At 48.6% G+C, this 71,763-nt stretch overlaps 1 protein-coding gene across 1 annotated transcript; it reads right to left on the bottom strand.

Moving 5' to 3' along the window:
* Positions 1 to 21,659: 21,659 nt before the first annotated feature.
* Positions 21,660 to 65,128, bottom strand: LOC140455573 (E3 ubiquitin-protein ligase TRIM39-like). The gene is made up of 6 exons (XM_072550493.1): positions 64,727 to 65,128; positions 53,637 to 53,726; positions 34,868 to 35,098; positions 29,920 to 29,942; positions 24,584 to 24,699; positions 21,660 to 22,222 (listed from the first exon to the last, which is right to left on the bottom strand). Exons 1-6 carry the CDS (start codon positions 65,126 to 65,128, stop codon positions 21,660 to 21,662), a joined length of 1,425 nt encoding a protein of 474 aa, XP_072406594.1.
* Between the last annotated feature and the right edge of the window lie 6,635 nt (positions 65,129 to 71,763).

Below are 71,763 nucleotides of genomic sequence, written 5' to 3'. Positions count from 1 at the left end.
TGTGTGTCTGTGTGTGTGTGTGAGTGTGTGTCTGTATGTCTGTGTGTGTGTTTGTATGTGTGTGTGTGTCTGTGAGAGAGAGAGAGAGAGTGTGTGTGTGTGAGTGTATTTGTATGTGTATGTGTGTGTGTCTGTGTAACTTTGTACATCCCAGTCCAACATCGGCATCTCCAAATCATGACTACTATCGACACCACTAACCGCCGGTTTAAAGTGGAGAGGATCTCCAAGAAGATTGCACATATCGACACAGACATCAAGTTTCTACAGGCAATGTATAATTTCAATTACATCACACTGCAAATTTTTGCTATAAATTCTGTGTTACGATCGAGCCCTCCACAACCACCTGATGAAGGAGCGTCGATCCGAAAGCTAGTGCTTCCAAATAAACCTGTTGGATTATAACCTGGTGTTGTGTGATTTTTAACTTTGTACACCCCAGTCCAACACCGGCATCTCCAAATCATGACTACTATCGACACCACTAACCTCCAAATCATGTGTGTCAGTGTGTGTGTGAATGTGTGTGTGAGTGTGTGTGTGTGTGTGTGTGTGTATATGTGTGGGGATATGCTCACTGCCAGGATTTCCAAACCTCACTTTCCAGTGGTAAATATTGTCTTAGTTAATTATCTAATGTCACCGCCCACCACTGTTTCCAATCTGAATGTGCGCAATACAAAATTATACCTGAGGATATTGATTAAATGACTGCCAGTAATGTAACTGCTTAATTAACTGAATTGAATTGGGGTTTGAATTTAGAACTAGAATGAGATTTTATTGTCACGCGTACTCAAGTATAGGGATACATGAGGACAGTGAAAGGTGTGCAGAGTCACCATTCCCCACCACATCTGTCTGCAACAATATCGATTCACTTCCATTCCCCTGGTCATATGCCAGTCAGAATCTGTCAGCTCAGAAAGAAATCGTCCCCTCTGATGGAGAATGGGTCCAGTCAGAGAAAGAGCTTTGATATCCAATTCTTGAATCATGGTTCAGTCCCAGTCCACTGGAAGGTAGCAGGCAGGAGCCCTGCATTAAGAAAGGGAGACAGTTAGCAGAGTTCAGAAAGAATAGGCCAGTTCGTTTACCATGGCACAGAGGAATTGTTGGAAGATTTTATTCAAACCGGATACAGCCGGTCACATTGCTCAGTTAATCTTGCAGCGTTGACATTGTTATCTGTATCTATTGCATTTCTTTGAGGATCTAACATGTGTCGTTGATAAAGGGGACTGTCCTGAGCTTCACTTTTTTCCCCCATAGGATGGGCTCAGCAATTGTCATGGCAGGAGGTAAAGGGTCGTGGTGTGGGGGGGACCATGGTTATATTGAACTGGAAAGCAGTTGGAAGCAACACTTCCATTCGCGATTGTTCTGAGGCTTTAAGTTCGTTTCAAAATTCTGGGTTTTATTTCTTTTGCCCGAGCTGCCTCCTCTTCACTTTGCGCATCCATCTCCCACCAAGATGGTCATAGAGTCATAGAGGTGGTCTGAAGATTTTCTGCTTCACCCCCAAAAAGAGACCAGAACAGTCCCTATCCACCACTATCCACATTCACCAGGCTCAGCTCAAATGTCACTTTGCTTCTTTAACTGGTCTCATTTTCTCCAAGTCAAGAGTGCGGTTCTGACTACCCGCACAATTCCCAGTTGTATCTGTGATTTTTGGGGAATGTGGAATATTTCTTGGCGCAGTTCTCTTGTAACGATGTTGCTCCTTTAACCAGGTTAAGATACAGGGCTAATGCCCGAAACGTCGATTCTCCTGCTCCTCGGATGCTGCCCGACTGGCAGTGCTTTTCCAATGCCACACTTTTCGACTCTGACCTCCAGCACCTGCGGTCCTCAGTCTCTCGTTTTCTCTGGTCTGGTTTGATTTCAGCAGGCCATCAGCTCTGAAGCAGTTTGACCAAAAGGCGCATGTCCAGGCTGCTTCTCCCTCTCTCTGACATCTCTCCAGTAAGAACCTGTGTTGGATTTTTTTTCCTTTGGTGCCAAGGTGTGTTTCTGGGGATTGTTGCAAGTATTGGGGATTGGAACAGTGAAGGCAATTTACAAAAAAACCCACTCCTTTCACTCCTATAGTGGGAATCTTGGGATAGCAGCCAGGTTTGATGGACTCTGGCCTTTAGCTTTGGGAGTCCAGAGGAATCTCCAGTTTGGGAGTCGAGTCGATGGGGAGGTCATGATGTCCTCCGAACAGCTGAGTCGGAAGGATCTCTTTCAATATTTCCAAGTTAGAGACTCCATACAAAAAAAAACACATTGATGGTTAATCCTTACAAATCAGACATGGAGAGGAGAGTGCTCCGGTCAGCGGGCACCCCCTCAGTTAGCACTCTCTATCACATGTTAGGTAGTAATGTGTCGAAGGACATGGAACGATTATGTAAAACCTGGATTCAAGAATTAGGGGTGGAAATCTCCTCAGAGATGTGAGAGGACACTTGAGAAAATGTTAGGAAGATCTCTACTTGTAATCGGACTTAGGCTCTTCAACTGAAGGTATTCCATAGGGCCCACATGGCACCAGAACGGCTTGTGAAGTTTAAGACAGGGGCGTCCCCAGTGTGTCCCAAGTGTAAAACTCGGTACTTTTACCCATTGTTTATGGACATGCCACAAGATCCACAGGTTGAAGTAGCGAGTGCTCTGGCAAAGGGTTTGGGAACTGAGATTGGGTTGGATCCATTGTCCCTCCTTTTCGGTTTTCCAAATCTTCCCTCCCTGGATGTACATGGGAAGAAACTGTTTACTATGCTTTCTTTCTGTGAGAGGAAGGACAGTTTAATGAGTTGGGTATCAGAAAATCCCCACAGAAAGTATAAGTGACTGTCAGAGAATACAGGAGGATATCGATAGACTGGAGACTTGGGCGGAAAAGTGGCAGATGGCTTTCAATCCAGACAAATGTGAGGTGATGCATTTAGGCAAGTCTAATTCTAGAGTGAATTATACAATAGAGCGAAGAGCCTTGGGAAAAGTTGATAGGCAGAGATCTGGGAGTGCAGGTCCATTGTACCCTGAAGGTTGCTGCACAGGTGGATAGAGTGGTCAAGAAGACATATGGTATGCTTGCCTTCTTCGGACGGGGTATTGAGTATAAGAGCTGGAGGGTCATGTTAAAATTGTACAGGATATTGGTTCGGCCGTATTTAGAATACTGTGTACAGTTCTGGGCGCCACATTACCAAAAGGATGTGGACGCTTTTGAGAGGGTGCAGAGAAGGTTTACGAGGATGTTGCCTGGTATGGAAGGTGCTAGCTATGAAGAAATGATGGAGGTGGCTCAGTGGTTAGCACTGCTGCCTCACAGTGCCAGGGACCTGGGTTCAATTCCAGCATCGGGATGACTGTCTGTGTGCAGTGTGTACATTCTCCCCTCACTGCACTGGGAGCTCTGCTTTCCTCCCATAGTTCAAAGATGTGCAGATTAGATGAGTTAGCCAGTCAAAAAATTGCCCAAAGTTTGTGGGCGGCACGGTGGCACAGTGGTTAGCCTGAGACCCGGGTTCAATTCCCACCTCAGGCGACTGACTGTGTGGAGTTTGCACGTTCTCCCCGTGTCTGCGTGGGTTTCCTCCGGGTGCTCCGGTTTCCTCCTACAGTCCAAAGATGTGCAGGTCAGGTGAATTGGCCATGCTAAATTGCCCATAGTGTTAGGTAAGGGGTAAATGTAGACGTAGGGATATGGGTGGGTTACGCTTCGGCGGGGCGGTGTGGACTTGTTGGGCTGAAGGGCCTGTTTCCACACTGTAAGTAATCTAATCTAATCTAAAAAAAGGTTGAGTAGGTTAGGTTTGTTTTCATTAGAAAAAAGGAGGTTGAGGAGAGACCTGATTGAGGTTTACAAAATCCTGAAGGGTATAGACAGGGTGGATAGAGACAAACTTTTTCACAGAGTGAAGGATTCAATAACGAGAGGTCACTCTTTCAAGGTGAGAGGTGAAATGTTTAAGGGGGATAGACGTGGCAAGTACTTCACACAGAGGGTGGTGGGCGTTTGGAACGTGTTGCCAGCAGAGGTGGTAGAGGCAGGCACGGTAGATTCATTTAAGATGGGTCTGGATAAATGTAGGTGGGGAGCAGAGGGATACAGATGCTTAGGAATTGACCGACAGATTTAGACAGTACATTTGGATCGGCTCAGGCTTGGAAGGCCGAAGGCTGTAAATTTTCTTTGTTCTTCTTTGTTCTTTGACTCTCGAGCTGACATAGGACAGTTATGGAGCACATCCCCCTGACCTCCCTCACGAGTATGGTGCACCAGAAAACAAAGTTGTTCTATCGAACTTGTTGGCCCTTCTTGAGTTATATCGATGTAGATGTATCAGCTATATTATCCAGGGCCTTTGTCTAGCTGGGAGGACTGTGCCTGTCGGTTTGAGGGCCCTTGGGTAGACCCTATCAATACGGGTTTACTCACCATTGCTCCCAATGTTGGGAGCTGTGATGAGAGAGCGCTGTATGTAACTTAATCTACTTCGTTATAACTTGGTATAATTTTATTTTGTCTGTTTGTTTTTTTTTCTTCTTTTTGGGTATTTAGTGAAGTGTAGTTTTTAAGGAGTTTTTAAAATTCTTTTTGTGTTTTGGTAGTTTGTGGAGTAGATTAGTAGTTTGTTTTTTCATTTTGTTTTATTGTTGTTATTATATTGTACTATACTTGTATATATATTATGTTATATCTCTTGGAGTACTGCGAGAGGGTGTGGCCTGGTGCACTGGGGGCTTTTTACAGGATTTGTTCTATCGTTCTGTTTCGGGATGAGGGTTGCTGGACTTGAAGGCAGCGAGGGGTAGGTGTTAGTGTCTTCTGCGTTGAGTGTTGATTTCATTTGGTTTAAACAGAGCTTGGGACAGCAATGGCTCTTTCAGTCACCGAGAGTTTTTGGGGTGGAAGAAGTGACCTCGGGGGGTTTGCAGAAGGTGATGGAATTAGCAGACAAGCTGGAGTGTTGGAGCTGCCTCCTTCCGTGAGGAAGGGAGAGATCATTACAGCAGTCGCTCAGTGTTTACGTTTCCCATCAGAATCTTTAGAGGTGGCTAACATTCAATTGAAAATAGAGCAGCTTGAGTTAGAGGCGAAAAAAAAAACAAGGAAAGGGCAACAGAAATGAAACGGTTTGAAATGTGTTTAAAAGCAGAGGAAAGGGCAAAAGAATGAATCGCTTTAGCAGAGCAAAAAGAAAAAGCGAGGGAGAGAGAGAGAGAGAAAGAGAGAGAAAAGGAAAAAGAGGAAGGGAAGAAAGAGAGTTTGAACTTCAGAAATTGGCACTTCGACAGGAAAGTCAGCTGAAAAGAATGGTGATGAAGGCTGAAGGTAAGGCCAGTGAGAGATAGGGTGAGGGTGAGCAAACTCATGGGAGCCAAAGGCCTAGTGAGGATCTGTTTAAATATATCCAAGCATTGCCTAAATTTGATGAGAAGGATGTGAAAAGCTTTTTCACCTCATTTGAAAAAGGTGGTTAAACAAATGCAATAGCCATGTGGGTTTTGTAGATGCAAACAGAACTTGTAGGTAGAGCTAGTGAGGTATTTGCGTCACTATCAGGGAAGGTAACCTGGGGAGGATGAAGAGGTGAAGAAACCATCTTCAGTGCCGATGAGCTTGTGCCAGAAGCCTACAGACAACAGGAAGGGATCCTGGACAAACCCACTCTGAGTTTGAATGGATCAAACAAAGTAATTGTGGTAGGTGGATAAGAATTTTAAAAAGAGCACACCTGTGATGCTCTTAGAGCGTCAATCATTATGGAGGAGTTCAAACATCCACTTCCTGAAGTAATGAGAACTCATGTGGAAGAGCAAAGAGTTAAAACAGCAAGATTAGCAGCAGAAGGGGCTGATGGCTATGAGTTGGTCCATAAGTTTGGCTTCCAAAATCAATTTCAATCCGTAAGGTATCAAGATTTGGGAAAAGAGAGATGCTCATTTGGAAAGGGGGAGGTAGATCTCGGTGAAGATCATAAGGATAACTTTCTACATGGTAAAAAGGAAACCCTTGAAGGGGAAAGAGAAGTTTAAAAGCTCCAGTGTTTTCACTGCAATAAAGTAGACCATGTGAAATCACAGTGTTGGTGGGTGAGGAAAAGCACTGGGAAGACAGATATAGGAAAACAGGATACCCCAGTGAATATTGTTGGAATAATAATGAAAAGCAGAATGGAGGCTAGAAAGCTGTGCCAGAATGTACCAGCTGGTCGGAGGTTGGTTAAACCATATACCCTGTACTTGCGAAGGTAAAGTTTACTCGCGTAGGCCAGCAGCAGCAGGTAAAGAGGTTACAATATTAAGAGGTACAGAATCTTCTCCATCTTTGATGTTGAAAGGTGAGGAGATATCCACCTCTGAAGGACTATTGCCAGAAAAGATACGATTGACGGGAATTCATGGAAGTCAGTTGGGAAGCTGCAGGACCCAAAGGATCAGGTTCGTCCATGCTGATCCTCTCTCTCTCTGCCATCTCTATCTCCTGTAAGACCCTGTGTTTGATTTTACCTTTTTTGCCAAGGGGTGTTTATGGGGATCGTTGCAAGTATTTGAAACAGCACATTCAACAAATTGGGATAACTTGTGAGGGTTTCGGATGCGTTAAGTTATTCTGTATCCTGTCCTCTTTTATTTGTGCTTCGTTTGGTTATCTTGTGAATAAATTCTGTTTGGTTTGGAAGTGGTTGGGCCAGCGATCTCACTCCCCGGAGTATCTACTGCCCACCTGCTTAAACCAACCAGCAACTTTAGGGTGCGGGCTACTTTGTTGAAATGTTTGGAGAGGGTCTGGCCTGTCCATAGCAACGGTCACACAGTGACATGAACGGAGTGAGAAAGAGAGAGAGAGAGAGAGAGAGAGAGAGAATGAATGTGTGTCAGGCTCCAGGCAAGAGAGGAACAAGGCACGAGGGTGGGAGAAGGAGCCTGTGAGGAAAGGGCTGACACCCTCAGTTAGGATCTGCCGGGGAGGTGGGGGGGGGTGTTGGAAGAGGAGGAGGTGAATCAGTTGAACAGTATCAGACCCTGAGGCACCTCAGCACAGCAGATGTAGACAGGAGGTTGCCTGTGGGAGAGTCATGGCACTAGATTGACAACAGAGAGCTCTCCAATTTAAGGAGTGGTGAAAAGTCTTTATTTTCTTTGGGAACCTTCGGGAATCTCGACTTCAGAAGCCAACGGATCTTGGTCTAATTTTTTGAGACCGAGGTAGATGGAGCCTTGGTACTCAGAGGCAGGGGTGAAAGGTCATCAGGGATCGGCGGGGACCTTTGACCACTCTTCCACAGGAAGTCGATGTCTCCGGGAAGTGTTGATCGCCCCTGAGCTCATTGGCTTTCATTTCGGGGGAGGGAGGGGTTGCACGCAGAGTGGAGTCAACCCAGTCACTGTGGGTCTGGAGTCACACGGAGGCCAGACTGGGTGAGCGCTGGGTGAGGTTTGCAGGTTACGGGTGGGCTGTTCAGAGCAGTCTAACATGGCCACCGTTTGGCTAGCTTTTCCCTTTCATACAAACCTCACCACCTGCCACAGTGGGACTTGAAACCTGGGGCCTTCAGGGGTTTCTGAACTATTAGTCCAGCTACGTTACGAGCATGTTGCCCCCACCCCATCTCCCCCGACTCCGTGGGAAGGAATCCGATCCCTGGCTGAGCTAATCTGACTGAGAGCAAACCCCACTGAGTGGTGGGGCTGAATGGCCTCTTCGGGCCTCTTGATTTGTTGCAGCAAGGAGGTGGCAGGGGTGAATTAGTGACAGGGAAAGGAACGGAGCGCCTGGGAGTGAAAGGTTGCACCCTGGAAACGAGGGCCTGTGGAATGATGCAGGGCAGATGGAGGCCACTTGTCCCATCGGGTCTGTGCTAGCACTGTGGAGGAGCTAGCCAATCAGAACCGCTTCCGTCGTGACTTCATTTCAGAGTCAAGGTTGAAGTTCTTGTTCAGACTGACTCCGCGGTTGCGGGGAACCCCCCCCCAAGCTAGCTCACAGTATCATCGAATCCGTACGGTGCGGAAACAGGCCATTGGGCCCATCGAGTGCACACCCACCCTGCCAACAGCATCCCACCCAGAACCAATGCCCCCTACCCTATCCCTGAACTTTCCATGGCTCAGCCACCCTAGCCTGCATGTCCCGGACACTACGGGATGATTTCCCACGGTCTATCCGCCCGACATTGCACATCTTTGGACTGTGGGAGGAGACCCACGCAGACACGGGGAGAATGTGCAAACTCCACACAGACAGTCGTCCGAGGCTGGAATCGAACCTGCGTCCCTGACGTACTAAAGGAAAGCAAGGGCTGCCCCTCCCCCTCGCCTATGCCCCAGTGCCATCAGCCAATCCGTACATCTCGCCCAGCGTCTCTAAAATGGGTAGTTCAGCCATTGTCACGTCGACATTTGGCAGAGGCAGGGCGATGCACTCTGGGCTGTCTATCCCTAGCCCTTTCCATCTCTCTCTCTCTCCAGGGGATGTGAAAGGGCCCATATCAATGCCGACCTTTCGCTGACCCACACTTTCCTGGCATTTGGGAGCGGGTCGGGTTTCCTCTGCCAACTGCTAGCGTTTGGTTTCAGCTCGGGCAAGGCCTTGATAGGGTCTCTGTGTGTGTTGGCGCAGACTGCCCTGGGGGGGTGAAGGGGGCAGTGGTGGATGAGGGGGGGTGGCACTGATGGGGGTTGGCGGAGATGGGGTGAGGGTCGGGAGTGGGGTACCGCTCGGTTTGTTCCTGACCCGAGGAAGCCCTGCTGTACTCTCGATCGAAATGCTCCAGCCTAGTCTCTGTAAACAAACCCCAGGCCTCCTGGGCTCTGTGTTGTTGCCGTTCCCATGGCAATGCTAAAACAAACGGTCGGAGGAAGGGAAGCAGCCTGGTTTCTTCTCAGCCTCAGCCTGGATGAGGAAGTGGCCTACTTAAAGAGAAAACAAATCATCCCCCAACCTGTGTTTTCAGCTCCCTCACTTCCCCCCCCCCCCACTTCCTATCACCACCAAGTCCTTAAGTATTCCTCTGCCTGAGGTCACTACCTTCCTCCTGGCACTATGACTGACTGGGTCTCCCAGCTGCCTGGGCTTTGAAACTCCCCATTTCCCTCACTATAATCATCGACCTCTCTCTGTCATCCCTTTAAGGGCTCATCGGCACATAGGTACGTGGCCATTTGGCCCTTTGAGGCTGTTCTGCCATTCGATATGAACATGTCCGATTGACCGACTCAATAGCCTGCTGCACATTCCCCCTGTGTAGAGTCACAGAATAGGTTCCCTACGGTGTGGAGGCAGGTCATTCGGTCCATCAGGTCCACGCCAACCCTCCAAAGAAGCTTCCCATCCAGTAGCACCCCCTCCTGCTGTACCTCTGTATTTCTCATGGCTCACCCACCTAGCCCAATGCATCCCTGAACACGATGGGACACCTTTGCACAGCCAATCCACCCTGACCTGCACATCTTTGGACTGTGGGAGGAAACCGGAGCACCCGGAGGAAACCCACGCAGACACGGGGAGAATGTGCAAACTCTGCACAGACAGTTGCCCGAGGCTGGACTTGAACCCAGGTCCCGAGTGCTGTGAGGCAACAGTGCTAACCACTAAGCCACCGTACCACCAAATCCTTTGATCCCTATATCCAGCTCCATCTTGACGTCCCACGATGCTCTGGCCTTGACTGTTTTCTGTTTGCGAATTCCGTAGGCTTCCGACTCTCCAAGTGAAGACATTTCTCCTCAGCCCAGTCCTAAACGGTCTACCCTGTGGCCCCCTGGACTCCCACATGATCATGAATACCTTTCCTGCATCCACTCCATCGAGTCGTACAGTCACAGAGTCAGTCAGCATGGAAACAGACCATTCAGCCCGACCAGTACATACTGACCATGTTCCCAAACTAGATGTGACCCACCTGCCTGCTCCTGGCCCTGATCCTTCCAAACCTTTCCTATTCATGCACTTACCCAAATGTCTTTTAAACATTGTAACTGTACCTGCATCCACCACTTCCCCTGGCAGTTTTTTCCACACACAAACCACTCTCTGTGTAAAAAGGAAAATCCCTCATGACTTTTTGAAATCCCTCTCCTCTCACATTAAGAATACACCCTTTGGTCTTGAAACGCCCCACCCTGGGGAAAGACACCTGTCATTCACCTTATCCATGTCCCTCATGATTTTACAAACCTCTGTAAGGTCACCCTTCAGCCTCTTATGCTGCAGGGTAAACACTCCCAGCCTCTTTCCCCGGCCTCTCCTTACAACTCAAACCCTCCATTCCTGGCAAGATCTTGGTAAATCTTTTCTGAACCCTCTCCAGTTTAATAATATCCTTCCTGTAACAGAACAGGATACAGTCCTCCACAAGTGGCCTCACCAATGTCCTGTACAACCTCAACATAACGTCCCAATTCCTACACTCAATGGTCTGAGCAATGAAGGTTAAATGCTTTTTTCACCACCCTGTTTATATATGACACAAACTTCAAAGAATTGTGTACCTGAACCCCTCGATTTCTCTGTTCTACAGCACTGCCTAGCCCTTTCTTTAATGGAATAAATCTTTCCTTTGTTTTACCAAACAGTTATACCTCATTTTCTTTCCATAACACTTTTTTGAAAGAGAATTGTTTTTTAAATTGTGGAGGGTATATTTTTTTTAAAAAAGAGTGTGTTTACAGAGCTTTTGGAGAGGCCGGCTCTGGGAGTGAGATTCTTCTTTAATCACAATATTGAAAGCTGTCTGCTGGACCAACTCAGCAGGAGTCATTCTTTAATGTTCCTTTAAACCATCGTCCTCAGGCAGGTTTGTTGTTACCTGTACTCCCACATTTCCTGTCATACTGTCATAGAGATGTACAGCACAGAAACAGACCCTTCGGTCCAACCCGTCCATGCCGACCAGATATCCCAATCCAATCTAGTCCCACCTGCCAGCACCCGGTCCATATCCCTCCAAACCCTTCCTATTCATATGCCCGTCCAAATGCCTCTTAAATGTTGTTATTGTACCAGCCTCCACCACATCCTCTGGCAGCTCATTCCATACACGTACCACCCTCTGTGTGAACAAGTTGCCCCTTAGTTCCCTTTTATACCTTTCCCCTCTCACCCTAAACCTATGCCCCTCTAGTTCTGGACTCCCCACCCCAGGGAAAAGACTTTGCCTGTTTATCCTGTCCATGCCCCTCATGATTTTGTAAACCTCTATGTGGTCACCCCTCAGTCTCCGACGCTCCAGGGAAAACAGCCCCAGCCTGTTCAGCCTCTCCCTGTAGCTCAAAACCTCCAACCCTGGCAACATCCTTGTAAATCTTTTCTGAACCCTTTCAAGTTTCACAACATCCTTCCTGCAGCTGGGAGACCAGAATGACATGCAGTATAACCAGTATCCTTGTGTATCTGATGGTGAAGGGCCCTGGAACATTGCACAACATCAAAAGTGCTATACAGAGAGCAGCTTGTTGCTGAGATGGGATATGTGTATGACTGGCCTCACTACTGGGTGAGACATTGAGGGCTCCAGTTTGGGATCCCTACTGAAGTGTGACTCAGAACTGCCCTCTGAAATTGCTCCACAAGCTATTCAGTTCAGGGGTAATTAGGGACGGGAAATATTTTCTGGCCTTGTTATTGACATCTATATCCCAAAAACAAAACTGAAGTTACCCAGTTCATGTTGGTAAGCTGACATTTGGAGTACTGTCTGGTCACTTTGCTAAAGGAAGGATGTTATTAAACTGAAAGGATTCCAAAAAAAAGATTTACAAGGATGTGACCAAGACTTGAGGGTTTGTGTTATAAGCAGTAGGTGGGGCTGTTTTTCCCTGGGGTGTCGGGGGCTAAGGGGTGACCGTATAGATGTTTCTAAGGTCATGTGGGACATGGATAGGGTAAATAGCCAAAGTCTTTTCCCTGGGGTGGGGGAGTCCAGAACTAGAGGGCATAGGTTTAGGGTGAGAGGGGAAAGATAGAAAAGCGACCTAAGGGGCAACTTTTTCACACAGAGTGTATGGAATGAGCTGCCAGAGGATGTGGTGGAGGCTGGTACAATTGCAACAGTTAAGAGGCATCTGGATGGGTATATGAATAGGAAGGGTTTAGAGGGTGGCAGTTGGGACTGGATTAATTTAGGATATCTGCTCAGCATGGAGAAGGGTCTGTTTCCGCGCTGCACATCTCTATGACTCAATGTCTCTCTTACTTAGATTCCAATGAAGGGCTTTTGCCCAAAACGTCGATTCTCCTGCTCCTTGGATGCTGCCGGACTGGCTGTGTGTTTCCAGCACCACACACTCTCGTCTCTGATCTCCAGCACCTGCAGTCCTCACTTTCACCTATCTCTTACTTAGTTGCCTAGCCTCCTCCATCCCACCCCAACACCTCTCAGAACTCCACCAAAACTGTGCAGTTTACTCACAGGCTCCTCACTACTCTGGGCGAGGGGGTTTCTTGCCCTGAATTCCCGACTGGGTTTCTTGGCCACACTTGTACCGACAGCATCGTACTTGTGCCTTTCGCCCAGAAGGGAGCATTCTCTTTGTGTCGACTTCATTGAAACCTCACATCGTTGTGATGAAGGTGCACAGTATTTTGTTCTGGGTTGGGAACTTGGGTGGGTTCCAACGTGGAGGACAATAGATTTAACGTTTCTGGTTCTGTGAAGGTCCATTGCCTGTTTTTCTTGACAATGGTCAGATAGCCGTTGTGAACCGTGAACTGAGAAACAGCATTTCCTAGCAATCATGTGCTCCTTGGGGTGGTAATCGCTGAAGTACCTGCTGACTTGAGTTTGACAGAGAGAGCGAGAGGGGCGTATGTAGACGCAGATTCATTCGGGTGGTGGAAGCTCACTATAGCAGGAGGAAGCGATCTCCAGACAGTCAGCGACGATGAGGAAAATATCTGAGGCTTCATGGATGAACCCCACTCAAGCAGCAGAAGGTTGTGGATGCGGCAGAGAGGAAGATATCTACAAAGACATGAGTTTAAGGAACCCAAGTTCAGGAGTAACAGTGAGCTGAGTTAGCAGCTTGCTAAACCAGTGTGGAGACAGACATTATTTGATGAAAATAGCACTGAGGACACCTATAGAACTTTGTGAGGAGATATGCTGAGCCTTTTCTGAAGATTAGATTCCCTAGAGTGTGGAAACATGGTCTATGGTCCAACAAGTCTACACTGACCCTCTGGAGTAAGCCACCCAGACCCATTCCCCTAATACTCTACATTTACCCCATACTAATGCATATAACCTACACATCCTTGAACACCATGAGCAATTTAGCATAGCCAATCCTTCCAAACCTGCACATGTTTAGAATGTGGGAGGAAACTCTTTGGAATTGACTGACAGGTTTAGACAGTACATTTGGATCAGCTCAGACTTGGAGGGCTGAAGGGCCTGTGCCTGGGCTGTAAAGTTTCTTTGTCCTTTGTTGAAACCAAAGCACTCAGAGGGACTTGATGCAGACACAGGGAGAACATGCAAACCCCACACAGCCAGTTGCCTGAGGCTGGAATCGAACCCTGGTCCCTGGTGCCATGAGGCAGCAGTGCTAACCATTGAGCTATCGTGCCACCCTCTTATTAATGTGTGTAAGGTTATTGCTGGAGGCCATTCTTGCTGATGCTTGTAATGAGTTTGTTCCGACAATTCTGGCGTAGTGTAATAGAGTTTATGTTTCTTTCGGTCATGCATGTTTTTATGTTCTTTTCCATAAAGTACATCAGCAGCCTCTTTGAATTCAGCGGCCAATCTCTAAAGTCAGGTCTCAATCTGGGCTTTAACTTTTGCAGTTGCCTGGGATCATAAAATCGCCTTAAGTTCATCCCTCTTCCTTCAGTTTCTCTGTATGGCTTCTCCTGACAGGTATACCATGACAATCCTGCTGCCATCCCGGGATATACAATACAGAAAAAGCAATTCCACAACCAACTTACCACAACCTTGTTTTCCTTTTTAAAACTCAGGAATTTATTGGAGTTATTTCTCACGTGAAGCAGTATATTTTCCACAGTTGCAAATATCTAACCTGACATTCTTTTTAAAATGGTCACCCCGTCTTGCACTGGCACAAATCCTGTTGGGTTTACAATTTTTGCATTCGCACTTGGAATGATCAGAACTGTTACTGTTGGAATGACTCACAACGCCAAAGGCAAATTCTCTGCCCTGCCTTTGTAACAGCGAGGTTCCCTTGATGGCTGATTGGGATTCATCACATGACACAGTCCGAAATGTGGCGATTAGAGAGGGATAAACGCTGGGAGGGACACAAAACAAAAATATTGTGGGAAATAGCAGGTTACCATTTCCAGCACGGTGCTCTTGGCTCGAAGCTCAGAGAGCCGTGACTGGATTTGATTTATTGTAGTCCCACGTACAGCGAAAAGCCTTGTTTTGTGAGCAGTACAGGCAGATCACACAAACAAGGACATGCAGGGTGCTTCAACACAACGAGGTATACCATTACACAGGAGTTGTCCAAAGCAAGACCAACATTATTTGAACTTGGAGAAAGTGAGGACTGCAGACGCTGGAGATCAGAGCTGAAAATGTGTTGCTGGAAAAGATCAGCAGGTCAGGCAGCGTCCGAGGAGCAGGAGAATCGACGTTTCGGGTATGAGCCCTTCAGGAAGATTCTCCTGCTCCTTGGATGCTGCCTGACCTGCTGCGCTTTTCCAGCGACACATTTTCAGCAACATTATTTGAAGTTGGCGAGATCCGTTCAGCAGTCTGACAGCGGCAGGAAGGAAGCTGTTGGTGCATGTGTTCAAGCTTCTGTATCTTCTGCCTGGCGGAAGATGCCAAAGGGATCACTTCTGACCAAAGGGTCTCACTCCTGTCTCTCCTTATTTCACGAGTGGGTCTGGACACCTTGTATCGCTCTGCAGGTACAAGGGCATTTTGTTTTGTCTCTGTCCCTGCAGTGATAGCTTGCTTTCACCCGAGGGTGCTATTGCAAGTTCTCACATTTTGTAACAGATGTTGCAGCCGGTCACACGTTAACATGAATGGCTTCAGACACCAGCATTTCCCACAACGGCGGTCTGCTTGGATAGAAATCCTGCCAAAAACCTGTACGTACTTCCCAGATGGAAAGCAATAAGACTGAGGTGCCCATGGGAGATGAAATAGCAAAGCAAAACACAGATCCATGTGACTGCCATTCAGTATCTCATTACACTGTGATTGTGGAAACATCAAGGTCTCTGGATCCCACTGAGGGTTCAGACACGAGGCAATTTGCAGCAAGTTCAGTAAGCTTCATATCAATATTTTGTTCTGAATAGTTTAGAGTGGGCTGGAGCGGCTAGGGGAGGTCTGTGGATTAGAGACACCTTCTTTTTGTGAATCCTGCTTTCCTTTAACTCCACAGTAGGTACGGGCTCAGATACAGAGTAAAGCTCCCTCTACACTGTCCCCGATCAAAACCTCCCAGGACAGGGACAGCACGGGCTCAGATACAGCTGAAAACTCCCTCTACACTGTCCCCAATCAAACTCTCCCAGGACAGGGACAGCATGGGCTCAGATACAGAGTAAAACTCCCTCTACACTGTCCCCATCAAACACTCCCAGTATAGAGATAGCACAGGGTTAGACACAGAGTAAAGCTCCCTCTACACTGTCCCCCATCAAACACTCCCAGGACAGGGACAGCACAGGGTTAGACACAGAGTAAAGCTCCCTCTACACTATCCCCCATCAAACCCTCCCAGGACAGGGACAGCACGGGCTCAGATACAGCTGAAAGCTCCCTCTACACTGTCCCCGATCAAACCCTCCCAGGACAGGGGCAGCACAGGATTAGATACAGGGTAAAGCTCCCTTTACACTGTCCCCCCATCGAACACTCCCAGGACAGGGACAGCATAGGGTTAGATACAGAGGAAAGCTTCCTCTACACTGTCCCCCATCAAACACTCCCAGGACAGAGACAGCACGGGCTCAGATACAGCTGAAAACTTCCTCTACACTGTCCCCGATCAAACCCTTCCAGGACAGGGACAGCACGGGTTTAGATACAGAGTAAAGCTCTCTCTACACTGTCCCCATCAAACACTCCCAGGGACAGGGACAGCATGGGGTTAGATACAGAGTAAAGCTCCCTCTACACTGTCCCCCATCAAACACTCCCAGGGACAGGGACAGCGTGGGGTTAGATACAGAGTAAAGCTCCCTCTACACTGTCCCCATCAAACCCTCCCAGGACAGGGACAGCACGGGGTTAGATACAGAGTAAAGCTCCCTCTACACTGTCCCCATCAAACCCTCCCAGGACAGGGACAGCACGGGGTTAGATAGAGGGTAAAACTCCCTCTACATTGTCCCTCATCAAACACTCCCAGGACAGGGTCGGCATGGGGTTAGATACAGAGTAAAGCTCCCTCTACACTGTCCCCCATCAAACACTCCCAGGACAGGGACAGCACAGGGTTAGACACAGAGTAAAGCTCCCTCTACACTATCCCCCATCAAACCCTCCCAGGACAGGGACAGCACAGGGTTAGACACAGAGTAAAGCTCCCTCTACACTATCCCCCATCAAACCCTCCCAGGACAGGGACAGCACGGGCTCAGATACAGCTGAAAGCTCCCTCTACACTGTCCCCGATCAAACCCTCCCAGGACAGGGGCAGCACAGGATTAGATACAGGGTAAAGCTCCCTTTACACTGTCCCCCCATCGAACACTCCCAGGACAGGGACAGCATAGGGTTAGATACAGAGGAAAGCTTCCTCTACACTGTCCCCCATCAAACACTCCCAGGACAGAGACAGCACGGGCTCAGATACAGCTGAAAACTTCCTCTACACTGTCCCCGATCAAACCCTTCCAGGACAGGGACAGCACGGGGTTAGATACAGAGTAAAGCTCTCTCTACACTGTCCCCATCAAACACTCCCAGGGACAGGGACAGCATGGGGTTAGATACAGAGTAAAGCTCCCTCTACACTGTCCCCCATCAAACACTCCCAGGGACAGGGACAGCGTGGGGTTAGATACAGAGTAAAGCTCCCTCTACACTGTCCCCATCAAACCCTCCCAGGACAGGGACAGCACGGGGTTAGATACAGAGTAAAGCTCCCTCTACACTGTCCCCATCAAACCCTCCCAGGACAGGGACAGCACGGGGTTAGATAGAGGGTAAAACTCCCTCTACATTGTCCCTCATCAAACACTCCCAGGACAGGGTCGGCATGGGGTTAGATACAGAGTAAAGCTCCCTCTACACTGTCCCCCATCAAACACTCCCAGGACAGGGACAACATGGGGTTAGTTTCAGAGTAAAGCTCCCTTTACACTGTCCCCATCAAACACTCCCAGGACAGGGACAGGGACAGCATGGGGTTAAATACAGAGTAAAGCTCCCTCTACACTGTCCCAATGAAGCACTCTGACAGGATCTGGCCAAAGGAGACTGGGAGTAGCTACTTGCAGGAGCCTCCACTTCAGAGCAGTGGGGAGACATTCAGAAAGGCCCCACTGAGAGTGTGGGGCCTACAGAGCTTCCTACCGAGGAGGGAGAAGGGTGGGTTCAACACCTCCAGGGATGGTCAGGATTAGATAACGGCTATCAAAATAGTTTACGATAAATACCCAGGATACTAAATAGCAGATGCCCTAGAGCCATCTCGAAAGTGCGGAGGGTCACTTATAGTTTGGAGAACAAAGAAAGGGTGGGGAACATTAAAGAAAATTCAAAGGGCATTTTTTAAGTACATGTAGGGGAAGAGAATAACCAGGTGAAGTGTAGGGCCCATTAGGGATGAAGTGGATAAATCCCCAGGCCCAGATGAGATGTCTCCCAGGCTCGTGTGGGAGGCACAGGAAGAGACTTTAGGAGACCTGACAGTAAGTTACTTAATAAAACCCTAAAGAACTCCAGAAACAGAAATTGCTGGTAAAGCTCAGGAGGTCTGGCAGCATCTGTGGAGAGAAATCAGAGTTAACGTTTCTGGTCCAGTGATCCTTTCTGACCCTCCCTAGGAGACATGCCAGGAGACTGGGGGACAGCTAATGTGGTACCGTTATTAAAGAAGGTTGGCAGGGATTAACTGGGATGTTACAAGAAGTTATGGCTGGCCCCTTGAATAATCTCTTATGGGTTCCCAAAAGATCCTGCACCCGTACATTTATGCCAACAGCCTCGTCTAGGGAACCTTGTCAAAATGCCTTCTGGAAAGTCCACAGAAGTGAGATGTATTTTGAAGCTCTGAACTTAAGGAATGACAGTAGGAGTAGGCCTTTCAGTCCTCCCAGCCTATTCCAGCGTTCGATTAGATCATGGCCTATTGTCCAGCTCAATGCTGCTCTCCCATTCTGTCCCCACATCCTTCGATATCATTAGCACCCACCTATCCATCGTTAACTGCAACTTCCTCAATGTGGGAACACCGCAGGCCCTCTGGGATAGGGGCGACCAAAGGTTAGCCATCCTCAGAGTGAAAACATTGCTGCCCATCTCCACAGTATCACCATCAAAAGCAACAGTGGTGTTTGCTGGATATGATTTTGCCCTTGATCTCTCTCTCTCTCTCTGTGATCAGCTCAGACTTGCCCAAGTTCGATCTCTCTGTCCATAACCATAGATTGGAGTATGTTCCACAAAACCAATAGGCGAAAGACATTCTCAGTTTATCCCTCTTGTCCTTCACAGACTCATGCAGCATGGAAATAGTCCCTTCGGTCTAACCAGTCTGTGCTGACCGCAATCCCAAACTAAACTTGTCCCACCTGCCTGCTCCTGGCCCATATCCATCCAAGTCTTTCCTATTTCTGTACCAAACTAAGGGTATTTTAAACATTGTAACTTCACCTGCATCCACCACTTCCTCAGGAAGTTCATTCCACTTTCTGTGTCAAACATTTGTCCCTCGTGTCGTTTTTACATCTTCCTCCTCTAACCTTAAAAATATATCCCCTAGTCCTGAAATCCCCCACCCCTGGGGAGATGAGACTTGCCATTAACTCTTTCCATACCCCTCAATAAGCCTCTATAAGGTCACCCCCTCAGCCTCCAGCGAAAGAGGCTCCAGCCTTTCTTTATAACTTCAAACCTTAGCAGGAAACGAGAAGATTGCGAAAGCTTTAACGGCCATGAGAAAAGCTATAAGGAAAAAGTAAGATAGATTATGAGAATAAACTAGCTCAGAATATAAAGACAGATAACAAAGGGTTCGATGAATAAATAAAATGAAAAAGAGTGGCTACAGTAAACATTGGCCCTTTAGAGGGTGAGAAGGGGGGTTTAGTTATGACATGTGAGGAAATGGCTGAGACATTGAACAGGCACTTTGTGTCAGTCTTCATAGTGGAGGACACTAGTAACATGCCAGGAATTGACAAAGAGATGATGGTCGGTGAGGACCTGGAAACAATCATTATCACAGCAGAGGTAGGGTTGGGCAAGTTAACGGAGCGAAGGATCGACAAGTCTGACCCTGACGGAATGCATCCCAGCGTTCTAAAAGACATGGAGGGAGAAATCACAAGTGCACTGGCGGTAACCTTCCAAAATTTACTGGACTCTGGGTCAGTCCCAGCAGATTGGAAAACAGCAAATGTGACACCACTGTATAAAAAAAAGGAAGGTGGACAAAGGATGGGGAATTATAGACCAGTTCGCTTAACTTCTGACATGGGGAAAATGCCTGAATCTATTATCAAGGAAGAAATAGTAGGGAATCTAGATTCAAATTGCCCCATTGGGCAGACACAGCATGGGTCCACGAAGGGCAGGTCACGGCTTACTAATCTATTGGGAATTTTATAAAGACGTTATAAACACGGTGGACAATGGGGACCCAGTGGATGTGGTGTATCTAGATTTTCAAAAGACTTTTGACAAGATGCCGCACAAAAGGCTGCTGCATAAGATAAAGTCGCAAGTCGTTACTGGCAATGTATTAACACAGATAGAGGATTGGTTAACCAACAGGAAGCAAAGAGTGGGAATAAATGAGTGCTATTCTGGTTGGCAACCAGTGACGCGTGGTGTGCCTCAGGGCTCTGTGTTGGGACTGCAATTATTCACAATTCACATAGATGAATTGGATTTGCGGACCGCGTGTAGCGTGTCAAAGTTTGCGGATTATGCTAAGATGAGTGGCAGAACAAAGTGTGCAGAGGGCTATGAAACTTTGCAAAGGGACATAGATAGTTTCAGTGGACAAAGGTCTGGCAGATGGAGTACAATGTTAATAAATGTGAAGTCATCCGTTTTGGTCAGAGTAACAGTAAAAAGGAGTGTTTCTTGAGTGGTAAAACGTTGCAGCACGCTGCTGTGCAGAGGGACCTGGGTGTCTTTGTGCATGAATCACAGAAGGTTGGTCTCCGGGTACAACAGGGTAATTAGGAAGGCAAATGGAATTCTGTCCTTCACTGCTGAAGGGGTTGAGTTTAAAAGCAGGGAGGTTATGCTGCAGCTGTACAGGGCGCTGGTGGGTCCACACCTGGGGTACTGCGTACACTTTTGGTCTCCTTACTTGAGAAGGGATGTACGGGCACTGGAGGGGGTGCAGAGGAGGGTCACTGCGTTGATTCCAGAGTTGAGGGGGTTGGCTTCTGAGGAGAGGCTGAGTAGACTGGGATCATTGGAATTTAGAGGAATGGGGGGGTGGGGGGGGTGGGGGAATCTTATAGAAACATACAAAATTATGAAGGGAGTCGATAAAATTGAAGTGGAGAGGATATTTCTACAGGCGGGTAAAACAAGGACAAGAGGGTATCGCCTCAAAATTCGGGGGAGCAGAATGAGGACTGAATCAAGAAGGAATTTCTTCATCCAGAGGGCTGTTAATCGACAGAATTCCTTTCCCAGTGAAATAGTTGAGGCTTCAGTAAATATTTTTAAAGCGAGACAGATAATGTTTTGAGCAGTAAAGGAATTTAGGGTGACAGTGAGAGGGCCAGTAAGTGGAGCTGAGGCCACTAAAAGATCAGCCATTGAACGGTGGAGCAGGCTCGATGGGCCAAAGGGCCTACTCCTGCTCCTAGTCCTTATGTTCCTCCATACTCGGCAACATCCTGGTAAACCTCTCCTGAGCCCTCTCCAGCTTAATAATAGCCTGCCTATAACTGGACAACCAGGACTGGACACAGTCCTCCAGAAAAGGCCTCACCAATGTCCCGTACAACCTCAACATGACGTCCCAACTCCTATACTCAGAGGACTGAGCAATGGAGGCAAGTGTGATAAACGCCTTCTTAACCACCCTGTCTACCTGTGACACAACCGTCCAAGAATTAGGTGCCCAAACCCCTAAATCTCTCTGCTCTACAATGGTACTCAAGGCCCTACTTTTAACTGTATAAGCCCCGCCCCATGGAGAGACTTTGACAATTTTCCGATGAAAGGGACATTTGCCCAAAACGTTGACATTTTGGAAGTCAGAGCATCAATACTTTCCACATTTGAATTCCCTGGGATAGCGAGATTCCTGTAAATATGAAGGCTCTTTCCTAGCTATTACTACTTTCACACTTTATCACTGGAGGGTGCGAGGGGAGGGGAGACGAAAGGGGGAGAGAGTGAGATGGGGGGGTGGGGGGTGGGGAAGGGGGAGGGAGCAAGGGGAGGGAAGACCAAAGGGGGAGAGAGTGAGACTGAGAGAGAGGGGGAGGGTACGTTGAGCTGGTGGGTGCTGGCGATTCCCTACAGGCCCAGGCTGATGAGCTTCAGTGTGTCCCCCTTGTGGGCGATGTAGAAGTAGGGGTAGATAGCCTCGGTGAAGGTGTCCTTGAAGGTGTACAGGTGGGACACGTCATCGGCGTTGTAGAAGGAGACCTGGCCCTCGCTGTAGTCCAGGAAGACCCCCAGCCTCCTCAGCTTGTTCTTGACCTGGAGCTCGATGGGGGGTGAGGTGAGGGCGGTGTAATCTCCATCCTGCAGGGCCAGGGCCCACACCCCGGCCTGGGGCTCCGGTGTGAAGAACTTGCGGCTCTCCTGCCAGTGGAAGGGAGCGAAGCCCCGCTTCCTGGGCACCGAGGCCTTGGCAACGCCGAGCTGCCAGACGGTGCTGTCGCCCACGTCCACCTCCCAGCTGTGCCTGCCCGAGGTGTAGCCCTCCGAGGCCAGGACGCTGAGCCAGCGGCTGAAACGTTCCGGGTTGTCGGGAATGTCCTCCTGCTTCTCGCCGACCTTCACCTCGGTGCCATCCCCCGACAGGATCAGGTGGGCGTTGGCCGTCAGAGGGTCAAGGGTCAGGAGCGCCGGAACTGGAAAACACATGGGAGAGATAGAGAGAGAGAGAGAGATAGATAGATATGGAGGGAGGGAGGGATGGAGGGAGAGGGAGGAAGAGAGCGAGGGAGGGAGACTTCGGCACCGATGTCATCAGCATTTGAACTCACGCTGTGGCACGGTGGCACAGTGGTCAGCACTGCTGCCTCATGGTGCCAGGGACCCAGGTTCAATCCCAACCTCGGACAACTGTCTGTGTGGAGTTTGCACATTCTCCCCGTGTCTGCGTGGGTTTCCTCCGGGTGCTCCGGTTTCCTCCCACAGTCCAAACATGTGCAGGCCAGGGTGGATTAGCGATGCTAAATTGCTCAGTGTGTTCAGGTTAGGTGCATTAGTCAGGGGTACATTTAGGATAATAGGGGAGTGGAATGGGTCTGGGCTGGATGCTCTTCAGAGGGTAGTGTGGACTTGTTGGGCTGAAGGGCCTGTTTCCACACTGCAGGGATTCTATATCCCAGAAAGAGAGCAGCCAGCCCCTTTCAAAGATTCTGCTCCCTCCCCCAGAATCTGTCATTTATCCCGAATTCCCTCTCGCAAGTTACCATCATGAACATCCCATCGATCGGCCCTTCCAAGCTGCTCCACCATTTTATACAATGAGACTGATCTCATCTCATCCTGACCCAGATTTCCCGCCCTCCTACCCCCTGCCAACTTAAATCTGATCCCGTCTGTAAGTTGACTCAGTGTCCGGGCGCACACCCCACGATGTTGATTCCCACAGGTTCGTGATCCTTGGAATGTCATCTTGTGCCGGTTTTAAAGCCCTCAGACGAATGGGACGGCCACTCGTGCTAGACTAGCCCTTGGTCAGAGGGTGTTGTCTGTTGTAGCAGACGTTAACTGACAGTGCGGCACTCCCTCAGAAAGGACCCTCTGACAGTGCGGCACTCCCTCAGTACTGACCCTCTGACAGTGCAGCACTCCCTCAGTACTGACCCTCTGACAGTGCGGCACTCCCTCAGGACTGACCCTCTGACAGTGCAGCACTCCCTCAGTGCTGACCCTGTGACAGTGCAGCACTCCCTCAGTACTGACCCTCTGACACTACGGCACTCCCTCAGTACTGACCCTCTGACACTACGGCACTCCCTCAGTACTGACCCTCTGACAGTGCAGCACTCCCTCAGTACTGACCCTCTGACGGTGTGGCACTCCCGCAGTACTGACCCTCTGACACTACGGCACTCCCTCAGTACTGACCCTCAGACAGTGGAGCTCTCCCTCAGTACTGACCCTCTGACAGTGCGGCACTCCCTCAGTACTGACCCTCTGACAGTGGAGCTCTCCCTTAATACTGACTCTCTGACAGTATTGCACTCCCTCAGTACTGACCCTCTGACAGTGCGGCACTCCCTCAGTACTGACTCTCTGACAGTGCAGCACTCCCTCAGTACTGACCCTCTGACAGTGCAGCACTCCCTCAGTACTGACCCTCTGACAGTGCTGCACTCCCTCAGGAAGGACCCACTGACAGTGCGGCACTCCCTCAATTCTGACCCTCTGACAGTGGAGCTCTCCCTTAGTACTGACTCTCTGACAGTGCGGCACTCCCTCAGTACTGACCCTCTGACTGTGCAGCACTCCCTCAGTACTGACCCTCTGACAGTGCGGCACTCCCTCAGTAATGGGCCTCTGACAGTGCGACACTCCCTCAGTACTGACCCTCTGACAGTGCGTCACTCCCTCAGTACTGTCCCTCTGACAGTGCGGCACTCCCTCAGTACTGACCCTCTGACAGTGCGTCACTCCCTCAGTACTGACACTCTGACGGTGTGGCACTCCCTCAGTACTGACCCTCTGACAGTGCGGCACTCCCTCAATACTGTCCCTCTGACAGTGCAGCATTCCCTCAGTACTGATCCTCTGACAGTGCGTCACTCCCTCAGTTCTGACCCTCTGACAACACGGCACTCCTTCAGTACTGACCCTTTGACAGTGCGGCACTCCCTCAGTACTGACCCTCTGACAGTGCAGCACTCCCTCAGTACTGACCCTCTGACTGTGCGGCACTCCCTCAGTACTGACCCTCTGACTGTGCAGCACTCCCTCAGTACTGACCCTCTGACAGTGCGGCACTCCCTCAGTACTGACCCTCTGACAGTGCGGCACTCCCTCAGTACTGACCCTCTGACAGTGCGACACTCCCTCAGTACTGACCCTCTGACTGTGCAGCACTCCCACAGTACTGACCATCTGACAGTGTGGCACTCCCTCAGTACTGACCCTCTGACTGTGTAATGAATACCCTATGCCTCTGTTAACCTCCCTAGCTCCTGCAGCCTGGCCCACTCACCACAGCGTGCTGCTCGCCCTCTCCTGTGAGGCAGCCTTACCTGGTTCAATGTGTTTGAACATCCTCTTCCACACGGCATACTGCAGAGGGACATTGAATCCTCCCTGGCTCAGATCTATTGGCAAATCCTTCGGCTTCCTCAACAAGTTTCCCGACCTGTCAGGAACAGGGAGATTACAGATTCACCGAGAATTGATTACCGGTCGAGGAGAACGTGCAAGGATCATGTAATGCAATGTATATAGCTCCAATGGAGGTGCAGGACTATAGGGCCCTAAGGGTCATGTGTAGAAGTCATTGAAGGAGGCATTGACAGGGTCAGAGAGTGGCTAACAGTGCAGGCATTAGCTGAGCTGTATTGGTAAGGACATAGTTTACTAGAGCTCGGAGGTGGTGTTGAACTCGTGTTAAGACTGGCCTAGAGTTTTTGATGGTACTCTTGACGGACTTTCGGATGGATGTGAAGGCACTGGAGAGATTTAAGAGAGGGGGTTTCAGAGCATGAGATGCCAGCATTTGTGACTGAAGAAATCTTAAACTCTTTGCAAACAGCTGATTTTTGTTTGTGGTTCCCATTTGGCTGCAATCTCACGTTTCTGTTCTAAACTTCCCAACATTGGACAGGGTTTTATAAGGTCACCACTGGAAGACCAGTTAACATTGAGCAAAGCTACTCTTTGGTGGCTGGGGTGAGCCAGTACTTTTCTTTAGGGAGCGCATATAACCAGGCATCTCTGTGTGACTTAGCACAGAGTCTGGCTTAGAACAGAGTGCTGGGAGTTTAGAGATTGGGCGGGGGTGTGGAGTCATTAGGGGAAGGAGGTGCTCCTCTGCTTGTGCTGCCAACTTTTTCGCCCTTGATTAATCGGTTCCCTCTGCCTGGTGGGTGCGGGGAGCATTCCTGATGAAGGGCTTTTGCCTGAAACGTCGATTTTCCTGCTCCTCGGATGCTGCCTGACTTGCTACGCTTTTTCCAGCACCACTCTAACCTTGACTCTACTGCTTGATTACCTCACCTGCCCATGGGTATTCCTTGCCCCCAACCTTTATTTTAAAATTCTCTCTCTCTCTCTCTCTCTCTCTCTCTCTCTCTCTCTCCCTAGTTGTGAGCCTCACTTGAACATCAAGTGGGGTTTAGGTGTAGACTATCCAAAGGTTCAGAGTAATGGTTAAAAGGTTTAATGTGCTACAACAGCGCAGTTGATAAACAAGGAAACCAAACCAATAAAACTGATTAAGGAGTTAGTGAAACACAGCCAGGATGCCAGGACAGGTTGTGTGTCACGGCTACGGTATGTGGGAGCTCCTGGATGCCAGTACAGATGCCCCTTGGACAAACACATTTGCGGCTTAAGTGTTAAGGGTTGGGGGGTGGGGGTTTGGCTCAGAGTTAATGAGCTGGAGGTGGACGTGCAGAGACTGAGACACATCAGGGAGAAGGCAAGTCACCCACTTGCTTTATACCAGAAGGCAGTCACACCCTTTCGGGTCGGGTTTGATCAGCCTTTGCAGGGGTTTAGTAAATTTTCTGGCTCTCTGGGGTGGTGGTGGGGAGCTGTAGGGTGGATGAGCAAACTGAGCATGGCACTGGTGCAGATGAGCCATTCAAGTACGGGGAGCAACCAGGAATACCGAGGTTGTGGAGGAGAGTGAGCGGGAATGCCCCCATTTCTTTGGAGAAAGGCCTGAGTCTCGATGACTCTGTGGCCTGTCCGGAGCCAGGACTCAGGACATCTCCTCACGGCCAGCAAGGGACTTGCAACGGCAGTCACGGTCCGTGGAGCTGCTGACAACAGACCTAGAACTAGGGGAAAAGGTTAATGTGATGGGCTGGCACTGAATTAAGAAACAGAACCTCAGAGGGGATCATCTCTGAGTTATGTGCAGATAAATTTAGAGAATTTAATACGCGGCTCTAAGACTGGTGTAGGAGAAGAGGGTCAAGATTAGAGTGGTGCTGGAAAAGCACAGCAGGTCAGGCAAAAGCCCTTCATCAGGAAACATCCTGCTCCTGGGATGCTGCCTGACCTGCTGTGCTTTTCCAGCACCACTCTAATCTTGACTCTGATCCCCAGCATCTGCAGTACCCACTTTCACTGTAGAAGAGGGCTCTAGTTCAAGGGGCACCAGAACCAACACGAGGGAATGTGAGATCTGAACCTTTGGATAGTCTACACCTAACCCCCCACCTGGTGTTCAAGCAAGGCTCACAACTAGGGAGGGAGGGAGAGGGAGAGAGAGAGAGAGAGAGAGAGAGAGAGAGAATATTTTAAAATAAAGGCTGGGGGCAAGGAATGCCCTTGGCGCAGATGAGGTGAACAAGCAGTCGAGTCAAAATTAGAGTGGTGTTGGAAAAGCACAGCCAGGCCAGGGAGCATCCGAGGAGCAGGAAAATTGATGTTTCAGGCAAAAGCCCTTCATCAGGAATGCTCCTGGGATGCTGCCTGAGCTGCTGTGTTTTTCCAACACCACTCCGATCTTGACTCTAATCTCCAGCTTCTGAAGTCCTCACTTTCGCCTGATCAAGCGTTGGAGGCCAGGCGAGAGAGAAAGATGGGTAATGATAGACTGTGACAGGGATGGATAGGGAGCAAGAATCAGAAAATGTATCAGCAAATAAGGCTAGCCAACAACGAGATAAAAAGAAAGGCCCTCTATTTGAGTGTATGTAGCATTAAAATCAAAGCACATGTACTGAACGGAGATTGTCCATAAATAACTGCAATAAGTGAGTATGATCCGATAGTTATTACAGAGATACAGCTGCAGGATGACACGGATAGGGACCTGAATTTTGAAAGCTGGAGTATATTTAGGAAGGACAGGAGGCTAGGGAAAAGGGTTTTTTTTTAAATGAATGATGGTATTAGCACATTAGAGAGTTCGGGAAAGCGGGATGTGGAAACAGTTCGGTTAGAGACGAGAAATAACAGAGTGAGAGGCCACTGACAGAACGGTGTGCTGGACTCCTATTGGTAACCCCTCAGCAGGTGGAGCATAAACTGGAGTTTATCAGAAAGATTTTAATCTGGAAAGTCAGACGGGTGAACGAAGGAGCTCAGCTAAAGTCTCTGGATAGTTTCTTGGAACAGCACATTCTGGATCCCATCAGAGAGCAAGCTATAGTAAACCTGGCATTGCGCGCTGAGATAGAATTAATTAACGATCTCCCCGGGCAGCAGCGATCACAACACCCTTTATTTACTTGTGCACAGTCCACTTGAAGTCAGTCCCGAAAGTGCGGAGATTCTGAATCCGCTGTTTATTCAGTTTTTTCTATCCCCCGCCCTACCACTGTGCAGCGGGAGTTATTAATCCAATTGAATTTTAAAGTGAATCTGAGGGAGGGAAGACGGAGTCCAATACCAGCATTTTAAACTGAATTAAGGGCAATTAAGAGGGCAGGGGAGCAGAGTTAGATAAGGTGAGCTTGTAAACTATGTTAAAGGATAACTGAATAGAGATACAATGATGTGTATTTGAGGGGATAGTTCAGAATACACAAAATAGAAACATTCCAACGAATAATGACAATCCCAGAAATGGACCCATTATCCATGTTTAAATTAAAAAAAAACGTTAAAGAGAACAAGCATCTAAGTGCACAAAGACAGATCAGACATTTGGACAGAATATGATCAAAACAGAAATAATGATGAAAAGATTAATAAGAAGGAAATAATAGTGAGAGAAAGCTTGATAAACATATAAAGCAGGCAGTGAGCGTTTCTATGAATATGCTGTATAAAGGTAAAAGAATAAACTTTGGTGGTTGACAAAGTAATTTGGGAGAATTAATGGTAACCACGAGTTGCGAGATAAATTGAACATGTATTTTGTCTTCATCTTCACTGTAAATAACACAAGCTACATCCTGCAAGCTGCAGGAAATGGAATAGAGGGAGGGATCTAGGAAAATGATAAGCACCAGGTCAGTGACACTGAACAAACATTTGGAGCTGCAGACTGATAAATTCCTCAGTCCCAAATGAATTCATTCTCGGACCTTAAAAGAGTTCAGTGAGCTAATTGATGCATCTAATTTCCTAAAATGCCTGAAAGGGCCAGGCAGCAGGCCATGGAAGGGGGTCGTTAGGGCCGACTGCCTGCCCCCCTCTTCTGCGGTTATGTCAGAGCCCGGGTGTCTCTGGAGAAGGAGCACGTGGTGTCCACCAACACCCCTTGACCTATTCAGGGAGAGGTGGGCACCGCATGGGGTGGAGTGTATTATTTCCCCCTCTATTTTGATTTAATCCCTGCCCTTCCCTTCTCTATTTGATCATGTAGCATTGTCCTGTCTCTCTCTCGAGAAGGGCACTGCTTGACACTGGTCACTCGACTGTTTCCTTTTTTCCTGGTGGTGGAATACAAATAAAGATTTACAGGCTTGTTGTACCTCACTGTGTCTGACACCTGCACACACATAACATGGGCACTGGGGAAAAATAAGCACTACCACTGTTAGGCCTTAGTGTGGGGGGAAATGTTTAAAAAAGGTGAAAAAAAATTGCCTGAGAGGCATCATTAGATTAGAACGCAGTGAATGTAACTCCTTTATTCAAAAAGGGAGGGAGACACCAAACAGGGAACTCAAGACCACGTCGCCTAATATGTGTCGTAGTGAGAATGTTAGAAGCTATTTTGAAGGACATTACATTACAGCCTATATGAGAATTCAATACACCATAGTTTGTCAAAGGGAAATCAGGTTGAACAAATTCATTAGAGTGCTTTGAAGAAATAACTTGTGCAGTGGGTAAAGGGGAAGCAGTGAGTGTTTTAGATATCCATGAGGCTTATGGTAACATACCACCTTAAAGGTTATTGTGGAAAATAAAGGTTGGTGGTATGGAGAGTAACATCGATAGAAACTTGGCTAATTACAGTAAGTATAAGGCAAGTCATTTCCTGCTTGGGAAGATGTGATGTGTGGTGTGTCACATGGAGAGGTGTTGGAGCCTGAACGTTTTAACCATTGTTATAAATGAAGCCTACCAAAGGTATGGTTGCTAAATTTTCGAATCACATAAAATGAGGTAGAAAAATAAGCTGCGATGATGACAGAGGGAGGCTAAGTAAGAATATAAATCAGTTCAGCGAGTATGCAAAGGTCTGGCGATTGGGGTATAATGTGGAAAAACGCAAAATTTGCCCATTTAGTGTGAAGAAGCAGCGAAACAGTGAGAGTCTGCAGAGCTCTGAGATGCAGAGGGATCTGGGTGAACCAGTGCATGAATCGCAAAAGGCCACTGTGCAGGTCCAGCAAGCGATGAGTTCTGCTTGAAACCAAGACTGTGTTGTAAATAGCACAAAGGGACTGTTGCCAGGAAAGAATGGAACAGCAGAAAAGGACACACACAGCGAGAGGTCACTCACTTGTCAAAAATCGCACCGATGTTCTAAAATACAAAGAAAGGGGGGGGGAATGTCAGTACAAAACAGTGGCAGTGACGGGCAACCAAACTCAAAGCTGACCAGCATTCAATGCTTCATATTTATTCGTGATCAGGGTAACAGAGTCATACAGCACGGAAACAGACCCTTCGGTTCAACTGGTCTACACCGACAATGCTGTTAAACTGAACCAGTCCCGCCTGCCTGCTCCTGGCCCACATCCCTCCATCCCCTTGCTATTTATGTACTTATCTGAATGTTTATTCGACATTGTAACTCGACTTGCATCCACTCCGTCCTTAGCAAGTTCATTCCAAACACCTCTCACCTTAAAAATGTGCCCCCTAGGTTTGAATCTCCCAAGACCCTTTGCAGAACTGAAAACGTGTTGCTGGAAAAGCGCAGCAGGTCAGGCAGCATCCAAGGGGCAGGAGAATCGACGTTTCGGGCATGAGCCCTTCTTCAGGAATCCTTGGATGCTGCCTGACCTGCTGCGCTTTTCCAGCAACACATTGTCAGCTCGGATCTCCAGCACCTGCAGTCCTCACTTTCTTCCTAAAAGACCCTTGGCAGGCCACCCTATCCATGCCTCCCATGATTTTACAAACCTCTATAAGGTCACCCCTCAACCTCCTACACTCCAGTGAAAAAAACTCCCAGTCTTTTTCTGCCTCTCAAACTCTCCATTCCTGGCAATATCCTTTTCTGAACCCTTCCCGATTTAATAATATCCTTCCTATGACAGGATGACCAGTACTGGACACAGTACTCCAGAAGAGGCCTCGCCAACGTCCTGTACAAACTCAGTGTGATGTCCCAACTCCTGAACAATGAAGGCAAGCGTGCTAAACATCTTCTTCAACTACTCGGTCTCCCAGTGGTGCAAGGTAAAATTGCCCATTTATTGTGAAGAAGAAGTGAAACAGTGAGAGTCTGCAGAGCTCTGAGATGCAGAGGGATCTGGGTGAACCAGTGCATGAATCGCAAAAGGCTAGTGTGCAGGTCCAGCAAGCGATGAGTTCTGCTTGAAACCAAGACTGTGTTGTAAACAGCACAAAGGGATTATGTGCCTGAACTCCTATGTCTCTCTGTTCCATAATACTACCCAGAGCCCTACCATTAATTATCTAAATCCTGTCCTTGTCTCTATTACCAAAATGCAATACCTCACATGTACTCAGATTAAGTGCTTAATGTCTGTATCTCAGTGGACTGTAGATTAACTGGAATGGTGCTGAGATTTCAATGGTTAAATTGTAAGGAGAGCTGACCCATACTAAGGCTGTTGCCTCTCGAACTTAAAAAGTTAAATGGCAACATTGAAAAGAGGAGCAAGTGTAGGCCATTTGGACCATCAAGCCTGCATTCAGTATAATCATGACTGATTTTCCATCTGAAGGCCATATTCCACTGCCTCTCCCCATATACCCCATTTCAGAATCATACAATCATACACCACAGAAGAGGCCCTTCAGCCCATCAAGTCTCTGACCACCAAAAAAACACTACTACCTACTCTGGTCCCACTTACCCACACTAGGCCATTGGCCTTCAATATTATGACAGTTCAAGTGTTCACCTTTTAAAGGTTGTGAGGTCTCCTGCCTTAACTATCCCCCTTTGGTAGTGCACTCCAGACCCCCCATTCCCCTCTGAGTGTAAGAACATTCCTCAAAATCGCCTCTAGGCCTCCTGCCTTTCACTTTAAATCTATTCCCCCTTGCTGTTGACCCTTCAGCTAAGGGGAACAGCTGATATCTATTCACCCTGTTCATGTTCCTCATAATTGTGTGCACCTCTCTGAGGTCCCCACCCACCCTTCTTTGCTCCAAAAGAAATATCCCAAGTTTATCCAGCTTCCCTTTAGAGATGGAATGCTCCCTCCCAAGCCATATGTGTTGATAAATGTATTTCGTTCTTAACTATATTCTGTGGCTTGGCCTCCACAGCCCTGGGTGTGAGAGAATTCCACACAGGTTTACAGGGTGATAGGAATGAAGTATTTAAGCTCCTAAGGGGCGCAGTTGGTGGATGGAAGAAGCTATGTTGGGAGTCTGGGTCCCCGGGGCCCAGTTGAAATATTAGAAACAGATTTCTCAGGTCAGAGGTTAGAACTCATTTCTTCAAACAGCAACTGAAGCTACATCGTGGGTATAAGAATTGGAAGGGTTTGGAGGGATTTGGGCCGGGTGCTGGCAGATGGGACTACATTGGGTTGGGATATCTGGTCGGCATGGACGGGTTGGACTGAAGGGTCTGTTTCCATGCTGTACATCTCTATATCTCTATGACTCTAAGTATCTGTCAGAAATCCGGGAGATTCTCTTAGTTGATTTGTTTGCTGGATGTGAGCCAACATTTATTATTCGTCTCGAATCGCCTAAAGCTCAGTCAATAGTCAACCACATTGACTGTGGGCCTGAAGACACATGGAGACCAGGTCGGGTAAGGATGGCAAATCTGCTTTACTGAAAGGGGTGTTAGTGAACCAGATGGGTTTTTACAACAATGGTTACACGGTCACCATCAGGGCCAGCTCTCTTATTCTGGATTTTTACTAAATTCACATTTTAATCATCTTTCAGAGTGGGATTCAAACACAGAACGTTGGTCAAGGTGGGGGATGGGGTGCTGAATGAAGCGTTCAATGGCATTGCCACTGCCTTGTCTCTGTGTTGTATCATCCTTCACAGGGTAAATGGCACAGAGAGGGGTCATTCATATTCCACACAAGATGCCTCTCAACTTTCCTCATCCGTCATGACCCTCCGTCAACTGCTTGTGCAGCTTCTCCTTAAATCGGAAAGGGGTTCAGGACAACCGATGGGGTCGTGGGTTTGAGATTTTGGGGTCCCGAGCCTCGGTGGCCAGCCCAGGGCTCTGATGGTGTTACAACTGTGAGCGACTCTGACAGGGAAACCCCCGAACCTGGGCTGGAAGGCCCTCAGTCTCGCGTGCGTTTCCACATCCCCCCCCCCTCCACTGCCTCACATTTGGAGTCGCAACGATTGTCACCTCTCAAAGTGGGGTATCAGCATGATCCCCTCTGGGACGCACTGCCTTTTGTGATTCTACACTACCCACTTTATCCTGCGGGGGTGAATTTCACCTGCTCGACACCAACTGAATAAAGAGATTCTTTCCGAATTCCCCATTCGATTTCCTGCCTTATATTGACAGACTGTAGATCCCCCCCCACCACGAGAGAAAACATTCTCTCTCGCCACCTGAATTCCAAATCTTTCAGAATTTTAGTCACATCTGTTAGGTCATCCCTCAGCCTTCACTTTTGCAATTCCGAGTTGATCCAGCAACACAGTCCTTTCCCAATGTTTATTCTATTATGGACAGGGCCAGACCCCCACCCCTCCCCCCTACCAAAAAAACATTTCCAGACTCACACTTTGTTCGTTGTCTTAACCAGGTGTAATGCGGATATTCCAGGAGGGATGCAGCTGCTAAAACCACTTTGTTTTAAACAAAACAGAATTTATTTACAGAATAGGTTAAACGACCCAAAGAACCCAGCAGATTAGCGCAGCAGGTCAGGCAGCATCCAAGGAGCAGGAGAATCGACGTTTCGGGCATCAGCCCTTCTTCCTGAAGGGCTGATGCCCGAAACGTCGATTCTCCTGCTCCTCGGCTGCTGCCTGACCTGCTGCGCTTCTCCAGCAACACATTTTCAGCTCTGATCTCCAGCATCTGCAAGTCCTCACTTTCTCCTCCAACCCAGCAGATTACCCCACCTTAATGATGCTGCTCCCAATACTTGCAACAATCCCCATAAACACACCTCGGCACAAAAGGTAAGATCAAACCCAGGGTCTTACAGGAGAGAGGGCAGAGAGAGAGAGAGAGAGAGAGAGAGAGGACCAGCCTGGACCTGCCTCTCGGGGTCCAGCACTGCCTGACTACTTTCAGTGAATAGGCATGCTGCTAAAGGTCAAATCAAACCAGGGAAATGTTTGAGCTGGGAGAACTGGCCGCTCCCCTTTCACTGTGCAAGAGTATTTTTTTAAACTTGAAAGCCTTTTGCCTGAGGCAGTATCTGTTAGCTATAATCAAACTGGCCCTAAAACCCATCCAAGCCCAGACATTTCAGAACCTGTGCATTTACGACCTCCTGAGGGGAAATAAAAACCCCAAGAACAACATAGCCTTGCTAAAGGAACAGCATCGTCAACATGTCAACACATTCTCGGTATAATCTTTGTAAATCTTCTTTTCACCTGAGTCTCCTTGTCCTTTTTTTAATAAGATTGAGACAGAACTATACACACCAAGTGCTGGCTCTGCTCCTATCTGCACCATCAGTTCCCTGGATCCCATACCAACACTGGCCAAGACTTGATACACATTCAGTGCAAGCTCTCGATGGCCCCTTTAGAAATAAGGGATAGCACTTGACTTGATTCAGTAGAAAGAAGTTCTGGTGGTTAACTGCCAATCGTCACTAACTGGTGCATTCTTCAAGCAAGTGTCTTAATTAACCGAAGAATTAGTGTTCTCCTCTCATATAGCATAAAATTACATGTTATATATAGCACATAAACAAACCTTATGGCCCATTTAACCAACGCTACCCCCCCCCCCCCCCCCCCCCACACACACCTAAATCCATCATCACTGTCAATGTATCTTTAATATCTATTCACGGGAGATGGGCATCGCTGGCTATGCCAGCATTTATGTCCCAAGGGGGCAGTTAAGCGTCAATCATGTCGCTGTGGGTCTGGAGTCACATGTTGGCCAGACCAGAGAAGGAGGGCAGATTTCCTTCCCGAAAAAGCATGAATGAACCACACGGGTCACTACGCAATCGGCACTGGTTACCACTAGCTTCAACTGTTGGCTCCCCCCTTTTGCAAAGTGAGTCACACGCTTTGTGAAATTGTCCCTATTCTTAAAATGAAGAGGCCAGTCTCCTCACCTTAAGCAGGGGGATATCTTCCTGAGGTAACTTCTTTTTAATATCCGCGATTAAGTGCTCGACGGTGACGGGGTTCCCTCCACTTTGAGTGGCGCTTTCCTCCAGCTGCTGCAGAAAATGCTCCTCTTGCATCTCGACCTGTCCCTTGATGATGCCTTCCTCCTTCTCTAGAAACTTCCGCAGGTCGTTGAAAGCGTTTTCGATCTTTTCCCGGACGGCGTCTCCTTGATTCTGGGCGAAGGGACGCATGTCAGGAGCACACGAAGACAAACCGGCCTTTGCGAACACCTCTCCCCCTCCACCAACACACCCACCAGCACCTTTTCCCCATTGAGAGAGAGAGAGCTGAACCGGTGACCTCTACCTACTGCCACCAGCAGGGAGCGGAGAAAGTCACCCAGCCGCTGGCCAGAGGAAGGGCAGGGGGATATGAGAGACAGCAGTTAGCCCTCCACCCGGGTCACAGCGCACGTATTGCACCGTTCACAGTCTCATTGGGACCACACTGTGCCGAAAGTGTCTGCATAAATGCTTGGAAGGAGACAGTGGCACAGTGGAAATGTCACTGGAACAAGTAATTCAAATCCCCACTATCATAGCAGCTAGTTGAATTTAAATTGCATCAATAAGTCTGCAATTATGAACAAGTTGCAGTGACAGCATGTACCATGGATTATTGGTTCACTAATCAGGGAGAGGATTCTGTTGTCCTTACCTGGTCTGTGTAAGGAGCTGGAGTAGGCCATTCAGCCCCTTCTGCTATTGAACACGGTCAGGGCTCATCTCATCTCAGCCTCCACTCCACTTTCCTGCCCGCTCCCCACAACTCTTGAAGCCATTGCTAATTAACTTTCTATTTCCTGCTCCTGAGATAGAGAATTCCACAGGTTCATGACCCTTTGGGAGACACGATGCCGCCTCATCTCGGTCTTAAATCCCCTAAAGCTATGACCTCGCCTTCTGGAATGGCAGCTGCTGCTATGGCCAAGACGTTGACCATGTCGCTGTGGGTCTGGAGTCACGTGTTGGCCAGACCAGAGAAGGAGGGCAGATTTCCTTCCCGAAAGAGCATGAATGAACCACATGGGTCGCTACGCAATCTGCACTAGTTACCACTAGCTTCAAATGTTGGCTCCCCCCTTTTGCAAAATGTCCTCTGAAATTGTGCCTATTCTTTAAATGAAGGGGCCAGTCTCCTTACCTTCTATGCCAATCTCCAGTCACCTGGTATCAAGGCCGAGTGCTGGCTCTGCTCTTATCTGCAACATCAGTCCCCTGGATCCCATACCAACGTCGGCCCGTGATTTTATGGGCCTATTGTGGAGACAGTGTGTCGGCAGACCACATACTTCTGGAAGGATGACGACTCCAGTAGAAATCGTGAGTCGACAGGCAGGAGGCTGGAAGAACACAGCAGGCCAGGCAGCATCAGGAGGGGGAGAAGTCGACATTTCGGGTGTAACGTTTCTTCAGGACCGGGGTGGAACAGACTCAAAGGGTCAAATGGCCTACACTCGCTCCTATTTCCTGTTTAGGTGTAAAACTGGCTTCAAAATTTGCGGCTTGACTTTACCTGATCGAGACCTCCCGCTATCCATTTTAATATGTATGATGGAGGGGGGGTCAGGGCAGCTCACTGTTTATCGAGGTCCTGATCTTCCTCCCCCTCCTGACACTGCCTGGCTTGCTGTGTTCTTCCAGCCTCCTGCCTGTCCACTTTGGATCTGCTGTTTTTATTTTTGTCTCTCCAGTAGAAATCGGGAGTGGCTGAAGCGGGTTTTTTTCAGGAAATCGCAGTTTATCTTCTGGAGCACGAGCCGACACATATCGCAAAATGAAAGTATTCCAGCAGGAACCACAGATACCAATGTTGGGGGCTCAACGGTGTCGTGAGGCTCCTCCTCACCGAATCTCCCAGAGACGAGGGACGGACAGTAAATGCTGGCTAGTCGGGTGCGCCCAGGAGTAAATTAAACAAAACGCACACAGGCAGAGCAGAGGGGGATATAATTCCAGAGAGCTATAAGACAATAAGACAGAGTAAGGCCATTCGGCCCTTTGAGTCCACTCTGCCATTCAATCACGGCTGATGGCCATTTCAATGCCACTTACCCGATTCACACCGATCAGGTACCACAACCTGCAATGCCGTCATCATTAGATTGGAGCTGTCTCCCTCAGGGGAGTACACCAGCATTGACTCACTGCTACTGAGACTTTATAAAGCTCTGATTAGGCCCTGTTTACAATATAGTGTCCAGTTTTGGGCCCCACACTTCAGGAAGGACCTACTGGCATGGAAGCGTGTCCAGGGGCGATTCACACGGACGATCCCTGGAATGGTAGGTTTAACGTATAATGAACAGCTGAGGATCCTGGGATTGTATTCGTTACAGTTCAAAAGGTTGAGGGGAGATCTAATAGAAGCTTACAAGATAATGCATGGTGGACGCTGGGAATTTGTTTCCGTCAGGCGGGGAGACTAGGACCGTGGGCACAGCCTCAGAATTAGAGGGGGTCCATTTCGAACGGAAATGCGGAGACATTTCTTCAGCCAGAGTGTGGCGGGCCTGTGGAATTCATTGCCACGGAGCACAGTGGAGACCGGGATGTTAAATGTCTTCAAGGCAGAGATTGATAAATTCTTAATCTTGGAAGGAATTAAGGGAATACAGGGAGAGTGCGGGTAAGTGGAGTTGAAATGCCCATCAGCCATGATTGAATGGCGGAGTGGACTCGATGGGCTGAATGGCCTCACTTCCACTCCTATGTCTTATAGTCTGCCCGATAGCTCTCTGAATTACATTCCTGTTTACTTTACACGAGAAATATAACTTGAGGACCGAGGGTAGACCTTACAGGATTGTTATGAGGAGACATTTTTTTACCCAGAGAGTGGAATTCACTTCTACAGAAAACACTTGAGGCCAAGAAAGAATTGGATAAAGTACTTAGGGTTAAAGGAGTCAAAGGGGAAGCAGGAACAGGGTACTGAGTTGGATGAACAACTATGCTCACAATGCATGGTGGAATAGACTCAAAGGGCCGAATGGCCGACACTTGCGCCTATTTTCTATGTTTAGATGTAAAACTGGCTTCAAATTTTGATTTTTTTTTTAACCTGCTGTACCTACCAAAATCTACCACAATCCATTTTAATATGTATGACGGAGGGCTCAGGGCTGTTCACTGTTCAACAATGTCCTGACCTACCCTGAAAAAATGGCTGAGGGAACGTTTAGCATCTACCTGAGAAGGGAGGTGGGTTTTGAAAGTCTGAAAGATAGCACCACCGACAGTGCAGCACTCCTGCACTGGACGTCACCATGAATTGTCAGCTCCAGCGTGGGAGTTTTTGGTTTGTGGTCACTGATATTTGTGGTTCCTGGTGGAGTATTTTTTATGTAGTGATGTGACATGCTCCAGAAGACAAAATGTGACTTCCTGAGAACTGTTTCAGCTGTATCAACCATCATTGAGGTGTCTTGGCAAGGGAGGGGAGAGAGAGAGAGAGAGAGAGAGAGAGAGAGAGAGAGAGGTGAAGGAGCCAGGGAAACAGAAAGGGTGAGGATGGAAAGGTTCGAGAGAGAGAAGGTGAGAGGGAGAAGGCAAGAGGACGGGGGAGAGAGAGAGCGGAGGAGAGCACGGGTTAGAGAGAGAGAAGACGAGGGGTGGAGAGGGTGACGAGAGATGGGCTGGAGTGAGAGGACTTGTCAGAGTAACAGAGAACAAGAGCAAAACCAGCAAGTGAGAACGGGAGATTGAAAAGTAAAGGGAGAGAAAAAAGGAAACAGAGAGAGAGAGAGAGAGAGAGAGAAGGTCCTGGAAAGGGAGAGATGTGAGGAAGAACAGAGAAACAGAAATAGGAAGGGAGGGGGAGGGAAAGAGAGAGAGAGAGGGGCAAATTACTGAAGGGTGCAAGGACTATTGAGTAGTGGTATGGGGCAAGTTCGAAAGGCTTATAGAAGTAATGTGATTAAGGGCTTTTTTGATCATTCTTCTGCTCAACCAGGAAAGAGACGTTGCTTCATTTGGCCCTGAGGGAGGAATCAAATGGATCAAGAGTCAGTGGGAAAGACTTAGGGGACTGTGAACATTGTATCTGAAGGTTCAGGTTAACTGTGGAAAAGACCAAGGAGGAAGTTAGATTCAAAACACTTAATCAGAAGGTGGTTGATTTCAATCGATTGAGAATACAGCTGTCCTCAGACAAATTGGGATGAGCCACTTACAGCCTGTGTGTGGGAGGGTAGTGGGTGGGGGGGGGGGGGGGGGGAGGGGTCGGTGGTGGTGGTGGTGGGGGGGCGGAGTTGGTGAGTATGCAGGAAACCAAAGCTGGAGTTGGATAGTGAGATAAAACAGCAAATTAGCATGTTCGACCAACACTAGGTTGTAACAGATAGTCGAATATTCAAAGCTCAGAGGGTCAGTGGCATATAGATGAGAGGCAAAGAGAGAGCAGGAGAAAACAGGGGCAGTTAATTAAAATGGGAATCTAAATGTCCGCTTGAGGTACTTAAATAGTAAAAGGTTGTAAAAGAAGAGGTGGGAACAATTAGGAAGGGGGGGGGGGGGAGAGAGAGAGAGAGAGAGAGAGAGAGAGAGAGAGAGAGACTGAGGACATGGGCTGTGGTAATAAGTGCCAGGAGGAAATTGAAGCTAAAGTCGGAGTCAAGGTGGAAGGTGGTGTTGTTGCAGTAATGTCATCAGACTAGACTCCCAGGTTAATATGGTCCAAATCCCAATACAGCAATTGGTGCAGTTTAAATTCAACTAATTAACACCTGGAAGTGAAATCAAGACTTAGAATTATAAGGAGCTAACCATCAGTTGGTATGAAACCTGTTTCATTAATACTCTTTTGGACAGGGAATCTGCCAACTTTCTCTGGTCTGCATGTGACTCCAAACCCTCAGCAAAAAGTGGTGAGGTCTTAACCTGCCCTCTGAATGGCTCAGTAGGCTGACTTATCCAGGGCAACAAGTACTGGCCTTGCAAGTGATACCCACATCCTGTGCACAGGCTAATTAACTGAGCCACTGGATGGTTGAGTGATTGAGTAAGAGGAGGCATTGGAAGGGCTGGGTGTACTTAATTCCAAAGGACCGAATAGGATGCAGGGGAAAGTAATGGTGCAAATTGTGGATGAGATTAACAGTCACTTGACAAACATAGATTAATTTACTCCTTGTTCACACCATCGATAAGACCAGTTACCTTCAGACGGTGTTGGTGAGTTGCCTTCTTGAACTACTGCAGTCAGTAGTGGCCAGGACAGGGGGAGAAAATACACCCTCAGGGCTATTAGGAAGGGAGTCCAAAATGTTTTGACCCAAGGCAATAAAGGAACAGCGATGTAGTTCCAAGCCCAAGTGGAATGGAACTTGGAGGGGAATTTCCATGTATCTGCTGCCCTTGACTTGCAAAATGTTAGAAGCCATGAGTTTTGAAAGGGACTATCAAGGGAGGCTTGTTGAGTTGTGCAATGCATCTTGTAGATGGTTCACACTGTCCATTCCTGGGGAAGGCAGATGATTGGATGCTGGGCTACTTTGTCCTTGAGTGTTGTTGGGGCTGTACTCATCCAGGCAAGTGGGGAGTATTCCATCACACTCCTGACTTGCACTTTGGGGACAGGCTGTAGGGAGTCAGGAGGTGAGCTACACACCACAGAATTGGCAGCCTCTGATCTGTTCTTGTAGCCACTGCATTTATATGGTCAAGTTTGGTTTCTGCTCGATGATCACCCTGCAGCATGTTAATGAGTCATAGAGTCGTAGAGATGTACAGCACGGAAACAGACCCTTCGGTCCAACTCGTCCATGCCGACCAGATATCCCAACCTAAACTAGTCCCATTTGCCAGCACTTGGTCCAAACCCTTCCTATTCATATGCCCATCCAGATGCCTTTTAAATGCTGTGATCGTACCAGCTTCGAACAGTTCCTCTGGCAGCTCATTCCATACACGCACGACCCTCTGTGTGAGAAAAGTTGCCCCTTAGGTCTCTTTTTATCTTTCCCCTCTTACCCTAAACTTTAACCCTCTAGTTATGGACTCCCCCACCCCAGGGAAAAGCCCTTGTTCGTTTATCCTATCCATGCGCTAATAGCAGTCGGGTGATTGAAGAATTCATAGGCTGACAGATTTTGGAAAAATGCAGATGGAGCAGGGTTGTTGCTATGGGTGACTTCAACTTTCCCATTATTGACTGGAACCTCCTTAGTGCGGGTGGTTTGGATGGAGCTGTTTTTGTCAGGTGTGTTCAGGAGGGTTTCCTTACTCAGTATGTAGACAGGCCGACGAGGGGAGAGGCCATTTTGGATCTGGTGCTAGGCAATGAACCAGGACAGGTGTCAGATCTTGCGGTGGGAGAGCACAGTGACCACAACTGCCTCACATTTACCATTGCCTTGGAGAAGGAAAGGAGCAGTTACCAAGGGAGATATTTAATTGGGAAAAAGGAAATTATGACACTATCAGGCAGGAGTTGGGAAGTACAGATTGGGAGCAATTGTTCCATAGAAAGGGGACAGCAGACATGTGGAGACTCTTTAAGGAGCAGTTCTTGTGAGTGATGCACAAATTTGTCGCTCTGAGACAGGTAAGAAGGGGTAAGGTTTAGGAGCCTTGGATGACGAGAACAGAGGAACTTCTCGTCAAAAGGAAGAAGGCAGTTTATGTAAGGTGGAGGAAGCAAGGATCTAGCACAGCTTTACAGGATTACAGGCTTGCTAGAAAGGAGCTCAGAAATGGACTGAGGACAGCCAGGAGGGGATATGAAAAAGGCTTGGCAAGAAAGATTAGGGAGACCCCAAAGGCATTTTACTCATACATGAGGAATAAGAGAATGATCAGGGAGAAGGTAGGGCCAATCAGGGATAGCGGAGGGAACTTGTGGGTGGAGTCTGAGCAGGTAGGGGAAGCCCTAAATGAGTTTTTTTGCTTCAGTTTTCACTAAAGAATGTTGAGAATGGAAACTTAGAGGAGCTGGGATCCAGGCTTGGACAGATCCAGATTGATGAAGTTGATGTGCTGGAAACGTTGGCAAACATTAGGATTGATCAGTCCCCAGGGCCAGACCAGATTTATCCCAGGCTGTTCCGGGAAGTGAGAAAGGAGGTTGCTAAGCTGCTGGTGAACATGTTTGCTTCCTCACTCTCCACGGGAGTCATACCAGAGGATTGGAGGGTGGTAAATGTTGTTCCTCTTATCAAGAAGGGGAATAGGGAAATCCCTGGCAATTACAGACCAATCGGTCTTAGGTCTGTGGTGAGCAAGGTTTTGGAAAGAATTCTGAGGGATAGGATTTATGACTATTGGGAAAAGCATAGTGTGATTAAAGACAGTCAGCATGGCTTTGTAAGGGACAGGTCATGCCTAACAAGCCTTATTGAGCTCTTTGAGAGGGTGACAAGACAGGTTGACGATGGTCGAGCAGTGGATGTGGTGTATGTGGACTTCAGCAAGGCATTTGATAAGGTTCCCCATGGTAGGCTCATTCACAAAGTCAGGAAGTATGGGATACAGGGAGATTTGGCTATCTGGATTCAGAATTGGCTGGCTGACAGAAGGCAGAGAGTGGTTGTAGATGGAAAGTATTCTGTCTGGAGGTCAGTGTTGAATGGGGTCCCGCAGGGCTCTGTTCTTGGGCCTCTGCTCTTTATAAAAACTACAAATGACTTGGATGAGGAGGTTGAGGGGTGGGTTAGTAAATTTGCAGAGAAGACAAAGGTTGGAGATGTCATTGATTAGCATAGAGGGCTACTGAAGGCTGCAGCATGACGTAGACAGGATGCAGAGCTGGGCTGAGAAATGGCAGATAGAGTTCAACCTGGGTAAATGCGAAGTGATGCATTTTGGAAGGTTGAATTTCAATGCTGAATATAGGATTAAAGACAGGATTCTTGGCAGTGGGGAGGAACAGAGGGATTAGATTAGATTGCTTACAGTGTGGAAACAGGCCCTTCGGCCCAACAAGTCCACACCGACCCTCCAAAGCGCAACCCACCCATACCCCTACATTTACCCTTACCTAACACTACGGGCAATTTATCATGGCCAGTTCACCTAACCCGCACATTTTCGGACTGTGGGAGGAAACAGGAGCAGCCGGAGGAAACCCACGCAGACACGGGGAGAATGTGCAAACTCCACACAGTCAGTCGCCTGAGGCAGGAATTGAACCTGTGGGGTAGCAGTGCTAACCACTGTACCACTGAGGTCTTCAAAGCTGCCGCCCAAGTGGATAGGGTTGTTAAGAAAGCATATGGCGTTTTGGCGTTCATTAACAGGGGGATCAAGTTTAAGAGCCGTGAGGTTTTGCTGCAGCTCTACATGACCCTGGTGAGACCACACTTGGAGTATGTGTCCAGTTCTGGTCGCCCTACTATAGGCTTTGGAGAGGGTGCAAAGAAGGTTTACCAGGAAGATGCTTTATGAAGAGAGGTTGACTAAGCTCGGACTTTTCTCTCTGGAGAGAAGGAGGAATAGATGTGACCTGATCGAGGTGTACAAGGTAATGGAGTCAATAGCCAGAGACCTTTCCCCAGAGCAAGAGTGACCGGCATGAGGGGGTCATAGTTTTAAGGTGTTAGGAGGAAGGCATAGAGGAAACATCAGAGGTACGTTCTTTACGCAGAGAGTTGTGAGCACATGGAATGCGTTGCCAGCGGTGGTGGGGGAAGCAGAGTCATTTGGGACATTTAAGCGACTGCTGGACATTCACATGGATAGTAGTGAATTGAGGGGTGCGTAGGTTAGGTTATTTTATTTTAGATTAGTAATAATCCTCAGCACAACATCGTGGGCCGACGGGCCTGTGTTCTATGCTGTACTTTACTACGTTCTATGCCCCTCATGACCTCTAAGAGTTCACCCCTCAGCCTTTGACATTCCCGGGAAAACAGCCCCAGCCTGTTCAGCCCCACCCTGTAGCTCAAATCCTCCAGCCCTGGCAACATCCTTGTAAGTCTTTTCTGAACCCTTTCAAGTTTCACAACATCTTTCCAATAGGAAGGAGATGAGAATTGCACGCAATATTCCAACAGTGGCCTAACCAACGTCCTGTCCAGCCGCAACATGGTGGAAGATTCAGTGATGGCAATGCCATTGAACGTCAGGGGGAAGATGGTTAGATCCACCCTTGTTGGATACAATCATTGCCTGACATTTGAACAGCGAGGATATTGTCCAGACCTTCTTGCATTTGGACACGGACTGCTTCAATATCTGAGGACTCGCGAATGGTGCTGAACATTCTGCAATCAGTGAACATCCCCACTTCCGGCCTTACGATGGAGGAAGGGTCATTGATGAAGCAAAGGCAAAACTTGGAGGAACTCAGCAGGTCTAACAGTGCCTGTAATGACACCTGACCTGCTGAGTTTCTCTAGCACTTTCTGTTTTAATCTCAGATTTCCAGCATCCACAGTATTTTCTTTTTTGTTTTTACGTTCATTGACAATGCAGTTGGAGATGGTTGAGCCCACAAGGTCACTCTGAGGACCATCTGCAGCGTTGCCCTGGGACTCCCAATAACCAATGACCTTCCTTTGCCCTGGATACGTCATCATCCAGCAGAGAGCGGGCCCCCTATTCTCATTGACTGCAATTTTCTAAGGAAGCTTCATGTTCGATCCAAAGTCATAAGAAGACCTGGAGACAAAAACCCATCCAGGTTTTGTTAGGAACCGAGGAAACCCAGCATGGATTTTGCAAAGGCAAATCAAACAGAACTAACTTAACTGAATATTTTTCTGAGGTGAGGGAAGGCTGATGGGGATAATGAGTCAAACAGCCACACAATTGGGTTGCCAGCAAACCAGAAGTGCATGGCATTAAAAGGGAAAGTGGCGACACAAAGCCCAGGGCATAGTGGCTCAGTGATTAGCACTGCTGCCTCACGGCACCAGGGACCCGGGTTCGATCCCAGCCTCAGGCGACAGTCTGTGTGGAGTTTGCACGTTCTCCCCGCGTCTGCGTGGGTTTCCTCCGGGTGCTCCAGTTTCCTCCCATAGTCTGGAGATGTGCAGGTCAGGGTGGACGGGCCTTGCCAAATTGCCCCCCAGTGTGCAGGCCAGGTGGGTTAGCCATGGGGAGTGACGGGTTGGGGGGGAGGAGGGGTTCTAAGTGGGACGCTCTTCGGCGGGTTGCGAGGACTTGATGGGCCGAATGGTCTGCTTCCATGCTGTAGGAATTCGATCCAAAAATGCTGTGAGGAGGGTAGTGAACACTGATGGACAGACAAATAGCCAAAGAAATTTTACAGAGAAATGCAAAGCAATCACAGAGGGAGCATAGAAGCACTTGAGATATAATATTTAAAAAAGGGGTACGACTCTAAACAGAATGCAGGACGAACTGAGAGTAAATTTGCAGTGAAGTAATGGGCTATAAACAGGGAGGACAATGTTGCAAATGTGTATAAACCACTAGCACGGTCTCCAGCGGTAGACTTGAGGAAGGTGCAGAGGCTTTGGATAAGGTACCACAATGCTGCATGAGAAAGATTGCAGTGCAGAGAGGTAATTCTGTCGGGGTATCAAAGTTGTGAAGGGCTGATCAGGGAAAATCGTGTTGCTGCTGGTGGAAAGGTTGAAATGAGAGGGGCGATCAGTGAGTGAGAGGAGGGAGGCAGACATGAGGAGAGACCCCTTCCTGCAGCCAGTGGTCTGGCTACACCACCAAAGGAGAGACCCAGGTTCAATCGGAGCATTTGAAGAGGGAATTGAGGATTAGTGTTTGTAAAGGATGGAGGTGTAGGGTTCCAGGGAGAAGGAGACAAAGTGAAACGCTCCTTGATTGGATGGTCCTTCTGTGCTGTAATGGGTGTGCAATTCTTGGGTCCAGATCTGTGATGCAATAGAGGGAACATGAGAGGGGACAGGGTGGGGACAGGGAGGAGGGAAATACACAGGGGGAGAGCACACAGTGAGATATGGAGAGAGGAAGAGAAGGCGGGGGAAATTTTCAGAGGTCTGGTGGCAGTCTGTCAGATAAAGCAGTCGCCGGCTTGTTGTAAAAGTACAGTTGGAGGAAAACAGTGAGCTGGGAAACGGACAGTGCGTGAGATTCTGTGTCACTTTGTGTGTGTTTGTTCATGTGTCGGTTTCTGTGTGTGTTTGCGCATGTTTGTGTGTTGGCCTGCGTATTTGTGCTTATGTGCGTGTGTCTGTGTTTGCCTGCGTGTCTGTCTTTGTGTGTATTTGTGCATATGTCTGTGTGTTTGCCTGTGTGTGTGTGTGTGTCTGCCTCTGTGTGTGTGTGTGTGTGTGTGTGCGCGTCTGTCTGTGTGTGTTTGTGTGTGTTTGGCTGTCTGCCTCTGTGTGTGTGTGTTTGTGTGTGCGTCTGTCTGTGTGTGTTTGTGTGCGTTTGGCTGTCTGCCTCTGTGTGTGTGTGTTTGTGTGTGCGTCTGTCTGTGTGTGTTTGTGTGCGTTTGGCTGTCTGCCTCTGTGTGTGTGTGTTTGTGTGTGCGTCTGTCTGTGTGTGTTTGTGTGCGTTTGGCTGTCTGCCTGTGCTGGGGTATCTTGAAGTGGATCATATGTGGAATGAACATCCAGAGGAAGTCGTGGATGTGGATGCTGTTACAAAGTCTAAAAGACTTTTGGATAAGTACATGAATAGGAAAGGTTTGGAAGGATATGGACTAGGAGCAGGCAGGTGGGACTAGGTTAGTTTGGGAATATGTCAGCATGGATTGCTTGGACCAAAGGGTTTGATTCTGTGCTGTATGACTCGATGATCCTAGTCCACTTACAAGGAGGGGATGGTAACAATTCAGCTCTGAAGCCTTGTGTCACACTATATTTGTGGGTGGCACGGTGGCACAGTGGTTAGCACTGCTGCCTCACAGCGCCAGAGACCCGGGTTCAATTCCCGCCTCAGGCGACTCTCTGTGTGGAGTTTGCACGTTCTCCCCGTGTCTGCGTGGGTTTCCTGCGGGTGCTCCGGTTTCCTCCCACACTCCAAAGATGTGCAGGTCAGGTGAATTGGCCATGCTAAATTGTCTGTAGTGTTAGGTAAGGGGTAAATGTAGGGGTATGGGTGGGTTGCGCTTCGGCGGGTCGGTGTGGACTTGTTGGGCCGAAGGGCCTGTTTCCACACTGTAATGTAATGTAATCTAATCTAATCTAATCTCCTCACCTCCCCCACAATATCCACAGGAGGTTGGGGGATGATGCTGGAGGTTTCTGTTCCTTATTTGGTCACGAGATGAGGCCATCACTGGTCAGGCAGCATTTATTGGATTGTTCTGTCCCTAATTGCCCTGAGGGCAGTTCAGAGTCAACCCCATTGCTGTGGGTCTGGAGTCACATCCAGGCCAGACCAGGTAAGGATGGCAGGTTCCTTCCCTAAAGGACATTAGTGAAACAGATGGGGATTCCCCTGCCCCCGACTGGGTTATTTTCCAACAATTGACAATGTCATCAGTCGACTCTCAATTCCAGATTTTACTGAGTTCAAATGACACCAACTACCATGGCCGGATTACAAACCCAGGGCCCCAGAATATTACCTGGGTCTCTGGGTTAACTGTCCAGCATTAATATCACTAGGCCATCACCTCTCCGAGTGAACTAATGTGGTTATAATCTCTCTCCAAAAAAAAAGGACCACTCGTATGAATTTCCTGGCACCATTCTTCCCTTCTCATTGTACGATGCACGATTGTGAAGAGGACTTGTTCAGATGGGTTGGGGAGATCTGGTTATCTCTCCAGAGGGGAGGGGGTGCAGAGCGCAGTCCCAGGGTAAACACAGTAAACACTGAAGACAGAGTATCTCTGGGATTCTTTGCCCAAAGGGGATTATGGACGCTCCCATCAATGAAGATGTTTAAGGCAGGGCTCGAGATAGCCTTGGTCTCTCAGAGACTACGAAGGGGGCACGGAAGCCTGAGATTAGACGTGACCAGATTGAGTGGTGGAGCACTTTGGTGATCTACAGGGGTCTCCTGCTCCTGCGTCATGAGCCTTTACATTCTAGAGCTTCTCTCTAAGTTCTGCTGTTGTAGGGAGAGCCATCTCAGAGCGCTACCAATCCTTTCAGCTACTCTCAAAGTGTGAGGTCCCAGTGACACCAGGGGCTGACCATTTCAGGCAGAAACTGGCCATTTATTTCTCGATTCTCTCCTTGCCGCTTCCCGTCAGATTCCAGCAGTCCTTTTAAGAAAAATAAGCGAGCTTTCACTATCTTTATCAGGTATCTCTTCCTGAGGCGTGAGGTCAGTAATTGCAACTTTTTTTGAATTATTCGGACCATAAGGAGCATGAAAAACAAACAAGGAGTAAACAGCTATCAACATCTGTTTGAAAAGACACTGGTGGTGTATCTGCCAGTGGGAGGCAGCTTCATGCAGCCACATTCGCTACTTGGCTTCCTGATGGCCAGCCAACTTGTAATTATATGCACTTAGAATTAGCACTTAAAGAGCACTCGTCCTCTTTAAGGAGACCTAGCAGAGGCTTGTGGTCTGTTATTATTCCACATTTACGTCCATAAAGTTTTAAGTGGAACGTCCTGACTCCAAATATGACCACCAAACCTTCCTTCTCTATCCGAGTGTATTTACATCCTGCGTTAGCCAAAGTCCTGGATATATACGCTGTTGGTGTTCCTTTCCACTGGGTCACCCATGAGCTAATCCTACCCCAAAGCTGTACGGGGAGGCATCACATGTCAAGAGCAGCTCTCACTTGGGATCACAGTGTGCCTGAGAGGATGATTGTTGTTTCTTCACTTCCCTGAAAGCTCAAGCCTCGCTACTTGACCATTTCCAAGGCTGACCCCTTTTTACAGAGTTGATGTGAAGGTGCCAGGGTGGAGGCCTGGTTATGGGTGAACTTTCCATCATCACTCACCAGCCCAAGGACAGACCGAACCTCCGGTACAGACGTGGGAACCAGGGCACCTTTGATCACCCTCACTTTACCTTCCAATGGGTGTAACCCGCTCTTGTCAACTCTGCAGCCCAAGTAGGTCACTTGAGGAACACACACCTTCCCCCTCCAAGGTGTACGCCCGCGTGGGAGAAATATCGATGCACTGTGTCCAATTTCTTTATGTGTCCCTGATTGGTCTTCCCTGCTATTAGCACGTTATCGAGATCAAAGGTGGTGAGGGATAGACCTTGTAAAATATTCCCTATCATCCACTGAAGCAGTGCACAGGCTGATACTGCCCCCAATGGCAGTGTTGTATATTAGCACAAAGCCTTCTGGGTATTAATGGCGGTATAATTCTGGGAATCCTTATCTAATCACAGTTGCAGGTAGACATGGGTCATGTCCAGCTTGGTACAGGACAGCCACTCCCTGCCAACCTTGTGTATAAATCCTCTGTGTGAGGGATCAGGGATTTATCCAGCTGTGGAAAGCTGTTTACCATTTGTTTAAAATCCCCACAAAGACAAACTGACCCGTCAGGCTTCACGATGGGTATGACCACTGCTGCCCCATTCCATCAACTGGACTGGTTTGATGATCCCTTCACTTTCCAGCCTCCTGATTTCTGCCTCTACTTTTACCCGGGAGGGAAATGGCACTGGGTGGGCCTTGGAGAATCAGGGAATTACCTCCTGGTCAACAGGCAAGGTGGCCTTGGCTCCCCTGATAACCCTGATAACCTTCCTGAAAATCTCCTGGGTATTTAATTAGGACGTCCCTCAGGCAGCCATTTTCTATCGCGAAACATTGAGCGAATCCAGTTAAATCTTTCTCAACTAATTTCTCCCCCATCAGGCTTGGGTCCGAACCTTTCACTACAATGTGGGAACTGAACCAGCTGCTTCTCATAAGAGACTGGAACCGAAGTTAGAGCCTTAATCTGTAAAGGTTCCCCGGGATAGGTTCCCAGTCTAGTCAAGGTCTTACACAAACTTAAGGGTTGGAGTCCAGAGCGAATTTTGCTAAAGACTGATTTTGTGATCACTGATACAGCTGGACAGGTATCAATCTCCATTATAATTGGGTGACCATTCAACCAGGCTTTTATTTTGATTGGTTCTGACTTGGATGTTGCTAAGCAATTTAACTGTTCCTAACCAGATATAGGTGGGGTTTCCAGGAGGTGTACTGTCTTGGATACCGGCCTGTGAGCTCCCTCACTCAGCACAGGCCTAATGGGACTCCCTTACTGTCTCGGGTCCACATAACAGCCCTGACTACAATGACTTACCAGCCCACAACCTGAAGAAACCTTCATCCGTCTGGCTGAGGCTGGGCTTTGTTTTGGGGTGTGACTTACAGCCCCTCTGTTCAGGAGATGTCCAGGGTGAGGCTGTGCAATTGCCTTCGCTCAAGTGGTGTTCCCCAAGCTCAGTCAGACTACTAAGGGTGACAATGTGCCCTTTGTTCCCTGTGTGTCACTGTGACAATGTGCCCTTTGTTCCCTGTGTGTCACTGTGACAATGTGCCCTTTGTTCCCTGTGTGTCACTGTGACAGTGTGCCCTTTGTTCCCCGTGTGTCGCTGTGACAATGTGCCCTTTGTTCTCTCTGTGTCGCTGTGACAATGTGCCCTGTGTTCCCCGTGTGTCACTGTGACAGTGTGCCCTTTGTTCCCCGTGTGTCGCTGTGACAGTGTGCCCTTTGTTCCCCGTGTGTCACTGTGACAGTGTGCCCTTTGTTCCCCGTGTGTCACTGTGACAGTGTGCCCTGTGTTCCCCGTGTGTCACTGTGACAGTGTGCCCTTTGTTCCCCGTGTGTCGCTGTGACAGTGTGCCTTTTGATCCCCGTGTGTCACTGTGACAGTGTGCCCTTTGTTCCCCGTGTGTCGCTGTGACAGTGTGCCCTTTGATCCCCGTGTGTCACTGTGACAGTGTGCCCTTTGTTCCCCGTGTGTCACTGTGACAGTGTGCCCTGTGTTCCCCGTGTGTCACTGTGACAGTGTGCCCTGTGTTCCCCGTGTGTCGCTGTGACAGTGTGCCCTTTGTTCCCCGTGTGTCACTGTGACAGTGTGCCCTGTGTTCCCCGTGTGTCGCTGTGACAGTGTGCCCTGTGTTCCCCGTGTGTCGCTGTGACAGTGTGCCCTTTGTTCCCCGTGTGTCGCTGTGACAGTGTGCCCTTTGTTCCCCGTGTGTCACTGTGACAGTGTGCCCTGTGTTCCCCGTGTGTCACTGTGACAGTGTGCCCTGTGTTCCCCGTGTGTCACTGTGACAGTGTGCCCTGTGTTCCCCGTGTGTCGCTGTGACAGTGTGCCCTGTGTTCCCCGTGTGTCACTGTGACAGTGTGCCCTTTGTTCCCCGTGTGTCACTGTGACAGTGTGCCCTGTGTTCCCCGTGTGTCACTGTGACAGTGTGCCCTGTGTTCCCCGTGTGTCGCTGTGACAGTGTGCCCTGTGTTCCCCGTGTGTCACTGTGACAGTGTGCCCTTTGTTCCCCGTGTGTCACTGTGACAGTGTGCCCTTTGTTCCCCGTGTGTCGCTGTGACAGTGTGCCCTCGTTAACCTGCATGTTGTAACCCGGAGTTAGGAAGAGTGATGGTAAACACTCCCCTAATGCTCTATCCATCATGCGGCTGACCAGCAACTAACCCCCGTACTGCCCTCCTGCTGCTGGTGTGTAGTGCTCGGATTCACAGTTTGATAAGCACGCCATATCACTGTGCTGCAAACAGACTTTCCCTGACCACTGTGTCCTGGATTAGGAGTTGAACCCAGAGATTCGAGCCCGGGAGTGGGACGATATCCACTTAGGCACAAGACATCGAAAACATAGAAACACAGCAAATAGGTGCAGGAGAAGACCATTCGGCCCTTCAAGTCTGCACCACCATTCAATATGATCATGGCTGGCCATGCATTCTCAGTGCCCCACGTCCACCCTGTCCCCATACCCTTTGGGTCTTTTTAGCCACAAGGGCTACATTCAGCTCCCTCTTGAATGCATCTCATGAACTGGCCCCAACAGCTTCCTGTGGGAAAGGTTCGCATTATCTGTCCTGAATGGTTACCATTTATTCTTAGACTGTGACTCCTCAACATTGGGAACCTATCCAGTCCCATCAGGATTGTATATGTTTCTGTGAGATCCACCCCCAACCCCCCCACCCCCCACATTCTTCTAACTTCCAGCGAATACAAGCCTAGTCAAATCCGGTCTTTCCTCACCTCTCAGTCCTGCCATCCCGGGAATCAGTCTGGTGGACTTTCCCTGGTCTCCCTCAATAGCAACAATGTCCTTCCTCAGACTAATGAGACCAAAGCTGCACACGATCCTCCAGCTCTGGTCTCACCAAGGCCCTGTATCACTGCAGCAAAAGACCTTCAAACAATCATGATTTGTTGGGGTTTAGAGAGATCGTTTCCCATTGTAGGAGCATCTAGAACCAAAGGGTTCAAATCTCAGAGGAAGGGGTTGCCTGTTTAAGACAGGGGATGAGGAGGAATTTCTTCTCTCAAAGGGGAGTACATTTTTACCACAGAGTTGCAGAGGTTGAGCCAGTATATATTGCCCCCCAGGTGGATAGTGCTGTTCAGAAGGCATACGGTGTGTTCGGTTTCATTGGTAGAGGGATTGAGTTCCGGAGCTGCAATATCATGTCGCAACTATACAAAACGCTAGTGCGGCCACACTTGGAATATTGTGTCCAGTCTGGTCCCCATATTTCGGGAAGGATGTGGAAGCATTGGAAAAGGTGCAGAGGGGATTTACCACAATGTTGCCTGGTCTGGAGGGAAGGTCTTGTGAGGAAAGGCTGAGAGACTTGAACCTGTTCTCATTGGCAAGAAGAAGGCAAAGAGGGGATTTGATAGAGACATACAAGATGATCAGAGGATTAGACAGGGTAGACAGTGAAAGTCTTTTTCCTAGGATGCTGATGTCAGCTTGTACGAGGGGGAATAACTCCAAATCGAGGGGTGATAGATTTAAGACAGATGTCAGAGGCAGGTTCTTTACACAGAGAGTGGTAAGGGCGTGGAATGCCCTGCCTAGTAATGTAGTTAACTCAGCCACATTAGGGAGATTTAAACAATCCTTGGATAAGCACATGGATGATGATGGGATAGTGTAAGGGGATAAACTGAGAACAGGTCACAGGTCGGTGCAACATCGAGGGCCGAAGGGCCTGTTCTGCGCTGGACTGTTTTATGTTCTATATTCAAAGCTGAGATAGACAGATTCTTTGTGAGGGAATTGAGGGTTAATGGGAAAGGCAGGCAAGTGGAGTTGAGGATTGTCAGACTAGCCATGATCTCAATGAAACGGAAAGACATTTCGATGGGCCAAATGGCCTCTGTCAGCTCCTACATCCATTACCCAACATAACATTCAATCATGGATGGCCTTTTATCAGTCTGCTCTTCACCCCGACTCTCTGTTCAACCTCCCACTTTGCCATTCTTTATCTCTGGCTCCATTAGGCTCACTTGGTCAATGGTTGCGTGACCCTTTACTATTGGTGGTAACTCGTTCGATTTTTGTTTTTCATTCTTCCACAGGGATCGTGAGCACCACTGGCTGTGGCCAGAATTGGTTCCCCCCATCTCTAGTTGCCCTGGAATTGAATGGCTTGCAGGGACATTTCAGGGGACATTTAAGAATCAACCACATCACATGGAGGCCAGACCAGGTAAAGAAGGCAGATTTCCTTCTGTTCAGGACATTGAGTCGAACTGGGCAGCGTCCAAAGCAACCGTTTATTGACCCCGGGTATGATGAGAGGTGGGTTACCCTGCATTTATCCACTTCTCGCTCAGTAACCAAACCCATTGCTGCACAGTGTGACCTCTTGACCTTTAACCCTGCCCCTTCCCACTCTGCACACCTCACCTTCAGGTCCACGAGGTTCATTTGCTCATCGCGCCCTTCATTTCCCTTTGCTTGTTTTTCCAGGTATTCCAAGGCTTGCTGCAGCTTTTCCTGAAACACAGAAAGCCGACAGGATTAAAACAAAGGGAGGGGTGCGTCCCCAGGATGGCCAGTCGGGGTACCCCGAACTGGTCCAAGGCAGGCAGTCATAAAGTTACACAGCACAGAAACAGACCCTTCAGTCCACCTCATGTATACCCACCAGATATTCCAAATTAATCTAGTCCCGTTTGCCAGCACTTGGCCCATATCCCTCCAAACCCTCCCTATTCATCTACCCATCCAGATGCCTTTTAAATGTACCAGCCTCCATCACTTCCTCTGGCAGTTCATTCCATACACTTACCACCCTCTGTTACCCCTTAGGTCCCTTTTAAATCCTTCCCCTCTCACCTTAAACCTATGCCCCTCTAGTTCTGGACTCCCCTACCCCAGGGAAAAGACCTTGTCTATTTATCCTATCCATGTTCACATCCAAATCACTTATATAAGTGACGAAAGGTAGTGGACCCAGCACCGATCCTTGTGGCACTCCACTGGTCACAGGCCTCCAGTCTGAAAAACAACCTTCCACCACCACCCTCTGTCTTTGAGCCAGTTGGCTGGTTCTCCCTGTATTTTGTGAGATCTAACCTTCAGTTATATCAGTCAGACAGTCATGGGAGGGAAGGCAATGGCCATGTGATACTATGACTGGACTGTTAATCCAGAGATCCAGGTAATGTTCTGAGGACCCCAGTTTAAACGTTACAGTAGCAGATGGTGGAGTTTGCATTCAACTGAACAAAAATCAGGAGTTATGAGTTTAATGACCACCATAAACCATTGTTGATTGTCAGAAAAATGCTCATCAGGTTCCCTTTAGGAAGGGTAACTCCCATCCCGACCCGGTGTGGTCTACATGTGACTCCAGACTCGCAGCAATGTGGTTGACTCTTAACTGTCCTCGTGTCAATTAGGGATGGGTAATAAATGCTGACCTAGCCAGTGACACCCTCATCCCCTGAATGAATTTTTAAAAAAGGTTCCTTGGAGTAACATCTTAGCCACACAAATTATAAACAATGACCATATCGCCCCTTGGCATCCAATAGCATCACTATCGCTGAGTCTTCCACCATCTATGTCTTTGGGGTATGGGGGGAGTGGTGGGGGCACTTATGATCATAAATTGACCGGCATTTTGAACTAACCACACTGAAGGAACAGCAATGCATTTCCAATTCTGGGTGGTGAGTAGGTTGGAGAACAAGTTTGTAGATGATGTCCCTATGCATCTGTTGCTCCTGTCCATCTAGACGGCAGAGGTCATGGGTTTGGAGGTTAGGGAGGAATGAACTTTGAGGAGCTACTGCACTGGATCTCGAGATAGTGTGTGTATTTCTGGAAATGGTAGGTACACATCCAGGAAAGGATTGTTAGACTATCAGGGAGATGATGGTTGAGAGTATTAGTGCTCACTCTTAATCCAGATTGCAGCCGGGCACTGGGTTTGAATGCTGCTCTGGCAAATGGTGGAATTTGAATTCCATTGTTTTCCTTTTGAAAGAAGTCTGAAATTAAACATCTACTAATGACCGTAAAACCATTATTAGAGAAATCCTGTCTGACTTCAGGGAAGGAAATCTGCTATTGTCACCGGGACTGGCCGACATGTGACTCCAGATCCATGGCAATCCTCTCCAACCGACTCACCACCCAGAATTGGAAATGCATTGTTGTTCCGACAATTTTGTTAGTTCAAAAGTCCAGTCAATTGCTGGTCAACACCGACCTCCCAGATTATGGATGATCCAGCAATAGTGATAACATTGGATGCCAAGGGGCAAATATGGTCAAGCTGGTTATTGTTTGTTATTTGCATGGCATAAATATTCCTTCCAAGGCACTTTGTTCTTTAATTCATTTGGAGATGAGGGTGTCACTGGCTAGGTCAGCATTTATTACCCATCCCTAATTGCCAAGAGGACAGTTAAGAGTCAACCACACTGCTGCGGGTCTGGAGTCACATGTAGACCACACCGGGTTGGGATGGGAGTTACCCTTCCTAAAGGGTGCAAGTGAACCAAATGTGGTTGACTCTCGACTGCCCTCTGAAGTGGCCAGAGACCAAGAAAATCTGCCGATTGCTGGAATCCAAAGCAGACAGGCAGGAGGCTGCGAAGAACGCAACACGCCAGGCTGCATCAGGAGGTGGAGAGGTGGACCCATTCCTCTGCCTCACCCGAAACGTCGACTTCTCCACCTCCTGCTGCTGCCTGGCTCGCTGTGTTCCTCCACTCTCCTGCCCGCCTATTCCAAAATGGCCAGGCAAGCCACTCAGTTTGAGGGCAGCTAGGGATGGGCAACAAATGTTAGCCAGCCAGCGATGCCCTTGGCCCATCAAGGAAATGTAGAGAGGCTGGGTCTGACTGAGACCTTTAAAATTATAAAAGATTTCAATAGAATGGATACAAGGAGAATACTTCCTCTTGTGAAGAACTGTATTAATAGAAACCTTTAATGTGAGATAATCACGGGCAGGCCATACAAAATAAAGATGACCGTAATTATGTGGAAATGCAGATATATAGTATTGATCACGAAAGCTGGCAGAACAGGAAGAGTTAATAAAGCCTACTGGCCTGTAACAATAAGATGACAGAGTACAAGGGGACAAAACAGCTATTCAACCTTAGCTGGTGTATTGTGCACAGTTCTAGGTGTCACACTATTGGAAGGATGCAGATTCACTGCAGAGAGCTCCGACATTGGTTCTCGAGCTGAGAAGTGACAATTAAGAGGAGAGGTCAGAGAGGGAGGGAACGTTCCCTTTGAAAGAAAGGAGATCTATTCGAAGCTTTCAAAATCACGAGGGCTCTGGATGGGGTAGCTGGGCAATACCAGCTTGTGAAAGGGATGGAGAGTGGGCGGCCACAGGCCGAAAGTGATTTGCAGAAGTAGGTTGTGCGACGTGAGGATAACGCCGTTGCACACTGTCAGTGGTTGAAGTCTGGAATGCTCTCCCTGGAAAGGTTCTTGGAGCAGCTTCAGCTGAGCCATTGAAAGGAGACATTGGATGGTTACTTGGACAGAAACAATGAAGAAAGAGCAGGAGAATTGCACTGACTCATAATGCTCATGAGAGATCTAACACAGGCATGATGGGCTGAATAGCCTCCTTTAGCACTGCTAGAATATGTTTCTTTTAAACGTGTATGAATTTAGCAACGTAAAGTAATGCAACAGGCTCGGAATACCGCTTTAGTGGATCTTTCCCAGTAAGAAAGGATCTGACATAACCTATTAGCAGCTTTTCCGAGAATCATAGAATCCCTACAGTGTGGAATCGGGCCATTTGGCCCATCGAGTCCACAGCAACCCTCCGGAGAGCATCCCGCCCAGGTCTATCCCATCCCTGTAACCCTGCATTTCCCACGGCTAACCCACCCAGCCTGCACATTCTGGACATCACGGATCAATTTAACCTGGCCAGTCCACCCTAACCTGCACCTCTTTGGATTGTGGGAGGAAACCCACACAGACATGTGGGCAGAACGTGCTAACTCCACACAGACAGTTGCTCGAGTCAGGACATCTGTGCTAATTAGATTAGATTACTTACAGTGTGGAAACAGGCCCTTCGGCCCAACAAGTCCACACCGCCCCACCAAAGCGCAACCCACCCATTCCCCTACAATTACTTAACACTACAGGCAATTTAACGTGGCCAATTCACCTAACCTGCACATCTTTGGACTGTGGGAGGAAACCGGAGCACCCGGAGGAAACCCACGCAGACACGGGGAGAACGTGTAAACTCCACCCAGTCAGTCGCCTGATGTGGGAATTGAACCCGGGTCTCCGGCGCTGTGAGGCAGCAGTGCGAACCACTGTGCCACCGTGCCGCCCAATTACTGAACCATTGTGCTGATTTTATAGTGGTTCTGGTTGGAAAATATGATTCTCTTAACATTAAGTGAAATCACTTTCAATGAAACAAAGTCCCAATCTTCATGGTGTGTTTAAGTGAGGATTTCTTGTTGGAAGTTCAAAGAAACCACAGCAACCCCAAAGGGTGGGGAGGTTGTGAAATTCACTATTACAGGAAGTGGATAAAGTGAAACAGTTCAATTTATTTAACAGAAAACCAAAGAGGGAGCAAGGAATAGTTGGAGTCAGGTCGGCTTAGGAGGTTGGGACAGTATGGACCAAATGGCTGGCCGCTGAGACAGAGAATTCCCATGTAATTCCATGTAAAATTCCAGCCGACATTGCTGCCCTGGTGTTAACACACTATTGACAATGCACTGGTGAGCATGTGGACACAGTTGGACTGAGGTCCAAAGGAGAGACTCAGAGTCCCAGCCGTGAGGTCTCCCTGTCCAAGGAGGGAGCAATCAGAGTTTGAGGATCAGTGGTATTTCCAGAGAGCTGCAGCCGCAGGGAGGGGTGGAGGGAGCACGGATGGAAGAAGCAAAAGTTGGATGTATTAGCGAAGAAGTGAGTGTGTGTGTGTGTGTGTGTACTGTTCAGAGTAGAATCTGTTTGATTCCGTTTCACAGCCTCCTTTGTTGTGGATTCCAATGGAAAGGGTGAGCAGCCTATTCCCCTCTACCAGGTATAGATGGCCATGTGACTCTACAAGTAGTAGTCACCACAGTCTCCAACCGCTGCTCTCTCATTAGAAGCAGACAACTGACCATGAGTTTTACCCTGAGAGTCGCCCCTTGCTTGAGGTGAGGCCAAGAAGGTGGGACCTTCGTGGAGATCTCGGCTGATGCGGGAATTGAACCCATACTGTTGGCGCCCCTCCACATTGCAAAACAGCCGAAGGGCTAACCGAAGGGGTCGTGGGAAAGGGGGACTGTGAAAAACAGAGGAAGAAACAGGTCCCTGTTCTCCCAACGGGGCCTGTGCCAGAGTTTTTGACCCTCCTACATTTCAGTCTTTCTGTCTTACTTCCTGCCTTCTTTTACCCCTCATGTGAATGCCTCACTTCCTGTGAAATCCAACAGTGTGCCCCTTCCCTCAGCCCCTCTCCAATTTCCTCCCCATTCCCTGGATAAAGAAAACTATCCTGATTTCCCCATTGGATTTATTAATGGCTACCTTGTAATAATGGCCCTGCAGTCACCCCCTCCTCCTCACAAAAGCGGACATGTTTTCTCTGTTCATTAGCAGGACTTGATAGGCCGAGAAGCATCTTTCGAAGTCGCCGTGTGAGTACAGGACCTAGAGTCATACGGCACAGGCCCTTTGGCCCATTCAATCCGCACCAACCCACCGACACCAACTCCACTTTCCAGTCCTCAGCCCCTAGCCTTGTATGTCACATGTGCTCGTCCATGTTCTGTTTAAATGTGTCCAGTCTCGATGACTCTCCCAGGCAGCGCAGTGCAGATTATTTTGGGAATGCAATATCTTACAACAAGCACAAAAGGTGGGCCTCATGTCCGTCACTGTGAACACAGAGTTGGACTCTTCCACCCCACAGATATAAGCTGCAGGAGGTGTTATCTCCAATGTTATCCTCACAACGCCTGTCTCTTTCAAACCAGTTAATACTGCCGAAAATAAGAACCAAAGTGATACAAATGTTAACTGTCTGTCTGTAATCTTACCCAGTAACTTCCTGGCTATTGCTATAAATGTGAACTGGCTTCATTATTGTAACAACAATTGAAAAACAAACAGATCTAACAACTGCAGACCACATTTGAGCACTTTCGTGATTTGCACCATCAGTGTTCTGGGAGTGGGGGTGCGGTGGGGGGGGGGGGGGGGTTGACACTGACCAGAAGTTGAACTGGACTCGCCGTATACATACAGTGGCCTCAACAGCAGGCCAGAGCCTAGGAATCCTGCAGCAAGTAACCCACCTCCTGTCTTCCTAAACCCTGTCGACGTGGCACAAAACTGCCTTCTTTGGCCTGGGAGAAGGGGGTCGGTGGTCGGAATTGGAAGTAAGAATGGTTCCGGCAGAAGGGAAGTGATCCCTCGCGGCCCATACAATATTTATCACTCCATTAACGTCACAAGAACACAGATTAGGCGGTCATTATCACTTTGCAGTTTTTGGGGGGTGCGATTCTTTGGAAATCTCGGCGGCATGGTGGACCGTCCATCGATGTCAGACTGGAGGTTTGGTCACTGCTGCAACATTGGACAAGGGGAACAGACAGGGAAACTGGAGTGCAAACTTAAGATTAACCCCGATCCTGTCTGTGGAATGAGAAATTCATTGGGTGGTGGTCTCCTGCCTTCTCACTACCACAACACACACTCTTCATTTCTTTCTTCAGGCTGTGGTCTCAATCCTGCCTCGACTGAATCTGCCCCCATCCCACTCTTCAAGGGAGTAGATTCCCGAATCTAACCCCACGCAGTGTGATAAAACGCTTTACCTCTGCCCCCACTTCCATAGAGCAGTGCAGCACAGGGACAGGCCCTTTGGCCCACCCTGACTGTGCTGGCCATTGTGCCATTCAAAGATAATCCCATTTGCCTGCACACGGTCCGTATCTCCCTATTGCTCATGTATCTGTGTTTTGGGCTGCACGGTGGCACAGTGGTTAGCACTGCTGCCTCACAGCGCCAGAGACCCGGGTTCAATTCCCGCCTCAGGCGACTGACTGGGTGGAGTTTGCACGTTCTCCCCGTGTCTGCGTGGGTTTCCTCCGGGTGCTCCGGTTTCCTCCCACAGTCCAAAGATGTGCAGGTCAGGTGAATTAGCCATGCTAAATTGCCCGTAGTGTTAGGTAAGGGGTAAATGTAGGGGTATGGGTGGGTTGCGCTTTGGCGGGTCAGTGTGGACTTGTTGGGCCGAAGGGCCTGTTTCCACACTGTAATGTAATCTAATAACATTGTTATCGTATATGCTTCTGCTGCCTTCCCTGGCAGTGTGTTCCAGGTACCCCTTGCACCCACTGGGTAAAGAACATGCCTCAAACACCTCCTTTAAATGTTCCCCCTCTCACCTTAAACCTGCACCCTCGAGCGTTTGACATTTCCACCCTCTGATCATCCACCCTATTCATGTTTCTCATAAACTGTAAGTACTTCTGTCTGGTCACCCCCTCAGTGTCTGTTGAAAACATCTTGTGCTCGAGACCCCGTTTACCTCTCAACATGATAAAACCCATCATATTCCACTCGGAATCTTAACTCTGTTCCTCTCTCTACCAGACCTGCTGAGTACTTCCTCCCCAACCACAACCCCCTCCCCCCACCCCCCGCCCACACCAAACCACTATTACCCGCCAAATCAAAACACTTTCTCTTTTTATTTCAAATATGTACGCTTTTAATTTTGAGGGGAGTGCGTAAAATGGATGAGAGGGGACTGGTTGTTTTGCACGCTGGCCAATTTTCACCCTCCATTACCCCAACCCCAATCCCTCCCACCAAGCAAAGAACAGAAGTTGTGGCACAGCAGGTAGTGCCCTTCCCTCTGGACCAGACGCTCCAGATTCGAGCCCCACCCCAGGAATCCACAGTCATGCATGGTGCAGACATAACTTGGGGAAAGCAGTTTGTTTCCAATTCCTACGAGGAGAGGCCGGACAAGCTAGACGTGGTTTCTCTGGAGGCTGAGGTGAGACCTGAGGTGAGGAGTTGATCAAATGTTGAGGGACATTGGACAGGGTTGGTGGTCAGAGTCTTTTTCTCAGAATTGCAATGTCGAATACTCGGGGGTATGCTCTTAATGTGAAGGGGGTGGGGTGGGGAGGAGATGTGAGGGACAGGAGTGGTCGGAGTCTGAAACGCACTGCCAGGTGTAGTGGTGGAGGCAGATAGGATAGGGGCAATTAACGGACTTTTAGAGAAACACATGCAAAGAATGGAGGGATATGGGGAGGCAGAACTGACTGGTTTACGTTGGCATCATGCTCGGCACAGCCTGTTCCTGTGCTGTACTGCCCTATGCTCCTTCTGATAGGCTTTTGGCTGCTCAGCAAGAACTGGAGAGACTCCTGGTCAGTACGAGATGGAGTTGTGCCCCTTTGAGCATTAGATTCTGGCCCAGTGAGGAAAGAATCAGTCTGAGATTGAACTGGAGTGAGCTGCATGCTACTGGAGGTGACTCCCAACACTGGGAATACTGATGGGCTCTTCCGAAATCCAAGGGAAAGTCCCCGTTCCTGATCTGGCCCTGGCACCTTTTAAGTACGGCCCTCCCAGCTGGAAGTCCCTCTGGAACGCACATGAAAATTCATTTGGGTAACACTTGCTATTACTTCTCTGCGCACAATACAGCAAAAGATCCAGACATCCAGGAGACTTGGCAGGTGTTGAACTGTGCATAGCCCCTTGAGAATAATCTGATGCATTTGCAATATCACGTAGACAACGAAAGGTTTGGTTATCATTTCGTTTGGACTGGATGTATGTGGTGCATTTTGTAAATTTCTCTGGGCTGCTCCACAAAGAACCAGCCACAGATACAGGGAGAAGTATGTTCTATGGCTGTTTCACATGCCACTCAGTGAGGGAGGAGACCAGCAATGGAAGGAATATAAGAAATAGGTGTAGGAGTAGGCCATTCGGCCCCACAAGCCTGCTCTCCATCAGTCTACAAGATCATAGAATCCCTACGGTGTGGAAACAGGCCCTTCGGCCCAACAAGTCCATACCGATCCTCTGAAGAGTAACTCACCCAGACCCATCCCCCCTACCCTATTACTCTGCACCTACTCCTGACTAATGCACCTAACCTACACATTCCTGAACACTACGGGCAATTTAATATGGCCGGTCCACCCTGACCTGCACATCTTTGGAGTGTGGGAGGAAACAGGAGCACCCGGAGGAAACCCACGCAGACACGGGGAGGATGTGCAAACTCCAGCTCCTCACAGCCCTCAACTTTGATATTTCAAAACCTATCCACCACCTCTTTGATGATTCAGTGATCTGGCCTTCGCAGCGCTCTGGGGTAGAGAACACCAGGGCCTCACTATTTTCAGAGAAAAGAAATTCCTTCTAATCCTAGTTTCAAATGAGAGTTCCCTTATTCTGTCCCTCCCTTGTTTCAGCCTCTCTCCCGCTATTGGATACATGTTCTCGACATCTAACCTGTGAAGTGCCCTCAGATTCTCGGAGGTTTCGAATAAGATCACCTCTCATTCTTTTAACCAACCTGTTCAGAGGTGGGACTTGAACCCAGGTCTTCAGGCTGAGAGGCAGGGACAATACCACAGACACGACCTTTCCCCTCATTCACCCAAACCCAATGAATAAACGTCTGATCTGTCAGCTATTCTTCAGAAGTTGCCTTCATCCGACGATTCAAAGGGTTACACAGCACAGACCCTTTGGTCCAACTCGGCAAAAGGGAGGACTACAGATGCTGGAGATGAGAGTCGAGAGTGAGGTGCTGGAAAAGTGCAGCAGGTCAGGCAGCATCCGGGGAGCAGGAGAATCGACGTTTCGGGCAAAAGCCCGAAATCAGGAATTCCGAATCACATTCCTATCCAGATGCCTTTTAAACATTATTATTGCACCACTTCCCCTGGCAGCTCATTCCATACACACACCACTGCCTGAGTGAGACAGTTAGCCCTTAGGTCCCTTTTATATCTTTCCCCTCTCACCTTAAACCTATACCCTCAGGCTTTGGATTCCCCTTCCTCCTGTGGGAAAGGCCAAGTGAACCGCACCCACCGTCAATGAATCCTTTTTTTTGGAGGCAAGGACAGAAAGTGCACACTGTAGCCTTGTCAGTGCCTGTTTCATTGGAAGGACCCACTTAAAAATCAGACTACACCGGGTTATAGTCCAACAGGTTTAGTTGGGAGCACACTAGCTTTCGGAGCGACGCTCCTTCATCAGGTGGTTGTGGAGCAGCACTATAAGTCACAGAATTTTTAGCAAAAGATCAAAGTGTCACTCAACTGATGCGACATATTCAACAAATCTAGATCCTGAGACTTAACAGCAATGTCAGTTTGTTCAATACATGGCACCAGTTTTCATAGGGATGTAGAGCACAGAAACAGACCCTTCACTCCAACTCGTCCATGCTGACCAGATATCCTAAACTGGTGAAGGGCCTTTGCCTGAAACATCAATTTTCCTGCTCCTCGGATGCTGCCTGACCTGTTGTGCTTTTCCAGCACCACACTCTTGACAGATATCCTAAACTAATCCAGTCCCATTTCCCAACCCCTTGCCCATATCCCTCCATACCCTTTGGATTCATGTACCCATCCGGATGCCTCTTAAATGACAAAATTCCTGCTTCAACGTACAGACTGAGTGTGGAACTGTGGAAGAGTTGTATGGTCACTTTGATCTTTTACTGTCGACTCTGCACTCTCCCCTCTGAAAGTTCCCTTATTCGGTCCCTCCCTTGTTTCAGCCTCTCTCCCACTATTGGATATATGTTCTCAACATCTAACCTGTGAAGTGCCCTCAGATTCTCGGAGGTTTCGAATAAGATCACCTCTCATTCTTTTAACCAACTTGTTCAGAGGTGCTGTAACACACCTCTGGAGTGGGTGGGACTTAAACCCAGGTCTTCAGGCTGAGAGGCAGGGACAATACCACAGACACGACCTTTCCCCTCATTCACCCAAACTCCAATGAATACATTGGATCATAGAGATGTACAGCACAGAAACAGACCCTTTGGTCCAACCCGTTCAAGCCAACCAGATATCCCAACCCAATCTAGTCCCAGTTGCCAGTATTTGGCCCATATCCCTCCAAACCCTTCCTATTCATATACCCCATCCAGATGCTTCTTAAATGTTGTAATTGCACCAGCCTCCACCACACCCTCTGGCAGCTCATTCCACACACGTACCACCCTCTGTGTGAAAAGGTTGGCCCTTGAGTCTCTTCTACATCTTGTCTGTCTCTAGCCTTGCTCCTGAGGGAGCTTTGAGCTTCCAAATGAACCTGTTGGACTGTGGCCTGGTGGTGTGAGCGTGTGTGTGTGTGTTTTAAAGCTTTGTCTGCCCCATCACTGTTAAAAGGAGACTTGCTCCTTGTGAAGTTTCACTCGTCTCGTCCCCCCCCCCTTGCCCCCCCTGGAGGGGGCGGGGAGTGAACCGACCCCGGCTCACCTTGAAGCGCTCGGCGGCTTCCTTGATGGGGATGGTGCGGCACTTGGGGTGCTCCTTGGCCAGCTTGTCGCACATCAGCCGCATGTCGTCCAGGCAGAAGACGGTGTAGGGCAGGTTATGCTCCTCGCAGTAGCTGCTGTCGGACGGGCTGAGCTCCAGGATTTTGCGCAGGGTCTCCACCAGCTTGGCGGCCAGCTCGTTGTCCACGATGTCGACCGGGGAGCACTCGCTGGAGCAGCTCGGGCAGCTCACCTTGCCGTCCTTGCTGATGACCAGCTTGGCCACGCAGTCCTTGCAGGAGGTGTGCCCGCAGCCCATGGTCACCGGGTCCTTGAAGAGCAGGCCGCACAGGGCACAGGTCACCTGCTCCTTCAGCTTGTTGACCTCCTCCTCGCAGGCCATCTCTCCTTCAGCAGGCTGCAGGAACTGACTGAGGCTGGGGGCAGAGAGAGAGAGAGATTGCCAGTGCAGTCCTGACTCTGCCTGCAGAGCTCCGCCCTCCCCTGACCCAGTGCAGCCTGCTCAATGGCCATCACGCTAACATTGTTTCAGCTCCCAATAGGATCTCAACCCCTTGCCCTTGAATTTCCTTCCCAGCTCCCCTGGGAGTGACAGACTGCTTTGAGTTTCTTTCTCTCTCTCTCTCTCTCTCTCTTTCTTCCTGTCCCTCCCTTCTGTCTCAAGTCAGGGAGCCCTGCTGCTCCAGTGAGCTTTACACTTGCCCCCTTCTTTATTCAAGGGGAAAGTGAGGACTGCAGATGCTGGAGATCACCTCCAAATGGACCCCACCACCAGGGATATATTCCCCTCCCCTATCAGCGTTCCGAAAGAACCACTCCCGCCCCGACTCCCTCGTCAGGTCCACACCCCCCCCACCAACCCAACCTCCACTCCCGGCACCTTCCCCTGCAACCGCAAGAAATGCAAAACTTGCGCCCACACCTCCCCCCTTACTTCCCTCCAAGGCCCCAAGGGATCCTTCCATATCCACCACAAATTCACCTGCACCTCCACACACATCATTTACTGCATCCGCTGCACCCGATGTGACCTCCTCTATATCGGGGAGACAGGCCGCCTACTTGCGGAACGTTTCAGAGAACACCTCTGGGACACCCGGACCAACCAACCCAACCACTCCGTGGCTCAACACTTCAACTCCCCCTCCCACGCCACCAAGGACATGCAGGTCTTTGGACTCCTCCATCGCCAGACCATGGCAACACGACGGCTGGAGGAAGAGCGCCTCATCTTCTGCCGAGGAACCCTCCAACCACAAGGGATGAACTCAGATTTCTCCAGTTTCCTCATTTCCCCTCCCCCCCACCTTGTCTCAGTCAAATCCCTCGAACTCAGCACCGCCTTCCTAACCTGCAATCTTCTTCCTGACCTCTCCGCCCCCACCCCCACTCCGGCCTATCACCCTCACCTTGACCTCCTTCCACCTATCGCATTTCCAACGCCCCTCCCCCAAGTCCCTCCTCCCTACCTTTTATCTTAGCCTGCTTGGCACACTTTCCTCATTCCTGAAGAAGGGCTCATGCCCGAAATATCGATTCGCCTGCTCCTTGGATGCTGCCTGACCTGCTGCGTTTTTCCAGCCACACATTTTCAGCCCTTCTTTATTCAGCCCGGTTTGTGACCTCGTTGTCCTGCCGTCTGCAATCACAATCATCAAATATCTTGAAGGAAGTGAACCTTGACCAAGAGACTCAAGGGGAACAGATGAAACTTGGGTGGCTCAGCACCAGGGACCCAGGTTCGATTCCCGCCCCCGATAGACTGGCTGGGTGGAGTTTCCACATTCTCCCCGTGTCTGTGTGGGTTTCCTCCCACAATCGAAAGATGCGCAGTTTAAGGCGAATTGACCATGGGAATTTGCCCAGAGTGTTAGGTGCATTAGTAAATATAGGATAGGGGAATGGGTCTGGGTGGGCTATACTGGGCGACTCTCCAGAGGGTGTGAGTGGACTTGTTGAGCTAAAGGGCCTGTTTCCATACTGTTGGGAATCTAATCCAATCTTTAAAATAAGTCCAGGTTCACCCTCCCCATAACATCTGAGATTAGAATGTTACACATTTGGATTCCATGATGGCCAGGCCAGCCACAGAGCCAGACGATGACTTCTCAGGGTCCTGCCCTCAAATGCTAGAGAAGGTCTTGAGCCAGGTACCGTCCTGATTCAGGAAGAAGGGGTGTGGCCACCCCATTCCTGCATTTCCCATGGCTAACCCACCTAGCCTGCACATCCCCAGACGCTATGGGCAATTTCCCAATCCACCTGAGCTGCACGTCCCTGAACACTGGGCAATTTAGCCTGGCCAATCCACCCTAACCTGCACACCTTTGGATTGTGGGAGGAAACCGGAGCACCCAGAAGAAACCCAAATGGGCACAGGGAGAACATGTGGCAGCACGGTGGCACAGTGGTTAGCACTGCTGCCTCACAGCGCCAGAGACCCGGGTTCAATTCCCGCCTCAGGCGACTCTCTGTGTGGAGTTTGCACATTCTCCCCGTGTCTGCGTGGGTTTCCTCCGGGTGCTCCGGATTCCTCCCACACTCCAAAGATGTGCAGGTCAGGTGAATTGGCCATGCTAAATTGTCCGTAGTGTTAGGTATGGGGTAGATGTAGGGGTATGGGTGGGCTGCGCTTCGGCGGGGCGGTGTGGACTTGTTGGGCCGAAGGGCCTGTTTCCACACTGTAATTAATCTAATCTAATCTAAAAAAAGCATGCAAACAGACAGTTATAGAGTCACAGCACAGAAACAGACCATTCGGTCCAACCAGTCCATAATTCCCAAACTAAACTAGTTTGTGCTTGGCCCATATCCCTCCAAACATTTTTGTCATGTACTTGTATAAATGACCACATCCACCTTTTCCTCTGGAAGTGCATTCCATATACCAACCACTCTCTGTTTAAAAAAAACTGCCCCCATGTCCTTTTTAAAATGGCTTTCCTCATATCTTAAAATATGTCCCCCTAGTCTTGAAATCCCCCACTCTCGGGAAAAGTCACCTGCCTTTCACCCTATCTGCAGCCCTCATGATTTTATGAACCTCTATAAGGACACTTCTCAACCTCCTACACCCCAGTGAAAACATCCAAGCTCTTCCTATATCTCAAACCCTCCGTTGTTGGCAGCATCCTGGTGACTATCTTCTGAACCCTCTCCAGCTTAATAATATCACAGGGGGTGACCAGAGTGGACACAGTTCTCCACGAGTAGTCTGACTAACATCCTGTACAATCTCAATGTGACATCCCAACTCCTATACTCGAAGGACTGAGCTATGAAGTCAAGCATGCCAAATGTCTTTTTAACCACTCCGTGATGGAAACTTTAAAGAATTATGTACCTGAACCAAAGTTGCCCGAAGCTGGAATCGAACCCAGGTCCCTGGCATGTGAAGCAGCAGTTCTAGCCACTATGCCACCCCTAATTCCTTATTTTTCATTAGCAAGCACTTTGGAAAGACAATAAGACAATGGGTCAATACAAACTACGTTGCGTCTTTAATGTAGCAACACATCCAAGGTGTTTGTGGGAGCTTGAGCAAGCAAGATCAAACACCGAACCTCGTGAAGGCCTTTCACCTCGGGTGACTAAAAGCTTGGGCAAAGAGGCAGGTTTGTGGAGAGTTTCTTTGGGAGGGGTGGTCGGGAGGCAGTGAGTTTGAGGGACGGAATTCCCAGGCAACTGCAGGCACAGCCGTCAATGGCAGAGCAATTAAAATCGTGGTGTGAGAGAAGCCAGAGTTTGGAGGAGGGGAATGTCTCAAAGGGCTGTGAGGTGGCAGGAGGTCAGGGAGGCGTAAGACTGCAAAGGGATTTGAAAACAACAAGGAGAATTTTAAAATCAAAATATTCATTGACCCAGAGCCAATGTAGGTCAGGTAGCACAGACAAATATATGACTGAGATGTTTTCAAGTCCCTTCTTAAGATTTTATGCTGCTTAGACAAACCCTCTGCCGTTATTGTAACAAGGTCAGCCAAGGGACCTCAGAATATGAGTTCCCTGATTGGGGCTGTTAACCTGGCCTAACCAGGAAGCCCCGGCTGACAGATGGAGTGTCAGAGGTTCTCCTCTCTCTGAGGGCTGGCTCTGAGGATGTCAGACCACGGTCTCGTGTAAATAACGGGTGACTGGGTGACAGGACACCGGCTTCTGTGGAGCTAGTTCACTTTCGATTTTACTCTCCTATCTGCTATAAGTTTTTAAAATTCTCTCATAGTCCATGGAATATGGGTGTTGCTGACTGGCCAGCATTAAGTGGGCCATTCCTAGTTGTGGCCATTGAACTGTGTGGCTTGTTGGACCATTTCAGAAGGAAGTTGAGAGTTGACTCCATTGCTTCAAGTCTGGAATGACATGTAGGCCAGACCAGGAAGGGTGGCAGAGTTCCTTGCCTAAAGGACATTAGTGAGTTTTTTCTTGACATTGGTTCCATGATCATCAGTACAATCTTAATCCCAGATTTTTTTTTTAAAGACTGAATTCAAATTCCATCATCTACCATGGTAGGATTTGAGTCAAGGTCCCTAGAATATTGGTTAGGTTTTTGAATGAATAGTCTTGTGATAATATCACTCAGCCCCAGCTACAAATATCCCAGTTATGGAAAAATTCCACCCTAACAAAGAGGTTATTCTGTCCAACCTGGTCAACACTTCAACAAGGGAGCTTGGTGTTTGAGAACATATAAAATCTTGAGTGATCTTGGTTGGTTTGGTTTGATTTGGTTTGATTTATTATTGTCACATGTACCTAGGTACAATGAAAAGTTTTGTTTTGTATGCAATGCAAGCAGATCATACCATACAAAGTGCACAGAAACAGAGCAAGGAATGTTACGGAAGCTGAGAACATGCACAAAGAGTAAGATCACCATTAAATGTAAAAGTTGAGAGGTCCGTTCAGAAGTCTAACAACAGCAGGGAAGAAGCACTTTTCAAATCTATTGGTACACGTGGTTAAGCTTTTGCATCTTCTGTCCAATGGGAGAGGTTGGAAGAGATTATAACCGGGGTGGGATGGGGTCTCTTCCCGAGGCAGTGAGAAGTGTAAATGGAGTCAATGGATGGAAGGTTGGATTATGGCATGCACTAAATGAAAACCAAAAGAACTGCGGATGCTGTAAATCAGAAATGAATACAGAAGTTTGCTGGAAAAGCTCAGCAGGTTTGGCAGCATCTGGGCAGAGAAATCAGAGTTTTGAGAAAGGGTCACTGGGCCTGTGACGTTAACTCTGATTTCTCTGCACAGATGCTACCGCACCTGTTGAGCTTTTCCAGCAAACCTCTGTTTTTGATTATGAATAGAATCCTGGGAGAGGGGAAGAAATGGAAAAAGGCAAGGAAGGGGGGGGGAGTGTTGGCAAATCCAACAGGGAGCTGGATGGGATAACAGACAGAGTGAGCAAGTGGACCATTGGATCCTTTCAGATCACGGCAGGGTAGTTGAGGGTAGATGCTGAGAGGATGCTTCCTGTTGTGGGAGAGACTAAAATGCAGTGATAGAGGTTAAAGCAAGAGGTCTCCCATTTAAGATGAGGTCTTTCTTTCTCTCAGAGGCTGGTGAAGAGTAAGAGATGTTCTGATTTTTCTGAGTGATCTTGGCTGGTTTAGTTTGATTTGATTTGGTTTATTCTTGTTACATGTACCTAGGGACAATGAAATGTTTTGTATGCAGTGCAATCAGATCATACCATATAAAGTGCATGAGATACTGAAACAGAGAAAGGAATGTTATGGAAGAGGAGGAGGTGTGAAAAGAGTGAGATCACCATTAAATGTAAAAATTGAGGGGCCCATTCAGAAATCTAATAACAGCAGGGAAGAAGCAGTTTTGAAATCTGTTGGCACCCAAGTTTAACATTCTGAATCTTCTGTCCACTGGGAGAGATTATATCTGGGGTGGGAGGGGTCTCTGATTATATTGGCTGCCTTCCCGAGGCAGTGAGAAATGTAAATGGAGTCAGTGGATGGAAGGTTGGCTTATGTAATGGGCTGTGTTCACAACTCTCTGTCGTTTCTTATGGTCCTGTGCATAACAGTTGGCATTCCAAGCCATAAAGCATTCAAGTAGAATGCTTTCTATGGTGCACCTATAAAAATTGGTAAGAGTCTTTATGGACATACCAAATGTCCTCAGCCTCCTGAGGAAATAAAGGCATTCTTGACCCTAGCATCAATGAGAATATGGAAAGAATGTTTCCTCTTATAGAGTCATACTCATAGAATCATACAACATGAAAACAGTCCAACCAGTCCATACTGACCATGTTCCCAAACTAAACTAGCCCCACCTGCCTGCTCCTGGCCCATATCCCTCCAAACCTTTCCTATTCATGGACTTATCCAAATGCCTTTTAAACTCTAAAACTGGGGGGGTTACAGTTTCAAAATGAAGATAAAATGTAAAATAAAGATGAGGCAAAATTATTGCACATAAAGGGTCATGAGTCTTTGGAGCTGTCTTCCTCAAAAGAGGTTGGAAGCAGAGTCTTTGAACATTTCAAGGCAGATGGAGGTAGAGTCTTGATAACGCTAGGGGTTGAAAGTTTATTGGGTGCCGAAAGGAGTGTCTATCAATCATATTAGCAATTGATCAGGCCACTGCTGCACCTAATTTGTGTGTTTGTATGTAAGGCAGCGTGACCCTGCCCCAGACAGTGGTGGAGATGGGGGCATTGAATATTTTGAAGTTCACCATAGACAAACCATGGCATCAATATGTGCTGTCGATAAGCTGACCCACTGCAGCTCCTCAAACAGCACTTTCTAAACATGGGACCTCTACCATCTTGAAGGTCAGGGACAGCAAATGCAAGGGAACAATGCAATCTGCAGGATTCCCCTCAAAGCCAAGCACCATCCTGACTCGGAACAATATTGCCATTCCCTCATTGTCACTGGGTCTAAATCCTGGAACTCCCTCTCAATCAGTGCTGAGAGCGCTCCTGCACCCCCAGGAATGTAGCATTTCTAGAGTACAGCTCACCCCCTAGCCAGCGAAGCTTGCATCCATG

This window comes from Chiloscyllium punctatum, chromosome 30, assembly GCF_047496795.1.
Source record: "Chiloscyllium punctatum isolate Juve2018m chromosome 30, sChiPun1.3, whole genome shotgun sequence".
Classification (NCBI taxonomy): domain Eukaryota; kingdom Metazoa; phylum Chordata; class Chondrichthyes; order Orectolobiformes; family Hemiscylliidae; genus Chiloscyllium; species Chiloscyllium punctatum.
Note: the sequence above shows the minus strand (reverse complement) of the source record. Positions and strands in the feature narration are given on the sequence as shown.

What these genes read in the sequence shown, in the direction of transcription:
- LOC140455573 (XM_072550493.1), bottom strand. Translation starts at nt 65,128, where the DNA reads ATGGCCTGCGAGGAGGAGGTCAACAAGCTGAAGGAGCAGGTGACCTGT. An exon ending in AAGCCGCCGAGCGCTTCAAG is followed by an intron (nt 53,727 to 64,726) that starts GTGAGCCGGGGT and finishes TCTGTGTTTCAG; the next exon opens with GAAAAGCTGCAGCAAGCCTT. An exon ending in AAGATATCCCCCTGCTTAAG is followed by an intron (nt 29,943 to 34,867) that starts GTGAGGAGACTG and finishes TTTGTATTTTAG; the next exon opens with AACATCGGTGCGATTTTTGA.